This window comes from Manis pentadactyla, chromosome 16 (genome assembly GCF_030020395.1).
Source record: "Manis pentadactyla isolate mManPen7 chromosome 16, mManPen7.hap1, whole genome shotgun sequence".
Lineage (NCBI taxonomy): Eukaryota > Metazoa > Chordata > Mammalia > Pholidota > Manidae > Manis > Manis pentadactyla.
In genome coordinates this window covers 52,329,616-52,401,704 of record NC_080034.1, presented here as the reverse complement: position 1 = coordinate 52,401,704, position 72,089 = coordinate 52,329,616, and the positions used below count along the sequence as shown (strand labels likewise).

Below are 72,089 nucleotides of genomic sequence, written 5' to 3'. Positions count from 1 at the left end.
ACTGCACATAGTATATGGCAAATAAATATTAGTCACTTGAGTATTGTGTTGTTTCTGGAAGGGTACAGAGAACTAACTTCATTTTCCACTACAAATGGGAGAAAACTTGGTGTTATGGGTTAAATTGTGTTCCTCCAAAACCCGTATGTTGAACTCCTAACCCCCAGTCCTCCGAATGTGACTGTATTTAGAGATAGGATCTTTAAAGAGGCAGTAAGTTAAAATGAGGTCGTGAGGCTCCAGTCTAAGGTAACTAGTGTCTTTATAACAGCAGGAGATAAAACCTATGTGCACCCAGAGGAAAGCCCACGTGAGGACACGGAGAAGGCAGCGTTTGCGAGCCGAGGAGAGGCCTCAGGAGAAACGGTTCTGCTTGCATGTTGATCTTGGACTTCTAGCCTCCAGAACTCTGAGAAAATTAATTTCTGTAAGTGAACCAGTCTGTGGTACTCTGTTACGGCCCCCCTGCCAAGCCGGTACCCCTGGTATCATACTTCCTTGGCTGTCGAGGGAACATTCAGCCCAGCAGGCTGCTCCCTGGCAGTGGAGAGGCCTCCGCTGCCTGGACCTCGTACCTCCCCACTGTCTGCCCATCCCCAGGCATTATGCTCATCTGTGCAAAGATGATGGAGTCCCCCAGTGTCCCCCGTGCTGCAGCCCTGATCAGCCCCTCAGGGTAAAGGGATGAGGAAGCTGCTGCCAAGCTACGGCAAGTGCAAGAAAGTAATGAGTGACCTTCCTCTTTCCGGGCATCGCAAACACACCTGAGAGGGTTGAATCCCTGACATCTTAGGTTCTTTCTGGCCTTAAGTTCCCTGGTTATGCAGCTGTGGAAGCCCCTTTAGCTACCTGCCTGTATCACCTAAATCAGCACCCAAGACTTACCTGTGACGGAGGCTGTGGGGAGCCCTGCTGTGGCCATTCTGTAGGAAGGAGGGTCTGTCCCCTGGCTATCAGAGAGCAGCATCGATGCCCTTGCTCCCACTTCTCAATTATTATGTTTCTACTTCTCCCTTCAAGTCTGTTAATATTTGCTGTATAATTTAGGTGCACCTATGCTAGGTGCATAAATATTTTTAAATGTTATATCCTCTGGTTGGATGAACTCCTTTTTCACTATATAATGACCTCCCTTGTCTCATTACAGTCTTTGGCTTAAAGTCTACTCTGTATAATGTAAGAACGGCTACCCTTGTTTTCTTTTGGGTTCCATTTGCATGGAATATCCTTTCTCATCTCTTCACTTTCTGTCTGTGTATGTTATTAAAGCTGAAGTGAGTCTCTTGTAGGCAGCATATACTTGGGTCTTCTTTTTTTACCCATTCAGCCATTCTTCGTCTTTTGATTGGAGAATTTAGTCCACTAACATTTAAAGTAACTATTGATAACTATGGACTTACTGCCAATTTGCTAACTGTTTTGTGGCTGTTTTATAATTCCTTTGTTCCTTTCTTCTTCTCTTGCTCTCTTTCTTTGTGATTTGATGACTTTCTGTAGTGGTATGCTTAGACTCCTTTATCTTTTGTGTGTCTACTATAAGTTTTTGCTTTGTGTTTACTCTGAAGCTTACACAAAACATTTATAGCAGTCATTTAAAAATGATATCTTAACTTTGAATGCATACTAATATCTACATTTTAATTCTTCCTCTGTTTTATGTGTTTGATATCACAATTTGCAACATTTTACATTGTGTATCCACTAACAAATTACTGTAGTTATAATGGATTTTTAATATTTTTATATTTTAACCTTAATAGATTTGTGTTTTAACCCCCACAATTACATTAGAGTATTTTGAATTTAACTAAACATTTACCTTCAGTAATTAGCTTTATATATTCAGATGCTTTCCCATAAATAATTAGCATTGTTTTATTTCAGCTTGAAAGTCCCTTTAATATTTCTTGTAAGGCTGGTCTAGTGGTGATAAATTCCTTCAGCTTTTGATTGCCTGGAAAACTCTTTATCTCTCCTTCAGTTCTGAAGGACAACTTGGTTGGATAGAGTGTTCTTATTTGGCACTTTTTTTTCTTTCAGCACTTTGTATCATGCCACTCCTTTCTGGTCTGCAAAGTTTCTGCTGAAAAATCTGCTGATAGTCAGATGGGGTTTCCCTTATGTATAATAAGTTGTTTTTCTTTGGCTTCTTTTAAGATTCTCTCCTTGCCTTTAACTTTTGACAATTTAAATGTAACGTGTCTTGGTATGGGTCCTATTGGATCAGCTTATTTGGAACTTTGTGAGCTTCCTGGATCTGCATGTCTGTTTCTTTCCCCAGGTTAGGGAAATTTTCAGCCATTATTTCTTTGAACAAGCTTTCTGCCTTTTTCTCTCTCTCTCTCTTTTCCTTCTGTGACCCCTATAATGTGAATATTGGGTTTACTTGATGGTGTCCTGTAAGTTCCTTAAACTGTCTTCACTCTTTCATTCCTTTTAATTTTTGCTCCTCTAATTGAAGGAATCCCACTGGTTTGTCTTCAAACTTGCCGATCCTCTCCTTGATCTAGTCTGATATTGAAACCCTCAAATTTTTCAGTTCAGTTACTGTTCTTCAGCTCTGTGATTTCTCTTTGGTACTTTCTTCTATTTTCTATCTCTTTGTTGAAATTCTCAGTGTGTTTGTGCATTGTTTTCCTGACCTCAGTGAACATCTATCTGCCATTGTTTCGAATTCTTTATCTGGTAAATCATATATATCCATTTCATTAAAGTCTGTTTCTGGATTTTTATCTAGTTCTTTGTTTGAAATATGTTCCTCTGTTTCTCCATTTTTCTTGACTTTCTATGTTTGTTTCTATACATTAGCTAACACAGTCTCCTTTCCCAGTCTTGATGGAAGGCTCTTGCATAGGAGATGAAACTTACTATTCAGCCCGGCCCTAGCTCTTGGCTGTCTCTCAAACCTCTGTGATTGCTGAAGCTGCCTTCTTTGTTCTTCATGTCTTCCAGTAGCTGAGAGGGTGCCAAGACATGTTAGGGTCCCAAAAGGGAGGATCTCAGTCAACATCTAGATGCAGGCTTATTGGAAGCCAGACCCTATGGCAGCAAATGTTCAAGTGTACAAATAAACCTCTTTCAGGGAAAGACTCGGGGCTGAGTGTTTCTCTCTGTTCACTTTGCACTGAACTGTGGTGAGATAGCCAGTTAAGATGGTTTCTTTGTTTGCTACCATCCTATGGGAGCCACAACACAAGCCCCACTGGCCACCACAGCCAGGCAATCAAGAGGTGCATCCCCTGGGTGGCGGCTGAAAAAGCCAGGGCACCGGAGGGAGAACATAGAGATGGCCCCTGCCAGTGGCCAGGTCTCCAGGGAGGATTGTTGTCAGCCTCTGATATGTGCTAAATTAGGGGCCTCACCCTCAGGCAGCAGCTTTTGAAGTATGCAAATAGTGTCTTTCAGGGAAAAACTGGGAGATGGGTATTCTGTCTGCTCCCACTCTGCTAAACTCTGAGGCAGTAGCCACAAGTCCTCAGGCCATTAAGAAACCATTCCTTTGTTCCCTATAGTTCTGTTGGTCTCATGGATGCAAGCACCATTCATTTTCAGAACTAGGTGTTTGGGGATCCCATTCCTTTAGTGGAAGTCTTCAGCATTCCTAGATGTTGGCACTAGATGTTGGGTCCAAATCCTTTGTTCCTCTGGAAAAAGCTGGGAATTATTCCCTCCCAACTGTACGTTGCTGTACCGAGGGAGGGATTTATGGCAAGAGTGTCTCAGCCTTTCCTACATGTTTCAGTGTGGTTATTTTCCCTTTTGCCCAAAGTGTAGGAGCCACTTCACCCATTTCTGGATTTCTTTTAGAGGGAATTTTTCCGTGTGTAGCTGTAGATTCAGTGTGTCTGTGGGAAGAGATGAGATCCGGGGACTCTTATGTCCCCACCTTAGATTTAAAAACCCACTTTGCACTTTCCTAAGGTGCACATGGAGTCTGTGATAGAGCTTTGTAAGCTGTAAAAGGCCAAGCAAAGACAGTTTCTTTGGTCAGGAATGTGGTTTCATCCACCCTGGTTTGCATCTTCCCTGGGAATGTTCTTTGGAGTGGCTGATGTCTGCCTGCTCACAGTCATACAGGTGTAAACTCTTCTGACCTGCTCCCACTGTGGGCGCACTCGCTGCCACAAGCTCCCTCTGCTTCATTTTTAAATTGCTTGCTTGAGCCCATGTATCCGAACAGCAGTAGCTTGCGGAGCCACGCAGTTGCAGAAGATGGCACCTTGGGGGTGCGGGAGGAAGGGGCTGTGGCAGGGCTGGTGGCTTGGCCATTAACCTGGTCACCCTGGGAAAGGGTAGGGAACTGCTCAGGGGTTTGTCCCAGTAGGCTGGCCCTCTGAGCAGAGCCTGGCATGGCACCCTTTCCCCCGAGTCTCTCCTGTCCTGGGTCCCTAGTGGTGACATGTGGCTGTTAGTGCCTTGGGGAAAAGTCTTTCCTGGACTGACCCTGGACAGAGACATGACTGCCCTTCCAAGATGGCCTCAGTTCCCCTGAGTGGTGAGGAGTAAGGCTCAGAGAGCTGAGCAGACGGAGCAGTCAGCCCTGCCAATGAAACTGTAATGAACGTGAGAGGCGAAAGTGGAAGGAAGTCAAGTATGGCTAAACCAGAATTGAGGACACATGAGCCGCTTCATATCAAGCCTCTGGATAAATGCGCAGTGTTGGATGTGATGCAGTGATGTGTCCAGGGCACCAGAACATGCTTCTGTGAGACAGGGCCTCTCGTCTGCACACCATTCTTTGAAAGCCAGCAGAGGATATCTTGCCACTATGTCTGCTTCTCTTCTTGTCTCATAATGATTATTTATTGAGCTCCTACTCTATACCAGGTACAATGCCAAGCAATTAATACATATTACCATGTATTCCTCACAAAGCTTTGTGAAATAGACATCATTATCCCATTTTACAGTGGAGAGAAGTTAAGGTCAGAAAGGGCCCTTGTCGTGGGTCATCTGACAGGCGGGGGTGAGGCCAGGATTGGAAACTGTTCTTCCTGGTTGCTGAGTCCTTGATCTTTCCACTTGTGTATATTGTCGCCTCTTTTGGCTCTTTCCTTGCTAAAGCAGCAAATGTCATGTTCATCATTCTTGTGTTCTTAAACTAATAAGATCTGAAAGTGCACGCTCACAGTTGTTCATTCAGTACAGACTCACTGCATACCAACCACGTGCCATGCACCACGGTAGCGTGGAGACACGGTGAGCCGCACAGAAAACTACAAGGAAAGCCAGCCTCCTAGATGATGTCTCCCCCCATTATACCACAGGGCCTCTCCTGCTAGGGCTACAGGGTGTAATCTGAACACGTGCAGGCCAAGACGACTTAGACCTAAAGTTCATTTCCTATACCACTGGTATCACATAGGTCTCTTAGGAAAATACCTGTTATTGCTGTAGATGAAATAGAGATTTCTCCAGGGGTCAGGGTATCAGGAGGCCCAGGTATTACTAGTATTACCATGTAAGTAAGTCGTGTAGCTCCCTGAGCTTCTCTTTTCTGTCCAGCCAGAGGGTCAGGCCAGCTGATAGTAATCTTTCTCAGCTCTAACATTTCACCAATTTACCTGAGTTTCCCATTTCAATCTGCTGCCCAGACAAATGAATCCTGAGGCCCGTTTTGAAAATCTGAGGTGTTCCTTTTCTTATCCTCAGGCCTTGGTGCCCGAGGTGACACACTTGGAGAGGTACACTGCTTAACCAGTCACTTTTGTTTCTGTGCCCTGATTCATTTGTCATATGCAGACACTTTAGCTTTATCTTGGTCAGTAAAGCTCACTTCTGTGAGGGTCATGCACACATCCCAGATCTGGAGGTATGCTTAATGATGAGCTCCATGTTTCCCTGGAAAAGCAGCACACAAACCAAGAGACTACAAATTGAATTCTTCTTTCAAAGTAGTTGGACCAGGACTGGATTGCATTATTATAAAGGGAGAATAAAAAATAGATGTGACTTACTTTTGTTTGCTATATCTGTATTTTTATATATCACATTATTTTAACAGGAGATGCAACAACAATTTTTAAAAACTCAAGTTGGTATAGTTTGTTTAAGATAGGGGCCAGGCAGAAATTTTCTTTTTTCCTACAAACTTTAATAAAAGTGGTTTTCTCTTCCTGGTGATTTGCTGATTGCCAATGACCATATTCATTCTGTTCCAAGGATATAGATTATACTATTTCTTATCCTTAGAACATCCTTCAAGAACAACTATTACTGTGTCCATTTTGTGGATGGGAAAACTGAAATTCAGGGCAGGTATGTCACTTATACAAAGTCATTTGGTAGAAAGGGGCAGATGCAGGATTCAAGTCTAGTTCGGTCTAAATGCAAATGATTACCCTTTCCCTTCTACGTGTTGCCTGGGAGAAAACTGGATGAAAGTCAAAGTGATTTAAAACAAACCTGGGAGCAAGCCTGCTTCCCTAAGGTTTCCATAAGACTGCTTTCTCCACAACATAAGGAGGAAGAATGCTCTTATTCCAGCTCAAGATGCTTTGGTGTGAATTAGAAAAAGGAATTCCCTTCCTGGCAGGTGCTATGCAACATACAAATGGTTTACTGATTGTAGCAGGGCTGACCCTCCCATCCATTGCATAGGGATTCCTGGCCATAGAGACTAAATTGCATGTAGCTTCTCTATGGATGGAGGAGGGGGGCACAAGTCAATGGGTGGCTGTGGGTGACCAGGAGGTACTTGGGATGTTGAACTGGCTGCTGATCAGAAGAGGACTGCATTATTTATTGTATGATCTTCAAATATTTATACTGCTCCCTCTCTTTTCTTTTGTAAATAGCTTAGTGGGCAGAGGGAAACTCTTCACACACTTGGCGAGGTTTAGCTTGACTTCCAGATGCCAAGTTCAGTCGGAGAGACTGACCACACTTTCCAGAGCTGGTGTGGCTGAAAGCCAGGGCCAACGTAATGCATCATTCTTATTGTTACTGAACTGCCCCCAAGAAAGTTCAAGTGGTCTTATCTTAAAGGTGTTCACTCCTGATACCCTGGCTGCCAATCTGAATCTCTATGCCCATGACAGCTACACTCACTTTCACCCTCTCCTCCATCTTTGTCTCTTCCAGGTCTCTGTTTAAACTACAGCCCATCTGTGACATTTGGGTTTGATAATAGAGATAATAGTGAATTAATAATAATAATAATAATAATGTAAATATGGAGACAAAGCAGAAAAACAAGGAGGAATATGAAAAAGAAAACAAAATGCTATAGATTAAGATAATAGAGCTCTGTTCCAAATGGGCTTGATGAAGGAAGAGGAGACAGTGCTGAGGAGGAGAAAGAAGGACTCACAGATGGAAGGAGGCAACATTGAACTTCATGAAAACTCAAATCATAGAGTATTTTATTTGAAAATCTTCTTAATGGCTCAGTTAAGGTGCCTAATGTGTGTAAAGATTTTACATTTCTCATGTACCATTGCACTTGCTAGTAAGAAGAGCCTTGTCAGGTACATTAGTAGATGCCTATTTTATAGATGAGCAAACTGAGCTCAGAGAGGGTAGGTAGCCTGGTGTAGGCTGCTGACAACTCTGTCTTACCCCTGGCAGATATTTAGCATCTTGCGGGAAATTGGCTCATCTGTCTAGCTGAACAGAGTGCCTCCTATAAATAAGAGGTAGAAAATCATAGGCAACTTTGGCATCTAATTGGGGTATGTGGGAAAGCTTATCAAAGTCACCCAGTGAGCTTGTGGTTGAGTTGGGGGCGCAGTTCTTTTAGCTGTTAGAAAAATCCCAATGAGCCGTTTGGAGGGTGCTGGTCAACTGATTCCTTCTCATCCACGCTCCACTAGTGTGGTCAAGACTGCTGGGCAGATAAACTGGGTGGGAGGTAATGGTCACTGGAGTGGGGACGTGACCATCCTCTCTCCATTCTCCAGCTTTCCTTCCCAGTAGGTTGTGGATTGAGACTGGTTTAAAAAATTAGCATAATTAAAAATAAGTCCCAGCATATGGGGTATTGGCTCCCTCTCTCTACACCTCTCCCCAACCCCCACTCCACGTATTCCTTTCATTCCAAATTATTTGCAATCCCCGTGAGCCATTTCTGCCGAAGCTGGAGCCCTTCCTTGTGAGTACACCTCAGGTGCTGCAGGGCACTCGGAAAGTGTGTATTAATCAGCCTCACAGCACCATCTGTCATGACTTAGGCTTAATGAGAAAATGGGCATTAAAAAGGGAGACGTCAAATGGGAGGAGGCAGAAGGAGGAGCAGCTGAGGGGACGGCTCTGGGACGAGTGCACGAGCCGGGGTGTGCCCCCTCCCCTCCGTGCAAGCCCAGCTCCAGGTCAAAGGGACAAGGAGTCTGTGCCTCGTGTGGACTGGGAATAGTGCAAAGGCTCTGAGGAACACCAGGCCTGGGCAGATATTGGTGGCAGGGATGGAGTGAGCCATTCTCAAGCGGGCTCTGAGAGGCACAGAATCAGTGGGACAAATGTGAGTGTCCGTGTGTGAATTTCAACTGCCTTCCCCGTAACCCTTAGGCTGCTCCTCAGGTAGCTAGGAAAAAATAACGGAGACCCAGGTCCTGTGAACCCACCTCATCTACACCATAGCCCTGCCCATGGCCTTCAGAAAAGCAAGCAGTCTAGCTTTGCCAGCCGATTCAGTTAAACTAGTCAGACACATTTAACTTTTAGCAAGTTGAAAAAAAAAATTCACTTGGTACCAACAGACCGTACAAGCAAAGAGAAAGGTCAGTCTGGTTACCAAAGCCTGATTTTCCCATTCTTGGCTTTTCTCCTATAAATTGGGTACTGGAGAGACGTCCGTCATGAGACAGTTCTCGGCCACTGTTACCTTCTTTCAGTGGAAAGTTTATCTAGCTTCCAAAGTACTCAACTCACTCTCCAGGGAAATGGAGTCACAGGAGAAGGAGAATTGTGAGTGCATGTTGAGTTCATCAGTCACACAGTATTTGTGTGTGAGAGCCATGCCATAGCCTTCAGCACATGTATGTGCCTTAGTGACGGGGCCATGCTCATGTTTATAGAGACCTGGGGCCATGGCAGGCTCTCAGTGACCAGTATACAGAAAGCTGAATAGTTCCAGGGCAATTAGGGGACTTCTGACACAACACAACATGTATATACTAAATCTCTTCCACTGTTTTGAGTGGCTTTGGACCTTTTTGATACCACTACTCTGAGAATACTTTCTTATTATAAGTACAGCATTACAACAGCCCACCTCATGATTTGCTATGCAGTAAAACTTCCTTAATGGGGCTTAGCATTTTGGAATTTATATTAATTAGAGCACAGTGATCCTATTGGGTAAGAAGTTTGAAAGAAGGGTTGTAATTCAGAAAGCTATACTTTTACGAGATCTACACATATAACAAACACAGTGTTTGTATAAATTGTAATCTTAGATTGATGTAGCTCATTTTCCTTCCTGGTACCCCATTCATTTCTGAGTTTAGATGAAAATTTTAAAGAAGAAAGAATGAACAAATCCCTGAGTTAGAAAGGTTTTTAAAAAATTCATCTAAATGAGATTTATAATCTCCTGTCTTTTCAAATATTGGAGGTTTTACTGTGTTTAATTTGGATCCAATTTTTCAGCAGTTTTCTTTAGCCACGTAAGAAATAAGTTAGCTGAAGTCTTGGTAGGGAGACGTGGTTGTTCAAAGTGACAAAGCTGAAGATACGCGGGTAAGACTGTCGGGTGGGTGCCAGCACCGTGGGCGACTCTTCATCATTCAAGCCCACTGTCACCGAGAGACACTCTGCTGTTTCCAGCAACTCCAGCTGCCCCGAGCTGGCTGTGGCATCTCACTGCTTACTGCTTTTGCCCATCCCTGGCCAGTTATCACTTTTCCTAGGTTATTGACTTTCCTATAACACAAGAAGAAAGGTGGCATTGTCTGTTCCTTTTCCCCCACAGCTCAGGAGCTTGGGCACATTTTATGAGGTTTTGTCTAAGTTGCTCCATGTCGCAGAGGTGCAGGGCAGCTCTTCTCCCTCCTCCCGCATCTCCCCTGCTGCTCCCTGGCTCTGGGAGACTTCCCTGCGGCCCTCACTGGGTCTGGATTAGCTGTCTTTCCTCTCTTAGCACACTGAAAAGCAACATACAAAGAAAGAGTTTTCGAGCCTGCAAAGTGTAAGTTTGGGTGCTGGTCCCAATACTGATAGCGATGTAACTTTAGGCAAGTGTCTGACCATCTCTCAGTCTACTTCTTTCAACAAAAAAGATCAGAAACCTCATTGGAGAGCAGGGAGAGAAGCAGAGATAATAGGCTTAACATAATGTAGCACCAGAGTAGTAAATGCTCCAGAACAGTAGCTACTTTTATTATTAATTATAGCCCTTCCCACAGTGTTGTGTGATCATATTTACCGTCTGCCATCTCCTTGAGACTGAGCTTTTTGAAAGGATATTTCTCTAACCCTGGAACCTTGCAACTAAATCTGGTACAGAATGGGCACTACATTGAATGCTTTTGGGATGAATGAATCAATGAATCCATGGGAATGACTGGATTCATCTTTAAATAACCAGGTTTGTTTTGCACACCATCCAGCACACTTATTTCTTCAGACCTACTTGAGATGAAAGAACATTCTAAACAATGAGGAAATCAGAAAAAGGAAATGAACAAAGTAATTGGATTTGGTATTTTGGTCCTTAAAATGTAGCATGCCCATAGGTAATGATAAAACTCATTTACATAAAACCAGAAGTAACTGGATTATCATCCGTCAGACATGCACATTCTAAGCATTAACATGATGGGTGCCAAATGAAAAGCCAAAACACCCCAGGTTTTCTCTTCCTTAATCCCCAAGCATTTCCCATTTATAGGCAGAATAATCACTGTTTTCTTGTAGGTACCATTCATGGGAAGCATTCAGATCTTGCAGAAACTTGCAAAAAATGAACAGTTGTTGATATCTCCTTGGAAGAAGAGAAAAACCCAAAGCTTTGATAGATTTTAAACTGCAGCCCTCCTGGGACATTCTAAATGGCTCATAAATACAGCTGTGGAATATTGCCTACATGTATTTTCCACTTACACTCACCTTTGAGGGTCTGTTCTGGCCCCCTGGGAATCAATACACACAATAACAGAATTGCTGATGTATTAATGTTTTTTGCTGATTCAAGCCTTTTTTCCCTACCAAAGCATAGTATGGCTGGGAGAGGATGTGAAATCTAGACCACAGTGAAAGTAATGAGGGAAAATTTTCATTTCCAAACTTCAGGAGATATACAGTACTGAGTATTTCTCTTTTCCTAACCTCACTTGAGGCATCTTGATGGAGTGCCCAGTGATGGCTGGCATAGAGCCACGGACTTATAATGAGCATTCTCTATCCTGGTTTTGTGACCTTCTTAAAACAAAACCAACCCTCTAGGTAAAGCCTGGGCCGGAAGTTCTGTTAGAATCATAAGCCTCTCTGGAGCCATCACAACTTCCGAAGGGTTTTCATTATGCTACATATGCTACATCCTATCGTGGCAAAGGGACATTTTTTAGGTATTGAGATCTGTCACCTGTGAGTACATTTCATAAGCTACAACTGGTGGTGAACATCCACAGGAGGGGAAGGAAGGAAGGACGTCTCCGTTGGAGAGGAGTCTGAAAGGCTAATGTTACCTATAATCCCAGCGTGAAATCAGTACTGCAAAACTGTGCCAAGGTGGGTCCAGGGAAGGAGCCAAGGAAGAGGTGGTGGGCCAGTTAGGCTGCAGCTTTGACTCCTGTGCCAGCTTCTCTCAGAGAGCAAGACTGAGCAACAGGAAGGGAAAAAGAATCAATGCCTTAAGGTTTGCCTGTATTTGATTCTCCTGCTCCTCCTTAAAAAGCGGGTAAGATTATGGTCCAAAAGGTACATGGATGAATGAGAGGCGACTTCCTCCATCTTGGGGTAAGGAAGAAAGCCAGAGCGCAGGGAGCTGGGAAGCATGGCTCTGGTGCAGGAGAGCGCTAGGCTGGATGGCAGGCCCTTGGGCAAGTCACCTCACCGCTACTACCCTTCTTGAAAGAGTCAGACCTTTCCTCTTCTTGAAAATGGCGACAGTTATATCAGGCTCTCCAGTGTAGGGCAGGGTGGATATTTTTTCCTCTAGTCTTCTAAGCTTCTGGCAGGGACCCAGTAACAAAATACAGATTAAAAGGATAAAAGCATACACACTGATTTAATATGAGTTTTCGGCAACAGGGAGGCTTCACAAGGAATTGAAAACCCAAAGAAACGCTTAAACCTGGGTGTTTTTAGGCCTGTGAAGAAAGGGACAAACGGTATGAGGTAAGCGGAGTAAATGGGGGGAGACATAGCAAGGCCTGTGTGTTTGGACTCCTCCCTGCATCCCTTGTCTTTGGAGAAAAGGGTGCCCCTATCCTCTGGGTGTAGGAAGGGCACCTCTCCCATAGGGTTATGACTTGCTTCAGGGAACAGGCAGAAAGTCTGTCATGCACCTACCATTTCTCCAATTCCTTCAACTTCAGGTACTCAATATGCTTAGGTGCCATAATTTTGGGTAGTGTGTCTTGAACCCCATCACCAATTTGTTGTGATTATTAAACAAGATAATGAAAAACAGTGGATTCTGTCTTTGTTTTGTTTTGTGACTACCTTGGGGGAATCTACTCTGGGAGTCCTGGTGGGGAGGCATGATTCCAGCCTCACAGGGAAGTTCAATCTTTAAAAATTCCCTCCTCTAACTTTTTCCTACCTGGGGGACGGCAGTGAAATTACTCCTGGTGGCTGCCTCGGATGGTTGTGAGATGGGAAGTGGGTTGTAACCAGAGTGATCCTGTGACAAGATTCAGACTGTGTCCCCTTCTGCCCAGCCTTCCTTGGTATCTGCCCACTTTCAGAATTCAGTTCTCTAGTCTTCAATTTAGGGACATTTTCAAAACATTCCTTTACTGCTCAGAGTTAATAGGCTTGTGTCTTTTGCTTGAGTCCAAGAACTCTAACCATTACAATATATGAAGTGCTTAATACAGCTGAGCACACAGTAGGATATTCATCAAAGTAGGCACTCAGTACATGATACCTATTGCTATTATTTGCCTATTGGCATTATCTGACCCTTGGCATTCCAGGATTTCATACCTGATGCTTCAACTTTTCAAATGCCTATGATGTGTCATATTGTGCTGAAATGAAAATTTAAACTGCCTTTGAAAGAATACACATGAGATTATTTCTTAACTGTTTGATTTTTTTTTACAAGAAGCATCTACTATTTGTAATCACCAAAAATAAGTATATTTACATTACAAAAAAAACCCTGGCTTTGATTTGAATTACATATACTCAGAGGCCATAAAGCTTTGCTGATTTATTGATCTCCAGTGAGTCACTAGCATGCCCAAGTTATGAGGGAGAAAAACATACTCTGTAACTGTATTCTAGAATGGTACCCCACTGAAGGGCAGGATCTTCTATTAGAATCGACCAATTCTAAGGAGAGTTCAATGGTTAACGAAAGTCTGTGAAAGTAAAGTTTAATATTCTGAGGTAAGGCCTCAGTTATAATCTACACTTAACTGGCAGTTTACTAGTACAACTGATTGGTCCATTTGCAAGCTTGTGTATGCCTGTACCCACTTCAGAGCATCTTGTCAGTCAGCCCAGTCCCTGCTTCTCAAATACTGGTCCTGGACCAGCCACATCAGCATCACCAGGTAGCTTGTTAGAAATGCAGGACCTCAGGCCCCACCCAGACTGTCCAAATCAGAATCTGCATTTTACAAGATTCTCCAGTGTTTCAGAAGCATGTTTGAGTTTGAGAAGCGCTGATGAATGACTGGCAGGTTACTAGTGGCTGGAGGAGGAAAATGTCAATGCTAGTTTCCCCAGGCTAGATGGGGATAAAATTTATACACCCATTTCCAAGTATCAGTGATTTACTGTGGGGCTGTTAACCTAAATGAGTGGTATATTTTTTAAGGAATGAACTCAAGGAAATTTTTCACACCCCTGTGAAATTATTGGGTTTTGTATTTATTTTTTTCTCTTCGATTGAGGGGCTGAGGGAAGCAGAAACCTCTTTTCTGCTTTATCTGCCTCTGGTTTGAACAGAGAAAATAATCTTAAATTATCTACATCACCGAAAAGTAGTGATTTCACCTTTCAGCAGGGACTGGGTCAGCTTGAATCTTGCTCAAGCCATTTGTTCAGGACGAGAGGTTCCTGCACCAGAAAAAGATAAGTATACTCGGCAGAATGGATGAGATTCTAAGGAAGCCATTATCATGGAGTGTCAGTGAGTAAAATTAACATGTATTTTTAATAAGTCTGTAATTACTTATTCTACAATAGACCATATGGTCTATTCACTTTTCGTGGACTCAAACACTTAAGCCCTCAAATACCATTTAGTTCCAAACACATGCACACACGTGCACACACACACACACACACACCGAACTCTAAAAGAACAACAAAGGAATTGCATTTTGAGCTCCACAACATTTCTTTAAAGAGTAAAACTCTGAGTTACTCTCAAAGCCAGGAATCTTACACTTGCATCGAGAAGGTACAGCCTCATACTTTTACCGTACCTTGGGCCGTCTTTGTTTTTAACTTGTTGGCCCAATTGTCTGAGCTGAGGGCAGTGTGGCTGTGCTGTTTTCAGCTCTAAGTGTTGATTTCCTTGTTTTTGTGATTTTCTGTGTCAGACCTAGCATTGTTAAATACTGTGTGTTTTTTGTGTTAGAACTCCATTAAATTGAGAAACAAAGAAGTCTCTGCTGCTTTTATGGAGAAAATGCCTTCATTTTCCCACTTCCACAGCTTTAAGAATTTCAGAAACGCGTCATGATGATATTGTCATGAACATACTTTTTAGAGGCATGCACTCATTTATTTTACAACTTCATTTGGGTCTTTTAAAACTGCTAATTAAGCAATACCCCTAAAAAATATATATATATTTTTCTACCCTAAAATGCTGCGTGAAGTCTCATCTTGCTATAGTTGCCTTAGAGAGGTTTCATATAAAATTGCTATCTTGCAACATGTTCTGAGGAATGGAATAATAAATGCCAGCTTTAGGGGGACTGATGAGTCAATTTAAGATGACTGTGTATTTTTAAAATTCATTCACTGAATTTTTAAAAGTCAATCTAATCACTATGGAAAATTTCACCTTTTAAATAAGCAAAAGACGGAGCACTGATAAATGGAATGCAGATCTCGCAGGCTCACAGCCTGCTCATCTCAATCCCCCCTTTGGAAATTGAGAGGAATTATCTGCAATTTGGAAAGACCAGTTGGCAAGAAGACCTGGCAGCAAAACCTCCACTCACCTTTCTTAACTTTTTAACTCAATGTTTCCAGCAATCAAGAGAGGGAATTTTAGCTTAGGACTTAGGCTTTCCTATTATAATCTCTTCCTTTCATGGCCTCACACCATAGGAAGAAACGCTAAAGATACTGATGCCAGCCCTGTACAGTGAGCCCCTGGGGGATCCGACCCTTGGGTGTCAACTTTTTATCCCCAGCACCTGGGCAAGTCCAAATCTTGTTGAGTCTGTTCCCCGTGGACCACCTAGCGAGGCAAAGCTGTGCCTCACTTAGCGGCCTCCCCCTTGAGATCACCTCTCTAACTGAGCCGCTAACGAGGTGTCTGACCCTTCATGCTCAACAAGAGGGGCTTCACAAAACCACTCAGGGAGCTGGACTCACATCCTCTGCACATGGGAACTCGTGAAGGATTTATGCCAGATTCGTCCCTGGGAAAGCATAGTGACCCGTGGTGGCCAGAAAGAGGGCTGTGTCATTGTACTCCCCCAAGAGCGGGTTTGGCTTGCATCTTGCATTCCAGGGACCTGAGATGCAGCCCAGTTTGGCAACATTGGCCTGGGCATCCTATAAGCATTTCCAAGGCAAGGAAAGAAAATGCATGAAAGCGCACACAAGACAAGAGTCAACCAGAAGCACATACAGGGGTCAGGATGCTGCCACATGGCAGTACCAGTTGGTTACTGTCCTCACTATCTCCCTTTCCTTTCCTTTCTACTCCCCTCCACCTGCTGACCACTTTACCCCCCAGGGTTAGAAACTGTAGCCAGTGGGTGGGGGAGAAGATTGACCCCCAAAGAAAGGCAGTCTGGTTGGTGGAGAGGGAAATGTATCTCAGTGAGGTTCAAAACATGCTACCTCAAAATAAGGTCCCTTGGGATATTGAATATTTTAAGCTGAAGGGGTTGAGAAAACAGCAGTGGCAGGAAGGCCAGTCTGACGTCTCCCCACTCTTGTCCCCTGGAGCCGATCATAAAACCCTCATGTGAGAGATGCCCTTCCTCCATCCGGAAGGCAGGAGCTTCCTTACCTCCGAGAAAGAAGCGGCCTGGAGATGAATCTGAACACAGGCTGCACTGAGCTTCCCCAGTTGCCTACACTGACCTCCCGCTCCTGAGCCTTCCATGTCCCCACGTGGCTCCCTGCTCATCGGCGCTCACCTACCAGCACTCAGGTGGGACTGGTTTGTTTGGGTCTCCATTTCCTCATGAAGGCTCTCGTGCCACATGATAAAACTTACATTAAATCAATGTGCATAGTTTTCTCCTGTTAATGTCTTTGTCATTTAATATTCAGACCCAACCAGGGATCCTTAAGGGTTGAGGAAAATTCCTTCCACCCCTACCATCTTCCTGGGAACACTGAAGTTTGCTTGGTGTCCTGGGCTGCACATCATTAATTACTCAATTAGTTGAGGCTTAAAAGGACTGTGTGATTTTTCTGTGGCCTAAGAGTGAACAGACAGGTTGTGGGGGGCGTAGTGTCCACGTTGTTCTTCTAAGACAAGAGAGGATTTCCTGCTGGGAAGTTTAAAAGAAAAAGTGGGTGTCAAAAACTATTATACCCCAAGAGCCCTGTAATTGCTAGACTGGTTATATCTTCTGTTCTCCACTGAACAGAAACCACTGGGTGGACAGCAGATATTCGTGGACCTTTTTATCAAACAGCTGTTTACACACTTGACACTTTGATAGCTCTGGAAAGTAAACAGTCAACAAATGCCATACTTTGCCCTCAAGGAGCTAATGGTCTTCTGGGAAATGAAGAGTAGGAAGTAGAAAATGAAAATGACTGCAGTGTAGAAAGTGCTACTAACAGCATCCCAAAGTACCTGACCTGGTGTCAGATCGTGCGGGATGATGTCCCTCAGGAAGATGAGCTCAATTTGAGACCTCAGGGACCAGGAGGGACTAACTGGCACAAAAGGACAAAGGCAGAAGGAGGAGGCTGGTGTCCTGGGCAGAAATGACAGTAGGGTATAAAACCTGCAGATAGATGAGCAGGAGCAGGAAAATCACAAGTTGTTCATTTGCTTGGAGGGAATAGCAAGAAATTAGGATGAGAGATAGGTAGAGTCACATCATCAAGAGCCTCTTAAACCACATTCACTTTGGATTTCAATCTTAGGTCAATGTTGATTTTTAGCAAGGGAGGGATTAGACACACATTTTAAAATAATATCACCAAAAGAATTATAAGAAGAAAATGTTGGATCCTTTAATAGCATTGTTTAAATTCACCCTCTAAGTTTTTTTAGCTCTGTATACATTTTACACACATAGTTAATATGGTAGCAGCAGTATGTGCATGTAATTTGTAAATGCAGGCATATTTGAGAGCGTAAGGATTGATGTTTTAGAAAGCTTGCTCCAACTGCTGTGGCTAATTGCGTGGATCGCGAATTGGAGGGTAACAAGGGTGGAGGCAAAGAGGCTACTCAAGAAGCTGTTGTGCTGATTGACGTAGATGTGATGGCAGTATGAGCCAGAATAATGGCGTTAATCAGAAGTGAGGGTAGAAAGAGTGGCTGTGAAACTGCGGTTACTGTCGTGGTGCCTGCATATATATGACGATTCCATTGGAGACCCCCAGCATCCAAGAGCTGGGCGATGGGTCAAGAGTATAAAGACCACCGTGTGTCAGAAGATCCAGCCTTCAAGTCCTGGTGTCCTCACTTAATATGTGATTTGGGAAAGTCGTTTACTTTCTGAGACTTTGTTTCCACAACCATAAAAATGGGGCTCTGCCCTAGCTTCCTCCTGGAGTGGCTGTGCTGACCAACTGGAATAATGAATAAGGGATGATTTTGAAAACTATGAAGCCCTAGACAAATGTAGATGTTACTGCACATCTACTATTGTTCTGTGATAGACGGGTGCCATGGGTACTGTATTTATCTGGGTAACTTGCAGGCACCACCTCTAATTCTAACAGAGAAGCTAACTACTCTGGGGCTTAGCAAAAGATAGGTAGCATCACGTGTTGAAAATAGTAATAAATGGGCCAGGAGACCTGATTATGTCCCTTCCTCCCTGAGAAACCTCAAGACTCAGTTTCCCTATCTGTAAAGGGACATGATGGCATCTCTCCTGTCTATCTTTCCATGTCACCCCTCGGAAAGGAGACATGAATAGCCTCTCAGCTTAGGGTCAAGAACTGGGCTTGAGCTCCACCTTCCCACAACTTCTTTATGTGACCTTGAACAAGACAGGTGACCACCTCTAGCCTCACTTTCCTTGTCTGCAAAATGTGAATGGGGTGGGACAGATGATTTGTAAGGATCTTTTAGTTATAAAATATTCTATCAAAGGTGAACGATGAGATGAAATATGGAGCATGTTTTGTGATAGTTGTGAATTCAGTTTTCTGTTTGCCTGGTTGGGAAGGGAAAGAGAGGATGCACAGATCAAGGGAGAATAAAAAGGTTACTAGTTGAATTATTTGCACATTAACCAAGCCATGGAAAATGGAAGAAGCTGTGAAGATTTTCTCCATATGCACAACCACCAGGCAATTAGTAACAATGAAAATGTGAACTCAGCAATTCCATGCTGTGTTTTCATGTTCTGGCACGAGTGTGCCCATTATTTAAATGTGCATTTGGGCTGGTGCCAGCCTTGCCCTCTTCACCATGGCTAAGCAGGGGTGCCAAGAAACCTCCAGCAGGCCCAGGACTCCCACAAACCATGCTACTCTTGAAGGGGCAGGAAAGGGAGGTGGCACAGGAGATTTTATGAACGACAGAAGGAAGCTGGGAGAGCATTGGGGACAAAAGTGAGGAAGAGAAGGGAAGAGGAGAGAAGAACTGGAGGAAATGTTGGAAAAGAATGGAGGGAGAGAAGGCAAGTAGGCCGTGACTGCAAATGCTGTTTCATGAAAGGGAGCAGTAGGTGTCAGAATATGGTGTGAGAGAGGATGGACGATGGGAGTGCAGAGTGATTGTGTGTCCCAGGCTCCTTTCTCCTCTGGTCAAGGGTGCAGTCAGTTGGCAGCTTCCAGGAGCAGCACGCATGGGACCTGTCACCATGTTTGAGCTGAGGCCATGCTCTTCTGTGCAGCTCCCAGCCAAGGGCTGAGCATGGTGGGGTCTGGAGCCTGGCTCTTTCTGCATAATGTGGGCTCTGCCCCCAGGGCTCCCCAGTGGGATGGCTGAGACTTTCTCTGAGCTGCCCTTTACATGGAGACACTTCCTACCCAATCTTCTTTCCTTCTGCCCGTGATGGTTGTTTTACCTGTCCACCTGGATAGGCCATCATACCCAGTAATGGAGTCAAACACTAATCTAGGTGGTGCTATGAAGGTACTTGGTAGCTGTGGTTAACAATCTGTAATGAGCTGACTTTAAGCAAAGGACACTGCCTTCCATAAAGGGGGTGGGCATCATGCTATCAGTTGAGGGCCTTAAGAGCAAAAACCGAGATTTCCAGGAAAAAAGGGAATTCTGCCTCAGGACTGCAGCATTGAGTTCTGCCTGAGTTTCCAACCAGCTGGCCTGCCCTACAGGTCTCAGACTTGTCAGCCCCCAAAATTACATGAGCCAATTTCTTAAAAGAAATCTCTTTATGTCTATAAGGGAGTTGCACGTATTTCCTACTAGGTCCTGGAGAACTCTCTCTTCCTGCAAAGTGTCAGACCTGTAGTCTGAACTTTTTCTCCCCTCTCACGTGCCCCTCTCACCTTATCTTTCACAGTGTTACCCCAATAATCTCACATTCTAACTCCATCTGGCCCTCTGCTTTCCTGAAGGAGCCAATCAAATATTCCCATGGCTGCATTTTATACTTCTTCAATTATGCCCTCAGTTAGATTTTAGAAAATTTGAGTGTGATTGACAATGGCCACATGATCTTATAATACTTGAATGGCAGGAAAAGAAGTTGAAGAAATATAGTGTAAAAAGGAGAAACAAAATAGGAGGTCGAAAGCCAAAGGAAGCCCAGAGTCGCAGCTCAGAGATGCAGAAAGGAAACTAACTGCTTTTCTGTAAAAGCATGACAAAGTTAGATTTGGTTGTTTTGTTAAACAGAATATATCCCAAGGGGTTTTTGCAGACAGTGGATTGGGACAACTCCAGGCAGGAAGACAGAGGAACAAACAAGCACACATGGGTGTTTGTCTCGTGTTTGCTTTTGCTTATTGGAGAATCCATTAAAAACGTATTTTTCCCCTTGCCAATTGCCGTCTCCTAAATTACCTTATTTAAGAACACACACAAAAACAGTATTCATCGCATCTGCTTCAATTTTCTGCAACTTTTATAGTTTCCCCTGCCTGGCTTCTTAACAAAATGAGACTAAATCATAGATGTGTCTGCTCTTTCACAGCTAATTTTTTTTCCCCTCAGTTGCTTTACTGGTGGTTTATATAGTGAGTGACCCACCTGGGTCACCTCCAGGGACCATACAAAGCAAAGTATGTGATGCTGTGATGATATGGAAACAGCAGGGCCGGGCAGTATGCTATGGCAGGGCAGGAATGCAATGATCTGTGCCAATTAAAGAGGTTTGCCTGCATCCTTGCAAGGCTGTACCTGACAGCCTCTGAGGCTGGATTTTTGTTTCTGTCCCTGTGCTGACTTCCCTTAAATATGAAGAGCTCTCATTCATTCTTTCTTTCATCCATTTACTCAACAATGTTAACTCGGGTTCCTGCAGGCACTGGCAGCCTGCTAGAGGCTGGAGAAGCCACAGAAGTTCAACACCATCCATAGCTTCTAGATAAACGGTTGATGAAGACGCACGAGACTGATTGCATTTCTGGACCTCAGGCCTCCCTTCTTTAATGAAGGTGTAGGTAAAGCTAGCTTTGAAATCTTCTGTGTCCTTTTCCAAGGTTGTGTGGCAGCCATGAAGAGCAGGCACATCAAAGATGTCCCTTGATCTATGTGGCTAAGGAAAAAAACCGCAGGCTCTGCTGGCACCATGGTTTTTATTGTTGGAAGCCAGTCGGCATCAGCCAGTCGGATTCTGCTCTTATTTGGCCCCCTTAACTATGTGCAATAGCCAGACCACCATGAACACCTGGGCGGCTGCCCTCTCCTCAAATGGACTGGGCATTCACGCGTGGAGCAGGGGACACTGCTGCTCACGCCAGTGCTGCTCCTGTGGTAACTTGGTCACCAACGTGCTGTCCCTGGCGCATCAGAACTCTTTTTGCAAATGGTCTTTGCATTAACCTGATATGTTAGTGAGAGAAACGGAACCAGTAGGATGTGTGCATGTGAATGTATGTGTGTGTGTGTGTGTGTGTGTGTGTGTGTGTGTGTGTGTAGAGAAAGAGATTTACTGTAAGGATTGGCTCATGGGATTGTGGGACTGGCAAGCCTGAACTCTGGAGGGCAGGATGGCAGGCTGGAAATTCCATCAAGAGTTGGAGTTGCAGTCTTGAGTCTAAAGGCAGTCTGGAAGCAGAATTCCTTACTTCTCAGGAGACGGGAGTCTTTTCTCTTAAGGCTTTCTACTGACCTAAATGTTAGTGACATCTAAAAAAATATTTCTACAATGCCTAGACTGGTGTTTAACCAAACAACTGGCCTCTGCATTCTAGCCACTGGACATGGAAAATTAACCATCACCCCTGGTGAATTCCAGTTATATTATTTACCAACTCCCTTCCTTAATAAAGTGGGTGGTGGTAGAAAGCATCACTTCATATTGAAGTTAAGAAACAAAGGAAGATTCAGACATCATTTGTTTCAGTTTTCAGTATTTAAAAAAATTACATGAAGTATAAATGATTACTGTCAAAAAGGTAGGGTATGTCAGTAAAAGAAGAATACATTTTGTTTATAATCCCATAATCACAGGGTAATTGCTGTTACCTTTTTTCCCTCTATCTTCATTGGAAAATAATTGACATATAACACTGTGTGTGCTTAAGGTGTACAGTGTGATGATTTGATACATGTATATATTGCAAAAGGTTTATCACAATAAGATTAGTTAACACATCCATCACCTCATACGGTTACCACTTTGTTATTGTCATTCTGATGAGAATGTTTCAGATCTACTCTCTCAGTAGCTCTCAAGTATACAATACAGTATCATTAACTACAGTCACTATGATGTACATTATCCTCAGAGCCTATTTATCTTATAACTGGAAAATTGTATCCTTTGACCAACATTTCTTCATTTCCTCCACCCACCTGGCAACCACTAATCTATCCTCTGTTTCTATGAATTCAGCTCTTTTAGATTCCACATATATTCCATGTTGTTGCAAACGGCAAAAGGTACTCCACATCACTAACTAAAGCCACAGTGAGTATCACCTCATGCCTATCAGAATGGCTATTACCGAAAAGACAAAAGATAACAGGTGTTAATGAGGATGTAGAAAAAGGGAGCCCTCCTACACTGTTGGTGGGAATGTCAATCAGTACAGCCACTATGCAGTACTTCTCTTTTTAACAGCTGAATAATATTCTATTATAATGCATATATATTAATTTGCTTTATCTTTTCCTCCATCGATGGGCATTTAGGTTGTTTCCATGTTTTGTCTTCTGGGAACAATGCTGCTGTGAACATGGGAGCGCAGATATCATCACCAGATAGTGATTTCATTTCCTTTGGATAAATACCCCAAAGTGGAATTGCTGGAACATATGGAAGCTTCACTTTTAATGTGTTGAGGAACCACCATACGGTTCTGCATAGTGGCTGTACTGATTGACATTCCCACCAGCAGTGTAGGAGGGCTCCCTTTTTCTATATCCTCACTAACACCTGTTATCTTTTGTCTTTTTGGTAGTAACCATTCTGATAGGCATGCGGTGATCCTCACTGTGGCTTTAGTTAGTGATGTGGAGTACCTTTTCATGTACCTGTTGGCCATCTGTATGGCTTCTTCAGAAAAATGTCTATTCAGGTCCTTTGCACATTTTAAAATCATATTATTTGTTACTGTTTTCCTTTTTATTTTTTTGTTATTGAGTTGTGTGAGTTCCTTATATATTTTGGATATTAACCCCTTATCAGCTATATGGTTAGCAGACGCTTTCTCCCTGCTGTAGGTTGTATTGTCATTTTGTTGATGGCTTCCTATGCTGTGCAGAAGCGTTATAGTTTGATATGGTCCCTCTTGTTGATTTTTGCTTTTGTTGCCGTATTTTCATTGTCGTATCCAAAGAACATTGTCCAGATAAATGTCAAGGCATTTTCCCTTATGTTTTCTTCTAGGAGAATGCTATAATATGCTGTAATATGGATGATTGTGGAGAATATATCTCTATGATGACAGAGTTTGGCTTTGAAGAACATTCTTCTTATAGGCTTAAAGAAAGGTATACCTCCCTTCATTGATGCACCATTCTGCTGTAAAATGGATACTGTATTACCTAAGAGTAAAGAGATTTAAGAAGTAGAGATATATAAATATATATGGAGAGAGAGAGAGATGGGGTACAGAACACACTACACAAAATATGCCAACTTACCATATAGAACATTTTAAGCTGAAGGTCACAGACACAGCAAATGGTGGCAGAATTCTCTGACTATACCCCTACTCTCCTGAGTCAGGTCATAAGACCCTCGGTGGAAGGTGCCCTCTCTATACCTGGAGGAAAGAAGCATCCTTATATCCAAAGATATAAAAGAAGGAACCCTCAGAAGAATCCGAACAAGGAGGCCCTGCCTAGTCTCCCCCAGGTTACTACCCATACCACATAATCTCTTGTCCTATTACATTTTCTCATAACTATCCACTCATCACCAAACCTAGTGTAAAACACACAGGTTTAATCATTTCTTCAGTTCTTTACCTCCTTTTGAAGGCTCTGTGCCATGTAAAACTTACATAAACATATCTGTGTGTTCTCTTTCCTCTTAAGTCTCTCTTTTGTTAGTCTAATTTACAAGGCCCCCACTGGAGAACCTAGTTGGGTAGGAGAAAAATATTTTTTTTCCTCCTTTTCATGTATATAAAGAATGGATGATGCTTATCAGTTAAAGACTAGCAGGCTGGGTGAAGTGGAGAATGGAGATAGAATAACTAGATATGCTGGTTCTGGAATCCACACACCAAGACTTTATTATAGAGATATGTTCTCACAATCACCCACATTACAGCATTCCATCAATTTGGATCATAGAAACTCCAGAACCAGTCTAAATGCAAGTTAAGAGACAGTAAGCTGGCACAAGTTGTCAGGAACTACAGGAGTCTTATTTCTCACAGCCAAATATCATCAGCTCCAGATTTCCCAGACGGCACCAGCCGATGTAAACACACCCGCACGGCGAACTGGAAGGACCACCTTGACTGTGTCGTGAAAGTCACAGAACTGATTTTGTTAATGACTCAGCACTTTCAATTACAGAGGTTCAATAAATGCTTGTTGCATTGAATTGCTTATGCTAATTGTTCCATCCTCAGGTGTTCATTTTATAAGCATAAATGGGATTGACAAACTGACATTTTTATTCATGTGCGCCTAACTAGATGGAAACCAAAGGAAGCAGATTGAGAAGGGTGGTTAGGCGCCAACTTTGTTTAATGTCCATCAGGGAACAGAGGAGTGGAGGCAAAGAAGGGATCGATGCCTCAGAGCATATGATTAGTGTCGCATATTAGCTGCAGCCCTGTACTCGAAGAGCAGCTTGGCCTGCCCTCCACTGACAGCAACTGCACACATTTCCTGGAAGTCAGAACCAACACAGCACACACAAAAATTTCCTGGCAGGACTGACCTGGAGGTGAAGTCGCTTCTGCCCCTATGACGCCTTACTGCTAAGCTGCCTTTGCACACCTTTTTAAATACAGATGCCAACGTGCCAATTAAAAGCCTGGCTTGCAGGGGGATAATAGAACAAAATGTGTGTTTCATTCCTTTCCAACCGAACAAAAGCAGTGGCTGTGCTCCTGGGGCCCCAGAGACAGTGAGCCTTTTTTGAATGATCCCTGCCACCACACACTTCCCTACTATTGTTACCCGCTAAATAGGTAACAAAAGGGGAGCAAAGAGCAATGAATCAGAATTTGTGTAGTTTAGCAGCTACAGGAGAGGGAGGGCCCCAAAGAATGGCAGACGGACCCTTTCCATTTACATCACTTGTTAACCAAAATTGTCAGTGACTTTTAGAAAAATCACTGCCTCGTTGGCACCAAAACCTACACAGCACAATAACTCTTGAGCCTTCTCCCTCTGCATTATTAATCACATTCACGGTTCCTTACTTAGCTGGTTACAATGTTAGCTTACTCTCAGACCTTGTGCAGCGAACAAATTAAAAAGGCTTGCTCTGCTCCGTGAAAATACTGCTGCTCAGCCAATCCATTTTCCCTAAATGCTTCTCTACCTCAACTTGGCATTATGGCCATGTTGCATATATTTTTTAAAAGTCATCTTATAGGTCGATACCGTTAAACTCTTACCCATGAAATAATTTGCTCGTCGAATGTGTACATACACAGGGAAGATTACACACACAGAGTGCAAGTGTGAGCACGCTGACTGAGCCCTTTGGTCTCTCTAGGCATCGCGGACTCTCTCTTCCTATTGTGTCTCAGCCTTTTACGGGCAGTCTCTTTTTCCTGCAAAAAGAGATTACACATACAATCCTACAATTGCAAATAGAACGGTGGGTGCCTTTTGTTCAGCTTCCTGTCCAAGTTGTTACAACCTTTGTCATGGTAATGAGCCATCAGAATTTCATAGCCTAAATATTCTCTCCACTTCTCCTGTGTATTGTGTGCCTAAATTTGGATGAGTTTATGGTCTTGTGTGCAGTCCCTGGATAAAGACAGCTGGAAAAGTTGACTGCTGCAAGCCGACCAAGAGGTCTAAATGGAAGTAAACCGTTTACCAGTATTTTTGAAGGGTTCAAACTGCAACATATATCAACTCTTGAGAGCCCCTCTCTGGAAATCTGAAAGTAAAATACACACCTGCCAAATTTTCCTATTGGGACTTCAAATAATTTTTCTACCTTGGATGAATTTTCCCCCATTGTGACAAAGCAGTTTTTATCATTCATTCAAGGGATGTGTGTTGAGTGACTACTTGTGCCGGGCATATGAATGCTCTGGGAAAACAGACATGGCAGGCCAGGAGAACAAGGGCTCACAAGGATTCGTGTTTATGTTCATGCAAAGAAACAGAAAATTGAGTTAGTCTCTACACTGCCTGTTAAGTGACTCTCAGAAGGAATTGCCCCGGGGAGAGCCCATTTCTAACAGCAGTCTGCTCATTAACAAGCCAGGAACTTGTTCATGAAACTGACCTATGAAGACCCATGTCAGACTTTGGCCTTGCTCTTTTGCAAATTGTCTGGTATTGATCAAGATAACAGAAATGAATTTGTAGTAGCTGGACTTCCCAATGAGAACTCGGCCTGCCCACCCCTAACAGGCAAATTCCTATGAAAGCGACCCCTACACTTAGGCTGGGAATGAAGCTGACACACACATGGTATTACCTTATCCCTGCTGCAAGCTCCCAAAAGCAAACTACAGACATAGCAACAGTTTACAAGACGACCTGATCTATATCTGCTTTCTGACATACATGAATAATTTATTTCACCAGTTTTTCATCAAAATTGTGCCCTATTCATTAAATGGAGGGTGTCTGTGCAAAGCACAAACTGTTGGGGTGGGTGGTCTGTGAGGCTGTAGAACATAAAAGAGCTTTTTACTCCCCTCCCCTGTTCCCAGCAGACAGGGATCCCCAAGGATTAAAGAGACTCAAGAGCCACTTGAATGGGCCTCAGGGCCACTTGTGACTGAAGCCAAGTGCCTGCTGTGATTAAATTTGTGTAAAGTACCCAGCATAGCGCCTGGCACAGAGTAGCTGCTGGAACTCCGGGTATATGCTTCTCCCCTGGCACCGGGTGTGCCTGGTAAGAAGGTCACTACACTAAGACACCTGGTGCCTTCTCCACGCAGGTGTGACCTTTAGTTAAGTGACTGAGTTTGCATTGTGAAATCATTGATGAACCAAGAAAAGGACTCAAGAGTCCGTGTTCAATTTCCAAGCAATGCTTCTTCTCCCAGGATGCCTGCCCTCCGTGTTTGCAAGCACCTTTGCCAAAAGAGAATGAGATTCTGAAAGCAACTCAAGTACTCTAGTAGTTTTAAAGCAGCCTGTTCTTGTCTCCTCTCCAAATATACTGTGCTCTCATATTTGCAGTTTCAAAGTAGCAAAACATAAAGGCCTTCCTTCCATCCTCCCTCCCTTCCTCCCTCCCTCCCTCCCTTCCTATCCTGTCACTTCTAGTATCAGGCTGAGGGTGGGGGGAAGAAATAATATGTAGGGGAGAAAAAATTATTTTCTCTCTACTCATCTGAATTACTAGCTTAGACCTCTGTAATAAAAGACAGAATTATAAGACAAAAACAAACAGAAGCTTATTAACATGTATATATCATGTGTACATGGAAGATACCAGGGGAAAATTAGTAACTCAAAGAGTGGCTTTAGAATTCAGCCTTAAATACCATCTTAAAAGGAAAGGGTAGGGGGGATGCAGGCCTCTTAGGGGAGAGTGAGCGATTTTTAGGAAAGATGAATGGGCCCTTAGAAAAAGAGGTGGGAGGTATGATGATGGTTTGTGAAAGTTTGTCTGGATGTGGGACTGACTTCTAGTCTCTAATTCTGTGATAAGGTTGCTGAAACTCCAGGGGAAGGGAGATGACTTTTGGAAGGTCTGTCTTTAGGCAGATAAGGGGAATTCAGAGAAAGCCTCTGGCTGCATTTGCTGTTTTTCAAGTGCCGACAATTCAAAATCATCCATATGCCAAAGTGGTATATTTGGGGGTGGCATGTCCTGAACTCCTATAGTCTTATTTTGGACTGGCACATTCTGCTACCCTTCAAAAGAAAAGGAAAAATCCTGCCAATAATTTTATATCGTGTGTGTTGGGGCACAAAGATGTCAGGGTTGGGGGCAAAGCAGGAGAAGCCCAGACTCATCTGGTGCCAAAATGATCAGTTCTAATTTTAGAAAATTCTGATGCACGACTAGCACAGCATTGTTTTCATTTCCTTAAGAAGACCCTTTAGAGGAGGAAAAGGTTTTTCTTGACCCTGTTTAGGTCCCTGGCTGGGTCTAAAACTTAAACCAACAAAGATTAACAGAAGACAAGCATACACATTTATTTACTAGCAGCCGTATACATGACATAGCAGCCCTCATAAGGAAATGAAGACCCGGAGAAAGAGGGACTTGAGTGTTTCTGGGCCAGGATTCATGAAGAGCACAGTCTGGGAGGAATAGTGCAGGCCAAAGGGTGTCTGTCGGGCAAGGACAGTCACCTGGGGGCAGCTTCCCCAGACCCGTTTGAGTTCTTTGCGGCTGGGCACCCCTTGTCCTCAAAGATAAGGGTGCGCCTCTCCTCCGGGTACAGGCAGGCATCTCTCCCATGCGGGTTTTAAAGCCTGTTTCAGGTGAGAAAAGCAAGGGAGAGATCACAGTGACTTTCCTGCTTCTGCCGTTTTCTCAAATTCCTTGAGCTTAAAACTTTTGCTACGCCCGGCGGCCGTCTATGAGGTCCATGCCTGACTCTCACCAACACTCTTGCTTGATCAGAAGATTAAGAGTCGAAGACTGTGCTTTCTCTGACCACAGTCTCCTGAGTATCAACGCAAGGACTATAGCAGGAATAACCTACATCTGCAAACATTGTTATTCCACGAGGTCAAGGCCAACACTGCTTCCTAACAGCGGCTGGGCCCACAGCTCACATTTCCTCACGCTTGGTCTTCTTGGCCCAAAGCCTAAAAACATTAGGAGTGACTTTGCCCCTTTTCCCCTCCTGTTCCCTCCTCCTCTCCTCAGCTCCCCTCCCTTGCAGAGAGGAAACCCTTGGTTTGCCCCGAAGTTTCTCAAAAGCTACAGTGCAAATCACCCTAATTGTTTGCAAGATGAACAATGATCACTCTAACCTCCTAATTAACATTGTTAAAATCTGCTAACAAAGGACATTTAACAATATCTTAATTAGGAAGGATTTCCAATTTGTGATATGGAGCATGTTAGACAAACAGAGCACAATTCTCCCTTTGTTCCTGGGCTCCGCAGCCAGAGAGATTACATGATATGACACAACACGTTCTGTGTTTATCGTTCTCTATCCTTTACACATTTGCGTTCCGTAATTAGTGTCTTGGCTAATTGTACCTGTGTTATTGTTTGCTCTGTAATTTGGAGAGAATAGAAAGGGTGACGCTGGGTGATTGAGACTGGAGCAGGCAGCGGCGTGTCCCTCAAAGGACTGCAGCTGCCAACCGCCTGCTGGAAACGACCCTGCTGTCAAAGGCGGCAAACTTTGCAGGGCCAACTGTCTCAGGTAATAGGGTGCAAAGCGACAAGGCTTGCTCAGTCGTTCCAGAGAAATACATGGATGACTAGCCATCTTAGTCTCCACACCTTTTCCAAGCTCTCACAGCTTATTTTAAAAGCTCCTATTATCTATCACTTAATTATTAAAAAGTGTCTACTCTGTTTTCATAAATTATCAATGTGTTAGAGATATTGGCAGATGAGAGAAAGAGTCATGGGGATAAGGGAGGTTCCAAAGCCAATTATCCCAGCTGGGAAGATTTTAGAATATAATGGGATCCTTGAATTATTCTGTTCTAAATCTCTGAGGATGGGGTGTTTGTGTGTTTGGTTAGGGTGGGGAGGGCGCAGGGTGAGGGGAAGAAAGGTTAGGACTCCTAATAATCAGTATTTCATTATTCTCACCTATTTGTAAGAACATCCTTGTTGTTCGGTCCTTTTCCATGTGTCTAACTTCTTTATCCTGAAGACTGAAGAAATGCTTGGAAGAAATTAATACCAAATGTTACTTGAATTGCTATGTCTATAAAATATATCATCTAAACTAAATAAGAAAACATAAGAAATGTTTAATAGCATGCCTGGCACATAGTTAACATTCAATAAATTGTAGCTACAGTAAACTATGCCATATTATAGTGCTCTATATAATATATGATGACATCTTAGGTACAAGCACAGTCAATGGTGCTATATACAATACCTCATATTCACATATAATATGTAGTCTAATCAAATGTTCAGGGACCATTTCTAGACTCTGGCCTGAGTCACTGAATGGTCTATTCCATGAGGGTATCAGGGAATAGATCAAAGTGCAGCCGCTTAATTCACTAAGCACACAGACAAGAATCATCCAGGAAGATGGAAGCAAACTAAAATAAAGCAGAAAGACCTTCAGAATCATATAGCTGTGATCTGAGCTCATACTGAAAACCTGCTAACCTTGAATTGACATCTAACCCCTCTCTCAGCATACCCACCTCCCAAGAAATCCCCATGCAAGTCACGTTTACCCCTTTCCCTTGGGATGGGAGGGCTGTACTGACAAAGATGCTGTGGAGAGGCTCCTAGTGGAGACAACAAGCCCAGTGAGTGGGCCTTCTCTCACAAAGATCCCTCATAAAAATTTCTGTTAAAGAAATATACTACTCTTAGCATCAAAGTCCCCCACCCCATCTCTGTAACCTCTACACACACACACAAATATCAGGAAGAAAAAACCTTCATCTCTAACCTCTTAGGTTCAGTTATTAGGCACCTGCAAATTAACCCAACTTAGGACAGGTTAGCAAGAGAAAAGACAGATTTTTATTAACCTGCCCTCACAGGAGTTCACAGGAAAATGTGATTCAAGGAGGTGGTAGGAATTTGGGGCGTATATGCCATTTAAATAGAGGAAAAGAAGGGGAATAGGGCACTTAGGAGAAAATAAACGACTTTTAGGAAAAATAAACATGCCCGTAGGAGAACTGACAGGAGATCTGATAGTTTTGTGACCATGTCTGGGTGTAATGCTGACCAGATCTGTGAGAAGGAAGCTTAGAATTGCTCCTGGGGAGGAGATTCATGACGACTGAGCTTCTGGGAGGCCCTGCTTTCAGGCAGGTACGGGATTACAGGAATTAAATGCCTTCAGCTCAAACGAATTCTGATGCCAAAATGGCATATTTGGGGGTGGCATAGCCCCTTTAACAGGGTGCACCAAGGTGATCTAATGTGTTATTAGTGGACCATATACAGGTAATGTTAACAATTTAGAGTTGGAAGAGGCCTTAGAAGCTACCCCTGGCCTTCCTTTAAAATTGAGAGAAAGGGGGTTCCCAGAGGAAAAGGGACTGCCTAAGATCTCCTCATGTGAGCAGGGGGCTACGGTGAACCCCTTCAGCCCGTGATCCACAGGGTTTGTTCTCCTTGACACAGCAGCTAAGCACCCTTCTCATTTCAGACAGAGATGGGAAAAATTAGACATGGGAAGACGAAGCAGCACGAGTTCAAGCACATGCAGCTCCCTCGGCTGCTGCTCGTGGCTGAAAGGGTGGAAAAGCTGAGATGGTAGCAGTTCTCCTGTAGAGGGTGAGGGGAGAGAAGACAGAGTAGGAGGAGAAGAAAGACATTATTTAAATTGGCATGCTCCCTCGTGATTGCTTGCAAAAACAATCACTTTTTGATGATGCAGCAGCCTTATCAGGAGCAGTAATTTATAGATAGCATTTCAAAGAGGGGCGGGCGACTCCTACCAAAACTAAGGGCACAGAAACACAGAAGGAAATACGGCTTAGGGAAAATAAAATAAAATAAAGCAATAAACTTCTCCCGTGCTTTATATGTTGAAAAGGTTTGACTGTAAATCCTGATCTTGACATCCACCCCAGATCCATTTTCGAGGCAGCCACGGACTCAACAGGGCGAGAGAAAACACTAAATCATAATTACCTCATAAAAGCCCAGCCTGTTTCTCTGAATGCTTGAGAACCAGTATAGCTTCTCAAAATATCATAAATCTATTGTGTTCCCCCCTGTTTTACTTAACAGCCAATTAATGTTACTGTTTAAAAGAATTAAAGCCAGGGCCTTGAAGAGGGGGGAGATAAAGGTCTGTAAGCTTTGCCTGGCACCCAGATACCTCGTGCTGATCGAGGCCTCATTAGACGGCTCATTAAAAGACTCATCCCCAGAGAAGCTGAGCCATGGGGCTGGTCACTGAGAGGATCGTGTTCTTATTAGCGCACCGGAAAGGAAAACATGCTTCAACACAATCTTGAGTCTATTTTAATATCCTACAGGGCGACATCAGACATGATGGCAGACGTCATGCCTGTCTTTGAAGTCCTCCTGCAAACGAAGTATTGGGGCCACCCATGTGGCCAACATAATTAGGGGGAGCAGAGGGTGGATCAAAACAAGGCAGACACAGCCCCAAAAGGAGGCGTGATGGCAATGGTGACTCTGGACACCAACACGGCCTTGTGACCTTGCTAAACACTGCTGAATGAAGACCATAAAGTCCTCACTTTTTTCTCACAGGGCTCACTTGCAAGTTCTATTGCTGTCACCCTAAATTCTCCTCCATGGTGGAGGCAGCTGGCAGTGGGCATGCCTGGGCACTGCATAAAAACTAGCATGAAAAGAGGCAGAGACAGGAGCATTCAGGTTCCAACTTTACTTCCTTCTGGCCTTGGGCAAGGCATGCTCTTTGGACCTCAGTTCCCGACTCTGGAAAATGAAGGTGTCAGTGACGGCTCATGACCCAAGTGGAAAAACATTCTAAAATACCTTAGAGTATTACTTTCATCACATATATGAATCTCTCTACAGTATTGAGAGATGCAACCAGGGCGATATTCTAAATACTTCACAGCTGTAAGGAATGGGTACTAGGAAGAATGTCCGGCCAGTTGGAATTGCGGCATCCTCATTGCAGTAGATGACAGCCAGAAATGACCAGTATGACAGCGCCTGTGGGCTGGCTGATCTTCCCCTCTGGTCCCCAGTGATTGTCAAAACAGTCCTGAACTGAGGCCTAAGAAGGGAAGGGAAAATCGAGATCATGCAGCCAGGAAATGGCCAAGGGACAAAAGACCATTTGAAACTGGGACCCAAGGAGGGAGTGGAACTGGATTTGGGCAGAGTAGAAAGAGCATAGGCTTTGGAGTCAGACTGACTCAGCTGAGATCTCATCTCAGCCCCAGATATATGGCCTGAGGCAAGCAACTTACCTTCTCCGAGCCTCAATTTTCCCATCTGTAAAATGGAGATAAAGTGGGATGTCACAAATGAGACAAAACTAAACAATGAGGCAAAATACAGCCCATCTCAAAATTTATTCTTGATGATGCTTCCAAATGCCTGTAAAATTTCTCTCCCAAATCATGTCTCAGTGGTCTAACACAGCCAGGTTTTCCTCCAGCAGGAGAACGCATGGAATTCTCAGCAGCAGTATATGAGTCACTTTGGATGGAAAACAATTGTCACTTTAATCACCAGAATTGTTCTCAGTTCTGTGAGATGCTTACACCATGAGAGGCACCCCAGAAACAGGGATGGTTTAAGGGAACTCTCCTCTCCTGTGAGTTCTGGGGCCCGAGTTCACTGATTGAAATTGGGAGCAAAATCATTTTCACCAATTATGTTAAATTCATTCCCTCTTCCTCCTCCATGTTTCCTTCTCTGTGAAGTACACACAGTTGAATTTGTCTAGGTCAGGTAAGTCAGATGTGAGCATCATGTATCTCCACTGTCATTACACACCTCGCATGATTATTGGAAGGAATGAGAGGGCTAGTGCCAGTCAAGGGCACAGTGTAAGTCAGGGTTTGTATTCAGTCAATACAAAGTACTGTTGGTCCTTGAATAATTTGGGGGTTGGGGATGCTGACCCCCTCCCTGCAAGTTGAAAAATCCTCATATAACTTTTGACTCTGCCAAAACTTAACTACTAATAGCCTACTGTGAACCAGAAGCCTTACCAATAACATAAGCATTCAGTTAAAACATATTTTGTATGTTACATGTATTAGATACTATATTCTTACAGTAAAGTAAGCTAGAGAAAAGAAAATGTTGTTTTTCAAATTGTTACAAATCCCCAAACATTTTTCCAGAATAGTTATTGAGAACTGTCTGCTTATAAGTGGACTCACGCAGTTCAAACTTGTGTTATTCAAGGGCCAGCTATACTTTCTTGCTTCATGTTCGAAGAAGCCCAATCTATGACTGTGCTTGAAGAGAATCAGACAAATCACACTGTATGGAAATCCCACCCTCATGCAACATTATTTCCCTTGAATACCCTTGAAGGTGACTTCTGGAGACTGGATGTCTTTGTTCCCCCAGAATTCACATGTTGAAATCCTGTCCCTCCCTGTGTTGGTACTAGGAGGTGGGGCTTTGGGGAGGATTAGCTCATGAGGGCGGAGCCCTCATGGATGGGATCAGCACCCTTATAAAAGAGAGCCCAGAGAGCCCCCTCACTGTTCATGTGAGGACACAGTGAAAAGACAGCTGTCTATGAACCAGGAAGTGGACTCTCACCAGACACCAAATCTGCGGGCACCTTCTTCTTGGACTTCCCAGCTTCCAGAATGGCGATGAATAAATTTCGGGCATTTATATGCCACCCAGTCTATGATAGTTTGTATACCAGCCTGAATGGATGGCAAGAGTACCTGTCAGTGGAGGGTTTCCGTAATGAGGCCACTGACAGCTGATAAAGCCGAGGAGATGTCCCAGCTTGACCCTATGGTTGGCAGCTAATGTTAATGAATTACTCATTGATCATTTCCTTTACTGTGGGCCAGGTACTGTATTAGGCCTTCACATGTATGACAGGAAAAAAAAGTCAATAATTACTCAAAGCCTCAGCCCCTTTCCTCCCCGTCCAAAAGGATTCTGTGCTGCTTTCTGGTCCTTCAGTCTTTGCAGGACCTGGATGCTGGGCAGCACAGAGGGAAGCCAAGACTGGCCGGCAGGATGCACTGGTTCAGAAGGACAGTGTTTCTAGGGGAATAGAATTCAGCAAGGACTGAGACGGGGAGCAGAGCCAGACGCCTAGGCTGAGAAGTAATGGGGGTTCTGAGGGATTTGAGGAGTTCGGAAAAAGAGAAAAGTGCTAAGAGGGTGCGGGGGTTTGGGAAGGGGTGGGGGTCCAGTACCAGGAAGGTGGGAGAGAAAGGTTCTAAAGGAGCTTGTGGCATATTAGGAATGAAATCCCATTTGAAGAGAACGAAGTTTCAATTAACCTTTAAGTAAATTTCAGTAACTATCATTCTTCCTTATTTTACAAAAACATTTTGCACTACTGATAATTCTTTCCTTCAACAAGCATGCTTTCTGCCCCATTTTTAACCTAAGATCTTGTTGCTCTTTACTCTCTTTTCCATTGCACATTAATAACCTGAAAAAATTGCTTAGGTCAGTCTCTGAAATACCAATCTTTTAAAATCCATAGAAAATTACTGTAATTAACCAGACCCTGCAAATTTAGCAATTTTCAAAATGTCTCTTAGGTTCCATCCATAGGCCAAAGCAGGAGAACATAAAGATGCCTCACAAGTAAATCTGTAAAAGTGTAGTTTTCCCAGCCTAGGTTATTTTGGCCATGGCTGCTCTCAACAGTGAACATGTGACAGAAAGTCAGTCAGAGCAGGCTTATTCAACAGCTTACACTCAGAGGGGCCTGCACTGCCTCCTAGGCCTCTCATACTTCTGGAGCTGTGAAGACAGAGGCATGTCTACAACTCTAAGGCTCTTATGAGACTAGGAATCCTGAAAGCGACTGTGGGCCCCAGGCTGCAGCCAGAGCAAATTAAACAGCCAGTCTGAAAAGATCTGAGTCACAATCAAACTTTGCAAATTATTAATACTGACTCCAGCGAAGTCCTTGGAATTTGCAAGAGAGTACCTCACCAGCTGAAGCTCAGTTTTCCAGGTAACAATCTTGCCTGGACTGAGAAGGTGTAAACAACAAGAAAATTAGTCGGGGTCTATGCCAGGGAGACAGTCTCAGCTGCTCATCTCCTTCTTTCTGCAACTGACCGTGACACCTGACACCAAGTCATCCAAGGATCTCAGAGCTTCTGGACAGCTTATGAGTTGGAGTATTAGCGCTGAGTCAGCTTTTCGGTTGTTTTCATAATTAACAACTTGCAAATACACCTTTCTGAAATCCTGGATTTAACTTTCTAATTACTCCAGTGACTTGGGGTTAATTGAGTGAAAGTCTTTTGCCAGTCACAAATAACTCTTTCATTTTATAGGATTCCAATACATCTTCGGGATCTGCTAAAACTAAAGTGAACAATCCCTGTATCTCTGAGTATCTTTTGTTTTTTCCTTTACATACATCAACTACCTCTGGGAACCTGGGGCTGGAAGGCTAGACATAGATACGATGTATCAACATGACTCAAAGGAAAAGGGAACTTGGAAGATGGACAAGCAGACATGGTCGATAGCACCCTGTTCTTGTGTTACTGCTAAGGGGCTGACCATTAGGCGTGGAATCTATGAGTACCATCTGCATCCTGCCACCGGGCCACATGTCTTATCGCAACCCCTTCCAGGGAGATATGCCTGCATACGCTTCCCAGCTGCTTGTATGTCCCACTACCACCAGCTTCAAATTCCTCCACTGATGAGAAAGAAGAAAAAGGTGACACAGGTGGTAGGGCAGTGATAATCATTTGTGTCCAGAACTCTATTATGCTTCAGATGTTTATTGTAGCATATTAAGAAATTAGGCCATTATGCACCCAAATTTTTTAAGTGTTTTGCCTTGTTTCCAGTGCCCATCCCTAGGCCTCAGCATGGGACCATCAGGCAGCTGGGAATCTCTCATTGGACAGCAAGGGCAGAGAATAGAGGATCACTCAGACCTCATCAGGGAGACAGCCCTACAGAGTGGGCAGACATTCTAAGTAACCATCTCAACAAACATGTGGCAAGTGGTGTCCCCAGCCACCTCCTCTCTACCCCTTCTGGCCTAAGGTACCGTTAGCTTCCACCAGATGCTGCTGCTTGATATTTCTGAAATAATAACAGAGAACACAGGTCATCTACCTACCACTTCCTCCCTGCACTGGCCACTTAACATGCACCTCCTCTGATCCTTACAACTCTTCAAGGCCTGGAGACCCCCAAGGTGTGTATCACCATCTCAGTTTGACTGACGCTACCACCTCCAAGCTCTGTGGTCTTTCTAAACCTCCGCCCTTGTGCTGCCCTCCTTGTGGATGAGAAAAGTAGTTCATACCAATTAAGAGATTCTTTACACTCCTGGAAGTGGTTAGCCTCTTTTTCTTTCTATTCTCCCTAGTGAATAATTCTATGCCCTTAGCATTTACTCATGAACTTCTTGAACTTTCCTGCCATCTTTTCTGTCTCCTTCTGTGCTTAAAAAATCGGTCCAGGGTTTTCCAAGGCCCATCCTAAAATACAATGATCTCATTTTGATCTATGTTTCTGATTAGTATGACTTGTCTAGTAGATTCTAAATTCAACTTTAAATTTGAATCTAAAATTGTATTAACTGTGATCATTTGATATATGCCGGTATTAATTTAAGCTATGTCAATGCCCCCATAGCTAATATTTTTCTTGGGGAAAAATCATAGCTAGAGAAACTAAAAGATCCAATAAGCCAATTCTCAAAACTCCAACCATTAAAACTGAGAAACACAGGGAATTCAGTAAATACCCAGACTTCATTGTTTCAGTGTACAGTCTTTCACTCTCTGCGTGTAGTGCGGTAGTAGGGAAACAAAAACATTGGACTTAAACCTTTAATCCACTGCTTTTGTCTTCATGACCTCAGGGAGTCATTAACCTCTCTGTGTCTCTATTTCCTCATTTATAACATGATGGGATTGGATTATATAAAATGGGTTTTCAAAAGTTGTTTTTTTTAGCTATGGACACTTTTAGAAGAAATCTTAGGCGGAAGTGCAATGCACAGAACAGATGAGAGCAGAGCTATGGTGGAAGCAGGGATGGGGAGACCCTAAGACTCGCCCACTTAAACCCTTAACAAATTCTTAGCCCTCCACTTCAGTTTAACCATTTATGATTTCCTATACAGGCACAGCTTTGGCATGTGTGAGCATTTACATTCATAGCAGATGTCTTTGATAGGATATACATGTAAGTGTGTGAGTCGATACGTGTTCATATGAGTATAGAGATGAGTATAGAAATCTAAATCCCCCTCCAGAGCACCTTCAAATCCGTGAGTAGGAATGAGATCAAATGTCGCTAGTTCTTGGAGTGACCAGCCTAGCACAGAATGGCAGCCCTGTGCACACTATGCCCGAGGATTTCTGCCCAGCCCACCCCGGGAGGGACAGAAGGTGGTCTCAGCCAGACTCAGGGAGCTGCTGCCGCCCTTTGCCTGCTCCTTACCTTGGCCTTGTTGTCCTCCTGCAGACACCGACATCCCTGCCGGTGGCCATACGTCTGGTGCTCGGAGGCTTTCTCTTGCTGCCCGACAGTCCCACTCCCTCGCTGCTCTGCTGAGGCTGCCCCTCTGCTTGGCCTCGGTGCCCAGGCGGCAGCGTCTGCCACTCAGTGAGCACTTGCTGTACCATTGTCTACAGTTTAAAAGTGTCACTTGGACCTTAAGACCTTAAGATTTTAAGAATTTCAAGAAATAGCTCCTTTGTTTTTATGTACACACTCTCCCCCATTGGCAGGCACCTCCTCATAGGATTCAAACGGGTGGCCAGTGGGTCTGGGACCAGGAAACACATCTGTGTGACAGCAGTCACACCACTGAGAGAACTGCCCCTTTCCCAGAATGATTAAGACTTTGTACTGAGTCAAAGTGATCGTGCCTGGTTTATTTCTCCCTTAATGCTCTCCCAGGAGGCTTCCCACTGCCTGTGCAAATAAACGTCAGTTCTCAGGATGGTCTCAGCAGGCCTGAACCCCAGCTGACCCCTCCAGGGATCCTTCTGAGACCCTTAACACACAGGTGTTGACGAGTCAGTGCATGGTTATGGTGTAAGTCAAGGGAAGCTCCTTGTCAAGATACACGACAACTGGAGGGTTCGAATCTGCTCCCACAAATTTTTCATTTCAGGATACATATGGAAACTCTTCCAGTGTGATAGATAATAAATTATTTAAGTCTTTAGCTAAAATCAAACTGGGAAACCTTGAGAGCAATCATGCTATGCTTACGAGGAAGGGGCTTCAGATCTGGGTAGAAAAAGTCTCACTTCCCCATGCAATGACCTTCAGTTTGGTTTTTGGCAACTGGTTTCAGACATAACACAAATAAAGCCTATGACGAAGAAATCCACTTAGATCGGAATTTCCCAAAGAGTGCTGTGCACAGCCCTGTGCTGTGAGATTCTCTGGAAGTAATCAAATGTGTGAACAGATTTGGAGAAGTCTATATCCTCTATCTTGAGGGTCACAATTTGCTTCAGCATATTCATGACCAGAGAAATACTGAGTAAGGAAACTTTTAACTTTTTATAGCTCATTGTTTCTATACATATTAAACAGACTCTTTTTTATTTTACTCTGATACTTCCTAATATTCCTCAGAAGTAATGTTTTACAGAGTGCATTTTGGGAAAGAGTTAGCTTAGAACAGGGGACAACAAACTTCTGTAAAAAAGCAAATAGTAAAACTTTTCAGCTTTGTGGTTGTAGGGTCTGTGGTGGTTACTCTGCTGCAACACAAAAACAGCCTTAGACACCACATAGAAACCAGTGAGCATGGCTGTGTTCCAATACAGCTTTGGTTATGGGCACTGAAGTTTAAATTTCATATCATGTTCATGTGTCATGAAATATTATCCTTCCTTTGACTTTTTCTAACTATTTAAAAATGAAAAAAAGAAACGCTAAGTTTGAGGGCTGTACAAAAACAGGTGTTGAGTTAAATTTGGCCTGCAAGTCATACTTGCCGGTCCCTGGCTTGGAAGCAGTAGGAGCTAGTGAAGAACTGAATGCCTGTGCAGAGATCAGACCCAGGGCAGAAGCCTTGTCCTACCTAGCGCTCTGCCAGACTATATGGTTCATGCTCATGAATACGTGAGCAAAGGAGTTTAGGGAATGAAGGATGGCCACCGATTCAATTTACCTGTCAGTGGTATGGGCAGAATCTAGTTTGTATTGGCCCTGATCACTGGATACGTCTGTGTACGTGGCAGATAGGAACCCATGAATAGGATGTGTTCCATGCCAACGAGAATTTCACACCTTTCTGGATAGCATTTGATGCAGGTGCAAATCCGAGGAGGGGAAAATCCTGCGGCAAAATGCCTTTGAGACCAAAATCAATCAAAGGGGAAAAAAACTTTAAAACCCATTTATTGCTTATAAGGAGTCATTCCACATCTCTCTCCTGCTGTGGCAGAAGCTAGTGAATGTTCTCCCCCAACCTCTCCACTCCAGATAAGCCCGCGCCCATGAATTACCCACTGATACGGAGATGGACTACTTCTCTCCACCCCTTGGAAACACCTGTTGATATGGAGCTGCACTAAAGCCAGGCAAGAGATTCTGGAAATATTGCAATTTTATCCACACAGGTAAAGACTGTTGCAGATGTCTGGGCTGTGAATTCAGGTCAACAATGATCAGCCTGAGAGCTAGAGCAATAAATAATAAAAGCATTTCAAACATTGTTCTGCCTTTGCAAGATAAGGTTTTATATTCAGTGGCAACATCTGGATCAGAACATTTATCTGTTTTAAGATACTTTTTCTTACTCACAGCTGCCTTTTTATTTGCTTCATGGAAAGGCTCTGTTTTGGTGTCCTAATGGCACCAAAACCGTATCCATCAGTCTCACCAAAATTCTTTGCAACAAGCCTGCTTTCTAGGCTTACTCCCAAGTGAGTCTCTTTCTGGGACTGTCTCATCCTTTGGAAGTTTCCATGGTCACTGGATGACCACTTTCCCACTAGCTGCAGTCCCATGTCTTGACTGACACCTTCCTTAACAACTCCAGGTCAATGCAGTTCTCCTTCCTCTGAGCAGATTGACTGATTGATACATCAGTTCACTCTTTCATTCATTCAAAATATGCTGACTGAGCAGCTGGTATGTACCCCAGACACTGTTATGGAATGGAAATATAAAAATGAAAAAAAAAAAAAAAGGAAACCTCTTCCTTTAAAGAGTTCACAGTTTAATGGAAGAGCCGGAGACACAAACAGACAAAGGAAGTGACTTCAGTGGCCCTGAGAACCTTTCCACTTGCTCTTAATCCGACACCACCTGGACCCTCCAGAGCCCGGTTCAGGGGCGGATGCCGTGGCACTACACCAGGGGAGGGATTCTTGAGGGCAGACACTGTGCCCTTTGTCTTTCTCACCTGGAAAGCATCTAACACAGCGACGACTTACATGATAGATTCTTATTAAGTGTCTGATGATTGGTTTTTGAGCCCTGAGCAGAAGACATAAGCAAGCTACAGAACACACACTGCAGACTTCATTGTGCAGTTTGACACCAAGTTCTTTGCTGCTTTTCAACCTAGAGTCACCTAGACTTTGTGCTGCTGGTGACGTGGACCCAGTGGTTGGGGAGGAGGCAGGAAACAAGGTGGGTCTGTACCTGCTCTGGGAGGTGCAGGACAAGTAGCAGAGAGAGTGTAGGAAAGGATTAGCCATTTCTTTGATATCCCGTCCTCCCTCTTAAGACACAGGCCAATGTGTCTGATGGACTCTCAGCTACCAGGGACCTCGAAGGACTCACTTTCTAGGTGCACCCCCCATCCCAGCAGGAGGCCCCCCCAGACCAGATCCTGTTGAGGACGGGGTGGTTACACTTTTATTCCATAGGAATTTTCAAAACAACAGAGTAGCTTGAGCAGAGCACTGAGCCGAGCGGGGAAGCTGGACCCGAGATGGCAGTGGCCCTGCCCAGCCCCTGCCATCGCGACTACCAACCCGTGACAAGCCAGCCAGGAGCCAACACGGGTGCAGCTGCTACTGTGACTCGGTTTCCCATGCTGGGTGTGTGTGTGTGTGTGGAGTCTCATGGTATAGCTTTGGGATTAAAAATGCATTGGCTTAGTACCTTTCTTTCTGTTATGTGGGACAAACGACTTCATCCGTTTGAGCCTTGGGTTTTGCATCTGTAAAATGGAGAAAACAATATCTTTTTGTTGGTAGTGTGAGGAGTGCAGGAGAGAATGTCTGTGGAGGGTCAGGCCCCAAGAAGAGGTTCCCAAACGGCAGCTGTGTCAGCACCTCCTCCCCACGGTGGGGGTCCGCGGTGCCGCTCTCCCTCCCGTCTCGCGCGGTGTGCCAGCCTCCTGGCTCCTGGGAGGGCACTGTGCCCGCAGAGCTCCGTGGCTCTGTTCGCTGTGATGCCACCCTGGGGCTGTCAGGCCTGGTTTTACATAGATCAACTGAGCACCTCACCATTCCTCCATCCCGTTCTCATTTTTGTATATTGTGGTTCCAGATTATGATGTCTTTTGCCCTTAGCAAGTATGGGGATTGTGTTTTTGTTTTTATTTCTTGTTCTCTTTGTTGCTTTGGAGTGATTCTTGAAAAAGGAGGGTGGAAACATCTTTGCTCTGTCATCTAAAAACTTGGTTAATCTTTTCAGATACAGCGATAAGCCCAACACATAATAGAGTGTTTTAGAAATCACAAGTAAAAACAGATCTTTGCCCTCCCTCCTTCCCGATTCCCTTAAATATAAAAAAGTACACAATAGCTCTCTTTTTCAGTTTCCCTGCCATCAGCACACCCCTCCTGCCGTGCCCCACAGGCCCTGCTCACAGACGAAGCAGTCAAGGCCAGGATTTGACTGACTTACAGGAACGGGGGATGTAATCGGAGGGAGGAGAACATTACAACAAGCCAGCTGCTCTTTGGAGGTTGATTTTCATTTTGGAAAATAGCAGAAGCAATTACCGTGGCTCATTAGAAGGCCTAACACACTGGCTGCAAAACTATATTTAGAAAACCGTATTCACTTAGCTCTAAAGTGGTGAGAGGGTGTGAAAGGGTGGAAGGGAGAGGAAAAGACAGACCAGGGCCTGCTTAGGCTTAGACTTGAATGTACAAACAGGTGATTGGAAAGGAATTCTGAGAGGAACAAGACAGGAATGGAGCTCAGACCCCAGGCCAAGCGCAGACCTGCATCTCGGCGCCCTCAACACTGGGAAGCTCCAGCCCTTCAGCGAACTGCGCTCATTCATGGAGGGGCCCTTCTGCCCAGCGGGAGGGGAGGGAAGATATGGTCTGTTCAATGCAACTTTCTGAGAAAGCCGAGCTACGACCTCAGATTTCCAGGGAGCTGTGGGTTGTCTCTGTGGTCTCCCCTGAAGTTCGCCATTCAGTTACATCGGGGTCCCTGAGCCTTTGGAACGAATTTTCCATCCTTCTGTTTCTGCCTTTTTCAGACTAGGACCCCACAGGCTGCTGGCTCATGTTTTGCATTTGCTCAGAACCAAAGGAAGGGTTCTGAGGTGAGAAGGAAACACTTTGGGCAAGAAAGGTATGGTTCAGGAAGTTTGTGGGGTATGATCACCCCAGAAAAAACTTAAGGAAATCACCTCCACTTTCCTCAGGTGGATGAAAGCATTTGGAGCTTTTCATCCGAGAACACTTCTTACATAATTTGTGTAAGGCATATTTACTCTGCACTTAAACAGGTCCTGATGTTGGTATGGTTCTTTATAAGGGACTTTTACCAGGGCTGCCAAGAGCTGCTTCTTGCTTAAAAAAACAGAACTGGGGATCCCCCAGCAAGGATGGAAGGGGGGGAACTGTGTCTATATAGCTTTTGCATTGATATGCGACACAGACAGCATCCAGGCCCCTTGGGATTCCATAGTCTTGGGAGTTTTTACTAGCTTCCCTGTTGATGACCCTTGGCTTTCCCATATCTCATTTAAAACTCAGGTAGATATTAGTGTTTCTATTTTATGGAGGAATACAACAAGAAGTTTTCATGGCTGGCCTGGGGGCAGCCATCTACATAACAATATGACTGAGATAGGGACTCACTTACCCCAGACACTTTCTCTTTACCACAGGGCATTGGTTATCAATGTGTCATCCCTAACAGAAAACCTGAGTGACTAACTCAAACACCTAGGATTTGTTTATCTGGGGAACTTGCCCCAAGGAAGCAGATTTCTACCATCCTCCTGGTCTACCACCCTTTTTTGGAGTATAGCTTCAGCCCTTACAGGAATAGGAGTCATATTCCTCAAGACATCATATTCTTAGTCTAGGAAGAAAGAAGGAATTTCCTAGGGCTGCCAAAGCAAAGTCTCAGCAACTGGGTGGCTTAAAACTCTACCTATTCTCACAGTTTTGGAGGCTGGAAGTCCAAAGCCAAGGTGTGGATAACATCCCCCCCTCTGCAGTCTTTCTGGAGGAAGCCTTTCTTGCCTCTTCTAGCGTCTGGTGTTGCCAGCAACCCTTGGCATTCCTTAATTTGTAGATACATCACTCCAATGTCTGCCTCCATTTTCAAATGGCATTTTCCCCTGTATTTCTGCACTTCTGTGTCCAAATTTCCCTCTTCTTGCATGTATCATATAAAATTTAGGGCCCATCCTGCTATAGTAGCATCTCCTCTTAACTTAAGTACATCTGCAAAAACCCTATTTCCAAATGAGGTCACATTTACAGGTGGATATGAATTACTTTGTGATACTATTCAACCCAGTATGAAAGGTAGAGGCAGTACTAGTGGACTTCTGTGTCTTACGGCCACCCCAGCTGCAAGGGAGCCTGGAAAATCAACTGGAGGTAGGCAGGGGAGAAGGAAGTTGAATGGGAGGAAGGTGAGTCTGATAGACACAGCTATTGTTTACCTGGCTTGTTTCTGACGAAAGGGAACTGGCATCTATTAAGGTCACAAAGTAGTGTTGGCACCTATTAGGTTCTTTATATACATTACCTTATTGAATATTGTAGAACCTTTCAATGCATCTCTCTGTTGGATTGCCAGCTCAGTGAGGGCAAGGCTGTATCTTCTATTTCTTGTATACACCATATAAGCTGGAGCTCAGTACACATTACTAAGTTGGATAAATTAGTGCCCAGTCTTCCTTACTACCTGGAAGCCCATTCTTTGCCAGGGACCTCCTGATGTCAGCCACAGAAATCAGCCCCTATTAGATGGTATTTTCCTTCTTCATCTTTGCGTTGTAAGGGAAACAAGCAGCAGTTATAATCTGCAAGTAATTCAGTGGGCTGCCCTGGGTGATGTAGAAAAGAGTAAATTCCTTTCCAGGCACTCCTACCTTGGATTCACTATGATTGAGAAAGACTAGAATATAAAGGATTATTCTTTCAAGAAGCTAAATTCTAATGCCAAAATGAAATCTAGAATTGTGTGCTCTGTTCTCTATAACCACACCTTTCTGTTTGCAGTTTTTAGAACCAGTCTAACTCATCTTAATAAATCCTCATAGGTGTTTCTGAAAGGAAAGGAGAGGTATGTTAGAATCAAGATCCAATATCTACACATCATACCTAGGAAGAGAAATATATGGGTAGGTAGCAGGAAGGATGGACAGATAGATGAAAAGGTAGGTTGTTTGAAAAGAGAGAGGCTGCAGGGAGAGGAGCGGAGGGGGCAGAGCAGGATGGAAGGAAAGGCGATTCTCCCAAGTCAATTAAACTTGGTCTCAAATAAAACTGTCATCTACTAAAGGCAGGTTTCCAGTGACTCCCCTTCAGATGCACATGATCTTCAACCGGTTACTTCCCTTTCCACCTCTCCCTCTCTGTCTGCCTGGGTTTCTCTCCTCCTCCTTCCACACTTCCTCCCCCATTCCTTCTCCTTTCTTTCTTCTCTCCCTCACACCATGTCACCATTATTGTCAGTAGAACGAGCTGCATGCATGCCAAATCAGGTCATTCACAAATATAGAACAAACGTCTGTCACTACAGATTTACCACGATGACTAAAGCATGGCCCTTCTGTCTGTAAAAAGTGTGCCTATTAGTTATGTGGGATCACAGCCTAGAAGCCTTTTAACCTTCTACCTTAGCTTAACCGAGATAACCATTCTTCCAATAAACATCCGCTTGAGTGTCTCTGAATGATTTACTGTGGTGGTTCCATTTGTGTTTCTACAGCCAAGACAAAGTCAGCCCCCCACCCACTTCACCCCACACCCCACCTCCAGCACTGACACAAAGCCATTTTCTGGAGGTTAGGGCTTAACTGTAAATATTTGTTCTGACTGAAGCCTGCTAGGAGCTATTTGCCGAAAATGGGATAACTAACAACAGTCCATTAAAGAAAATGAGCAGGAACTGAGGACAACTTTTCAAGAAACGTTACACTCTTTTTACATTATTTTGGGGACATTCTAAATTCATCATATATTTCACATTGTTAAAGTCAGATCAATTCTCCTTTCAGTCAGATATTAAAATATACCAGATGACAACTAAGAAAAAGAAAAAACGAAAGGAGGAAAATAATAAATAGGGACTAAAGAAAAGGATAAAGTGAATTTTTAAAATCCTATTTATCTTTAAGATGGTCCTGTTTCTAAATAGTTTAGTCCATGTCAAAGTGCAAGTCTATCCTGCATTTTACAGATAAGTTTTTAAAGCAAAACCAAAAATGCATATGTATAAACACATTGTGAATGGAGGTTAAAATTCAATACTGAACACAAAATTCCAAAAAGCTGGATTCCTTTTCTCATTTTAACAATTTCTGCAGAACAGTCTAGACAAAGTTTAAAGGGCCTTTAAAACCAACTATGAAAAACATAAATAAAAACACAACTTATTATCCATACAACTTGTTTCTATTTTGATCGCCAAGTGGGGTCTATTTCACTAGTTGAGGATGTTTTTTTTTTAAGCGAAGGCAGAAACCACAAATGTTAAAATGAGAAAATCAGACCTGTTATCACTGCCCCCAAATAACTGCATTACCCAAATGACCCCAGTTGTAAATGCCTTTGCCAGTTAATTATTACACTATCATTATTGTTATCACCATTATTACTATTTTGTTCTTTTCTTTGATCATTAGTTTGCTGGTTCAACCGTCATACATGGTTATAACAGAAATTCACGACCACGTGATGGCTGTTGGGCTGCCTGTGGGAAATGACTTGATAGTCTTGCAAACACTGAATCATGCAGTAAATTAACACTCATTTCCATGCTCGTTTGCTTGCATGTTGATGACCTGGAAACACATGCTTACACTCCATATTTTTCCTTGTTGCTGCTGATTTGTTTCTTCTCTGATACGAACAGAACAATATGGGCTTCCTCCAGGGGACAAAACAACACCTAACTGCAGCATGGAAGGGCGAGAGGAGCAGATGGATGGAAATGATACTCAGCGAGGGCCAACAGAGCACACACAGAGAGGAAATGCAGCTACCTGGTGTCACACCTGGGCGCAGCCAACCCTCTTGGCAAGCAGGCTGCCTGGGGACTGGGAAGGCGGAGGCCAGGAGGAACTTGGGATCCAACAACAGCTCACAGAAGAGACCCTTGAGAGAGGCTATTCTAGGTAACTTGCTCCCAAAGGCCATCGGGCTTAGAAGCTCCTGCCTCACCCTCCTCACACCAACGCAGGGAAATGGATGCACATGGATGCCATTTCTTCACTTCAGCAAACATCTCCCTGCTTGCTAGAATCTTTTCTCCTTTACTTGGCAATAAAGACCAATTAAAATGGTCTTTTATTCACTAAGCAAGACTTGCCTGGTCTTTAGAATGAGACCAATAACAACTATTTCTTACTATGACTGGGCTTTTTGACAGGTAATCAACATTTTCTCAGTCATGCTGTCCAGTAGAACTTTCTGCAGGGATGGACATGTTTTATATCTGCACTGTCCTAAATAGCTACCACCAGCCACCTGTGGCTATTGAGCACTTGAAATGGGCTAGTTTTACTGAGGAGCTAAAATTTTTAATTTTATAAGATTTTAATTAATTTAAAATGGAGTATAAAATCAATTCCATTTTCATTTTCCAGAATACAAGTTTTTAAAAAATTACTCTGAACACTCAGACAAGTGTATCCTCAAAGTACATGAACTATTGCTTCTTTCATTCTAGTTGTATCACATGTGGCTGGGGGCCATGCATTGGACAGCACAGCTCTGAAGTACAACTCTCAGAGTTGGCTGCAGACCTTTCTGGCTATTCCTGTGCCAACTGTCTCAGCAATGGATGCACCGAGTTGTCCAACCCATGTATAAAAGAGCTTGGTGCCTTACTCTTTAATTATAAACCAGGATTTAGGCCCATGCTATCACAGCCAAGTATACAATTACTGTCTATAATCTAATGACACACAAATGGACTTTCCACCCCTGAGTTGATGTTTATGGCTCATGTAACACTTTATCTACCCCAGCAATGCACCAAAACCTCACCCAGGACATACTGAGTGAATGTCTGAAGGGCCAGGTTAGCTCAGAAACTTACAATTTTTATGAGCTTCTCAGATGGTTGTTAGGCAAACAGTCCAACATCGATTCTTACCACCTCTGCACTGCATTTCCAACTGGATGTATCACCACCAAGTCAGCCTGAATACGACAAAGATAAAAATCCCTTCTGGTGAATTCTGCCCTTCCCAACTTGCCCAAACCCAGGAAGTACGATTTCCATTAGCCCTTGTAAACCCTAGAGTCACCATCACTCTTCGATTAAATATACCAAACCTGGAGTGGCTGGTACGTAGGAAGCATTCAACAGTATTTAATCACCGCATCTTTCTTTGCGTTCTTTATTTCTCTTATCTGACTGGTTGTAAAGCAAGGCCCTTTCCCCACATCCTGGTTCATGTGTCCACTTCATTCTTTCTTTCTCCAACCTCACAAAGTTAGCTATGATTTAATCATCTTTAATACTTTAATCTTAATGTAATACTGCAGCCATTCTCACCATCATCACCATCAAGGTTTCCTTTGTATCAATCTGCTAACGAACTCTGTGAGATGGAAATTTTAATTCCCATTTTACAGGGGATTAAATTTAAGGAAATTTACCCAATGCCATTCAGCTGGTGATTGTCCAAGAAATGTGCATTTATACCAAAGCTTATGCTCTTTTCAACTAAATGGGATACCACAGAGGACTTATGACCAAGGGGACAGGTGGCATGCACCACCTCAGCCAAATGGAAAATGGGACAAACTGACATCATCTATGTCCTGATGTGATGTACTGTGTCAACCATATCACCTGTATAGCACTTCTGTTAGAACTGTTAAACTTGAATCTAATGATGAGGAAAATCAGACAAATCCGTGTTGAAGAATGTTATGCCAAAATCTGGCCCAGACTCCTCAAAAATGTCAATATCATAAAAGATAAAAAAGGTTGGTGAATGGTTCTACTAAAAAGATATGACAATTAAAATGTAACATTTGATCCTTGATTGGATTATTATTTTTTTTAAAGCTGTAAACATTACGACATTATTAGGACACCTTGGGAGAACTGAATATGACCTATATATTAGAAAATAGGATTGTATCAATATTGAATTCCATGAGTATGAAGATTTAGCCATGGTTATGTGGGAGGATGCCCTCATTCTCAGGGAATTATGTGTCAAAGTACATAAGGGTGAAGCTGCAACTAATATTCAAATTATCCAGCAACAAACAAACCAACCACTCTCAGAAAAAGCAAAAATGGCAATAGCAACCACTTGGAAATTTAGGTACAGAGTATTAGATGCTCACTGTATTCTTTTCACAACTTTTTATAGGTTTAAAGTTTATTCAAAATAAAAAATTGGTTTTAAAAAAGGAAATAATACCAGCTAATACTTAAGTAACACCTACTATGTGCTACAAATACTATTCTAAGCACTTTATGCACATCAATTCATTTGATCCTCACAACACTCTACATAGTATATTAATTTTAGCCACATTTTACATATGAAACAATGGAAGCCCAGCGTCGTTAAGTAATTTGACGAAGGTCCACAACTAGCAAGGAGCTTTGGGATTTCAACCAGAGCCCGTGCAATTAGCCTCTCAAACTTTTATTGGGAGATTCTAGTTCTCAATTCCTTCTCACGGAGCTGAACAAGCTGCTCACCACACTTCATCAATTCTAACACTTTAAGGTTCTTCCTTGCATTCATTTGGAAGTTATCTCCTGATGGTTTTTAGCCATTTGTTCTATTCTACATTGGACTTACCCAGAACAAATCACCCTTTCCCCCTTTGGATGTGAACTCCCCGAGAACTGGGAGGTGATACTCTGCCCCCACGCTGGAAGAATGTTTCCTAGCACATGGCAGGAACCCAAATGAAGGAATAATGAGCATCAGCCTTTCAAATATCTGAAATCAACTTCTGGAAATTTCCGTTCTCTGTTGAAACCATTCCCAAAACCTTCCATTGTTCCATTAATATTCTAGTCACTGTCCTCTTAAATAATTCCAGTTTTTCTAGTTTTAAGAGTTCTGTGCTCAGAACTGAAAACAGTATTCCGGAGTTCACTGACCACTATCATTTTCCTTGTTTCTGATGGTTTCCTTCTGTTAATGAAGCCTAAGAAATCACAACAATCTTTAAAATGGCTTTGTAACAACTACTGAAGAGAATTGCTGGCAAAGATAGTGAACTGAATGTAAACATTAACTCTTGCTTTATCCTAAGTCCCACTAAAATAACACTAGAGGATTTTTTTTTGTTTTGCTTGCATAAACCCATAGGGACAAAGATAATGAGAGAGGAGAGAATAATTGCATTTTGAAGCTGGAAAGCAGAAGCACAAATGGTAACTGACTTATCAGACCTAAAAAAGATAAATCTTAAACCAACAGGGGTATCAGCAGATAAACAGACCTGGTCACAATGAAGAATCTTAAAAGGTTCAGAAGTTGGATCCATCAGTTACCTCTAGGACAGCCCGAGGGGGGGAGTCAAAACAAGAGAACTGGTCAAATATCTGTTTAAGACTAGAAATCTCTGTGTAGTCCTCTTTCACCCCCAAAGAAGCCTGAGGGTCTATTTTCCAGAGACAGAATAAAAAAGAAGGTCTCTGAATAGGGGTTCTACCAGATACAGTTTGGGGCAGGGACACTTCCATGGGAAGAGGACTAAATAGGATTGGAGGAGGATTAAATAAATATTTACATAGTGGTGGCAGAGACTTCTGACCCCTTCCCTCACTCTGTTTCCAGAATGTTGGCCGCTCAACTCTATCCTTCAGGCAAGAGTTTGGACAGTCTTTCTCTGGAGAATCCAACTAGTGCAAGAGGAAAGACTTAAAGAAATTGACAAGGAGGTGTCCCCAAAGAGATGGCCGACTGGATAGTCCATAAACCCTCCCCCGTGATCTCAGAGCTTCCAGTCGGCTAAAGCTAAATTTAAAAAAAAATCTCTCGCTTTGGTAAAATATACATAAAATTGATTATTTTTAGTCATGTGTGAGTGTACTGTTCAGTGGCATTAGGCACATTCATATTGTGCTGCCATGACCACCATTAATCTCTAGGACTTTTTTATCATCTCAAAGGGAAACTCTGGGCCGATTAAACAATAACTCCCCACTACCTCCTCCCCTCACTCCCTGGTCATCCCTCATTCTGCTTTCTATCTCTGGGAATTTGACTATTCTGAGTACCTCCTATAAGTGGAATCATAATATCTCACTTAGCATAATGTCTTGAAGAATCATTCACATTGTAGCACATGTTAGAATTTCCTCCCTTTTTGAAGTACCGTTAAGGGAAGCCCTTTTTGTTAACTCTTAGCCTAAGGAGTCTTTTCTTCTTTCCCAAAGCCAGGATGATTTCTAAAACCTCCCTGCACAGCAGCACAGAGAAGCCACCCCAGGTTCTAGTCTTGGTAAGAGTAAATGGTTTTGCAGGCCCCACGGTAGAAGAAAGAACTTCTTAAATTGCATCATTAATGGTATATAGATTTGTGTGGAAGAATATTGAAACAGAAATAGTAGCTATCTAGGACTATAAAATATGGTTGATGCAGATCTTGGACCCTTAAGTCAAAAGTGTGAATAACTGTCAACAAAGAGAAAGAGAATATTATTTGCCAGTGGGAGCACAGCCCTGACCTGGGAACAATCTCACTGGTGTGAACCACCACCAGGCACGGACTGACAATCAGTAAAGGAAAAAGCACAATCAGGTTGACGATGGTCTGAGGTTGCAGACCAAAGTGAAGATACTTACACCAAGTCCCACCCCCCAAAATTCTCATTCAGTAGATCTGGGATAGACACAGGATTTGCATTACTAACAAGTTTCCACAAGATACTTATGCTATTGGTCTGAGGACCACACTTTGAATAGTAATGTTCTGTAGCATGAGAAAATATTGTCCAACAAGCTCTCTTAGACACGTCTTCCTACTTTGCATAATTTTCAATCCCTTTTCCTCTTTTACTTGTTTGAATTTCATATCTTCTTCCTTATTCTCTTCCTGCTATCTACATATGAATATTTTTGGAGATTGTAACTTCAATTTTTATCTCTTCATCTTTCCTTCCACTAAAATTCAACAACTATTTATTGAGAATCGATTACTGTTAAGCTTGGCTCTAAGAACCATGAAAATGAAAACCAGTAGGGTTGATGCCACTGCTCCAATATTATCTTCTCTGTGAAAGTTTTCTCAGAGCTTTCTCACAAATATGACTATCTCTTTGTCGCGGTCCAGCCGCAACAGTCGAACAGAGCTACCAAAGGATGTGAGGAGACCCGAACAAATGACACAAGACAGCTGGGGAGGGCTGACGCTCCTTCGCGTCACCAGCAAAACTTTATTGAAGGTCTAGGATTTATATAATGCAGTGGGGTTACATGATTCCAGGACATAGCATTATCCAATAGACAGTCAAGCACAGTATTGATGTCAGCGGTAGCCGGGCAAAGGTAGGCTCAGCAGGGTTCCGTCAGTTGGTCATGAAATGCATAAACAGGATGTTCTTTGTTCTCCATTCCCGCCACATCAGCAAGTGGGGGAAGGCAGGCCAGAAGCAGGGGCGGTGTTTCCACACATCTTCAAGGTCTCCCTATTTTCAGAGTGAGGAGTCTTGGCTCGTCTTCGAGGACAAGATATGTTTTTGTGGGCAGATAACTTCCAAGGACTGCACTGGTTGTTCTCAAGCTTGTGCTTTCCTATGCTGCGTTCAGACCTGGGGGAAGGTGCTTTCCCATTCTGCCTACAAATATGTGAGAAGACAAAGGCGGTCCCCAACATCTCTTACTTTGGTTTCCAAGAGCTTTTTATTTGTCTCTCTCATCTGGCTTTTATTTCATTCTATCTTAGTTGGGAATTCCCTGAAATAATAACCCAAATCTTAATTGAAAACAGTATCTGTACTGGGAAAAATAATCTCAATCTCCAATTTTGATTCTGTTACCCATTGGTATTTACTTTTTCAGGATCAGTAATTATATCAGCTTCAGAATTGATCAAAGAATTGTGACAATCTCTTTAACACACTATATGAGTTATATAAAATTTTGGTTAATATTTGGAGACATTGCAAGATATCAGGGGAAATGAGAGAAAATTCCGCTGCTAAGCATATTGGTAGAAGACAATATTTATGGTGTTTACTTTTATCTAATTCAGTTAAGTCAACATGTATTGACAATCATAATATGAAAAACACCATTCTATTGTTCTTGCATACATTTTTTTTTTCCTCCAGTCCATATCATGCCCCCACAAATTTTTGGGTAGAAATATAGATTGGCTCTGCTATCTCCATTCCAAGTGTGGCAACAATCAATGAAACAGTGCTCAGCTCTGTGGATGTCTGTGTGTTTAAAAAGCAGAGAAGCAGAAGCAGGGACGAATATTTTCATATAAAATCTGAATAAACAACAGCGGAAACCTTTCTTAGCTATCTGTCCTGTCTTCCAGACTTCCTTTTCTATGACATAAAATGATCACATAAGCCACAGGGCTGTAATGGAAATCCAAGCCTGACCTGACTTAGTAGATTCTTAAATGTTGACTTCCTGTGGACCAATAATTGGAGAGGGCATTTGGATAAAAGAAAGAAAGGCAGGCTCTGAGTAGATGAGTGGATCTCTCGAATCAAACAGATTGGACATAGAACGAACACCAGGCATTTTTCAGGGGAGGAGGAAAGTAGTTCTTCTGCCTGTCAACCAATGCTTGTGACCATTTCAAAGTTAGAACATCCCAGAGGTCTGCCGAAATTCCCCAGGACGAGGAGAGAGAGCTCCTCCTACCTTTTTGCATTTCAGTGTAGACATAACACACTCTCATTCAATTCACACATTCAACTCCATGTGTGGGGAAAAATAACAACCAACATAATCATATTTTTCATACAAAATGGTCCCTAAATGCATACCAACTACTTTATCTAGTTCTTAAGAAACAGAGATGTGTTTCAATAAAAAGTGGCTGCATTGAAAGACGGTGCAATATATGCAAAGCATGCTTACTATTCTTGGTGGAAGAAAGCTGATATTTTGGTGCTCCTGGGGCTCCCATAGGCAGCTGTGGGATGAAGCCAGCGCCTCTCAGAGAGGACTCTTCTACACTGTCAGCAAATGGGAGCCGGAGGAGCCTAGGTCTCCGGAAGTCACCTTCCCCTCCCTTTCCGTCCTTCTGCGGACTCCTCCTCCTTCCAGCTTTCCCACATCTCTCATCAGAGAACTTTCCTCATCTCACAAGGTGGGGCAATGGGGCAGATGTGGTGAGCGCGCCACCAAAGGGAGAAGCTGGGGAGCTAGGTGTATGGTGGGGCTCTCGCCTCAGATCGGCTGTGTGCATCTCTCAGGACACACGGGCCCCAGGGCAGCACGAGAGTGACGTAAGTGTCACCACAGCTTGGGGTTTCCTAAGCATGAAGCCTTTAGGCTGTTCTCACTGTAGGATCAAGTCTGGGCTGACTGCGAGGCTGCACACCGCACGGGGATGAACTCTGCCAAATAGTAGCTCTTCTGCTAGCCGAATGGTTAGCAAGTTTTAAGAGGAAGAAAGTTATATTTAGTTTTGTTATTGTCCGGAATCATGGAGGAAATGTGTAATAAGAAAAACCCAGATATCCTGAAAGAAAATGAGAGGCAAAGGGGAAAGTGGGAACCCACAGTACTAGGGCAAGTTGCTAACCCATTGGGGGGCAGTGTGATTGCTCCAGAGGATTGAGGTCACCGGGAAAACCTTTGCTTAGAAACTAAATTAAGAATAAGGTCCCCATTGTTTGTCTTACAGTGGCCAGAGTTCATGAGTGTCTTGCTTTGTCCCCAGGGTCTCTGATTCTCCACTCTAGGCCAGCTCTGATTAAGAGGAAGACATATATCTTCTAAGAATAGTTCCGTTTTGTGCTTAATTCAGTAACATTAACGGAGGGAAATGAGGTTATGTGAACTTCCCATGGATATTCTGATGGGAGTGACTCAGTTGATACAAAGGATTCCCTGTGAAACACATCCAAATAAGCAGTCAAATTGATTCTAGTGATTTGCCCAGGTTTCACCAGCTCAGGAAAGAGGAAGGAATATCCTAAGAGACAGTGACTCCACACTATATGCAGGTAGCCAAAACACCTGGTAGGAGATGCCCCGAAGTAAAATAAAACAATATAAAATCATCCAATGCAAATGGGTTAGATGCAAAGTATCTTAATGACTGAGTCAATTCTGATGCAAACAGTTTCTTCCTTGTATTATTTTCCAAATCAAAGACTAATGTTGCTTAGGTTCAAAACCAACCTTACATTCAAAATTTTCTAGAGTAGAAAACTGATAATAAGAAAAGTAAACTCTTAGGCAAAATAGTTTAGATTCATTCAGAATTTAGCAAATGTGAAAATCATTACATAAAAAAAGAGATTTTGTAATTTACTCCTAGAAAAAAACTTCCTGCACTTTCCTATACACACCCACACCCACACACTCTCTCTCTCTGTATCTCTCTTAGATTTCTGCTATTCAGGAGGTATTAATCATAGCACCCATACAAAATATTTTACCTGAATATGGGGAAAAGCAAGTAATTTCTCTAAGCAAGGGGATTAGAATAGGATACATGTTCCCATATTTGGTCCTAGGGAAGAATCAGTTTTGGTCTCCTCTCTGAAATATATGTGAAACTTAAGGCTCTAAGAGCCCAAGTGAGGCTGAATTAGAGGGAGGAAGAACACGTATCTTTGAAGTTGATCTGAGGATTCTATCTGCCTTTGGAACCACCTGAGACACTATCCCTGACTACCACCTTTGGTCCTTATCCAGTTGGCTACTATATTTTTTGTATTCATCCTCTCTCCTCTAATTTTTTATTCATCCTCCAGATTGGTGAGCCAAAGCCTTCAAAATAGTAGGGATTCAATAAATATTCCATGAGTGAGGGGATTGTTCTCATTCACTTCGAGGTTTTGAAGCTTGCTTGGCTCTCTCTTTTAACAGATATTGATGGGCATGCAGTTCAAAAATACCAGTCTGGAAATTACCACGGAAATTACTTCCCCTACTTCATCAACAGCCTGGGCATGATACGTTACTGTGGATGAGTGACACCTGACATTATTTACCTTGAAAATGTGAATTGGGGTCAAATATGGATAGGAAGAAGGGAAGACTTTAATTTTTGGATCCACCTCAATATCACCAAAACACTAAGCATAGTCTGTTTCTTTCCCTCTTCCTGTTGCAATTAGTGATCAAAAAGTAGGAAGATAATTCAGATACAAAAGGAGGGAAAACTCTCTCAAAAAGACAGAAGCTTTAGACAGAGAAGCATACAAACTCTTCTGACAGTGTCTGCCCCCTATTTTCAGAAAGCCACTAGCTTTTGTTTTCATCAGTAATTGCTATAATCAGGTTCCTTGTTACTACTATAAACTATTGATAAATAATTAGTAACAGAGGTACCATAGGTTCTCTGGTCTGGTAAAATGAAAGGGAACTGCCCTTCTTGCTAGAAATGTTCCCAGTAACAAAAGTAAAAGGAGGAGGAAAACATTTGCCTTGATGCTAGTCCCATGTACTTCCAATTTTTCTTGTCTTGAAAGCAATCTCTTAAAATTGTTCACAGAAAGAAGGTTCTGCTCAGCCTTTAGGAGAATGCAGTACCTAAGTCTATACTCTGCGATGAACTAAGTTGACAATATCAGTAAGTATATGGCACTCAAATGGAATTATTCAAGGATCTGCTAGAAGTAAAGCCAAGGATCTGCTGGAAGAAAAATCCCAGCTATTGAGAGATAAGGCAAATGCACCATACAGTATTCATCTGAATCTATCTCCGTAAGAGTTCCAGCAAGTGGAGGGTAGTGCAAGCCTGGGAGAAACCAAGACTCCTTTGACCTAAATGTGGTTTTCTAGTTGACCAAAATGAGACAGTAGCAAACATCCAGTGACACACTGAACAGACTCCAGAGCATTTCAGAGAAGAACAAGTAAAGCGATGTTCAGGCACCATTATATCAGCCCTGCAAAGTCAGAGCCCTGGGATAAGTCTTAGGCCTTGTGCCATATTTGCAGAACTTGTGTGTGTCCAAAAATCACCTCTGGGGACTTGTTCACAAACAATGCTCCAAGATGTCCCCCATTCGCTGTTTTGTTGCCTAGAACTATTTCATACTTGCAACATACGACAACCTCCAAGGAAGACTCTTATGGCCTTTTAAGTCTTTCTCTTTTTTTCTGACAAAAGATTCATCTTTGCTATTGAGTCTTCTCTTTTTTCACATAGAACAGTAATCACTGTTCTGGACAAATCATTTTGGAAAGCACTTCAAACGTATATTCAGATCATGGGTCATATAGGTGTTTCAAACCCATATTTGTTTGAGCTGATGAGAGATGAGTAGGGTGTGATTATCCAATGAACGCAGGTTTACGCCCTGGCCTTTTCTTTGTGAAACAGCTGTGCAGCCAGAACACAGCATTAATCTTTTGGGACTCTTAGGCCCAGCTGTGCTCATGAATGTACAAAAATGGGGGAAGGGTCTTAAAAGACAGAGGTAAGATCTTATGTTGATTGCAATGAGAGTTGCATTTACAGGAGGCAGGTGCCTTCCATTCTATTCTCTGTCTTTTGGGTCAAGCTTTAGTATAGTTCAAGAGTCAATGAGCCAGGGCCCATGAGCAAAAAAAATATGGCCTGTGAGTCAAGAGTGATTTCTACATTTTTTAATTGTGTGTGGGGGGGGGGGGAACAAAAGAAGAATAATATTTTGTGATACATGAAAATGACATCAAATTCACATTTTCATGTCCATAAGTAAAGTTTCATTGCAGCACACAGTCACACTATATTGACTCAGGCTGCTTTTGTGCTACATCAACAGAAGTGAGTAATTCCAACAGAGACCATATGGCTTACATAGCAAAAACAACGAAAAAGCGAAGAATGATAAAACCTTAGCGGCAGGCCCTTTTCAGAAAAAGTTTTCTGACTCCCTAATAAAGTTCATTTTAAAGTTCTCTTTGGTCCTTAAACTAGACAGCTGAAGTCTTGCTCAAATATTTTCAAGAGAATTGGTATGTCTTCTACTGGGAAATGAGCCATTAATTTTTACAAACTAGAGACTGGCCGTAGGACAAGTGGTTTAAAAGAGGTTTGACTAACCTGGCCCTAACAGAGAAATCCAAATTAGGAAATGCAAATTAAAACCACAACAAGATCCTGTTTCACACCTACCAGTGTGTCGAAAAATTTGAAGTCTGATAATACGAAGTGTTGTGAGGGTGCAGAGCGATACGTATGCGCACTGCTGGTGGCACTGAAAATTGGCGCAGCCACTTGGGAGAGCAGCTTGGCAATCCCTAGCAAAATGGAAGACATGTTTGTAAGATGACCTACAATTCCATTCTCAGATTTATCTTCTGAAGAAATTCTAACACATATGCAAGAGGAAACATGAAGAAGGGTGTCCTGTGCAGCCTGGCTTATGTGATAGGCGTTAATGCCTTTAGCCAGAGAGCATGGCTGCCCCCACCACTCTCTGGACCATAGGAAGCTGTCCTCTCGGCTCCCTTGTGGCTGAGTGGAGCCTATGGCTACTTCTGACCAGACATGTGAGCAGAAGTAACACATTTCATGGCTGGAGCCTATGTAAGGCCATTGTGAGGCCCGTCCAAGTTATAACAACCCACAGGTCAAAGGAGAGATAACAATGAAAAACAGAAAATATTTCAAATAAAACAATAATAATGTAAGTCAAAATGTATCATTATACAAACATGTATCATTATACTATCAAATGGTACATGTCAAAGCTACAGCCATGCTTAGAAGAAAATGTCTAGCTTCTAATGCATATTAAGAAAGACGAAAAGCTGAAAAATCAATAAGCTTTGCATCTTAATTTGGATTCCTCAGAAGAAGATACCAAGTGAGGGATTCAAGGGATTCATAGTTTATGAGCAGTGAATTCCTTTGCTTGGGCTGCTATAGAGCACCACAGACTGGATGGGTTAAACAAAAAGACTTTATTTCTTTGCAACTTTGGAGGCTGGAAGTTTGAGATCAAAGTGTCAGCAGGTTTGGTTCTCCTGAGGCCTCTCCTTGGCTAGTAGATACCATCTTCTCGCTGGGTCTTTACATAATCTTCCTTCGGTGTGTATCTGTGTCCTTATCTCTTGTTCTTATAAAGACACCAGTAGTATCGAATTAAGGCCTACCCTTATGACCTAACTTAATCACCTCTTCAAAGGCCCTGTCTCCACATGCAGTCACATTCTTAGGTATTGGGTTAGATCTTCGACATATGAATTTGGGGGAATACAAATCAATCTATAACTGGAAAGTTATGGGAAGACATATGGAAACACAGAAAATGAGACGGTATGGGAAGGCAGCCAATAAAGGCTATGTTGTTAAGGTACCGTAACAACAGGTGTCTAGAGTTTGATTGCTAAGAAAAATTCTAGAAAACTATGTAAAATATGTTTCAGAATTATACTGGCCAAAGGGCAAGAAGCTAGGGTATTTATATCCTACAGCCTTTGGTCTTTGGTTAAGGGTTTCCCCTGGGAGATGTTAGCTTCCAGGCACTTCTAGTCCACTATTTTTCAGATTAAGTGGGTTCAGGCAGTTTGAAGGCAGCCCTCTAACAAAGAATCTGATGCTGGCCCTGGAAGTCAGGCTGATATGCATGGGAATGGCACGGGGATCCCAGGGCATATGGGCAGAGTCCCAACAGTATCAGCTTAGCAGCCCTCTCCAGAAGTTACCAAAAAAGCAGCAAACAAACCCAAAGGGAACACAAAAATTAAACCAAATTCAAATGTATAAATAGACAAGATCCACAAAACCATGGATTGGCTCTATAATTATAATACTAACATAATTTTAAAATTACTGTCAGGACTTGTCAATTAAAACAGAGAAGAGGCACAAATGACCAATGTCAGGAATTTTAAAATGGCATCATCATAGATCCTGCAGACATGAGATCATTGAGAGAGAAATAGGGACAGCAGAGAGAATGAGTAGCAATCCCACTGCTAGGTATATCCTCAAAAGATTGGAAACAAGGTCTCAAACAAATACATGCACATATGTGTTCATAGCAGCATTATTCACAAAAGATGGAAGCCACCCAAATTTCCATCACTGGGTGAATGGACAAGTTGTGGTATATCCGTACAACAGAATATTCTTCAATCATAAAAAAAAAAAAGTACTAATACATAATACAACATGCATGAACCTTGAAAACATTATGTTAAGGGAAAGAAGCCAGACACAAAAGAATTGTATGATTCTATTTATAGGTAATATCTAGTATAGATAAATTCGTGGAAATAGAAAGTAGATCATTGTTTACAAGGGCCCAAGGGAAATGGGGGAAGGGCAGGTGACTACTTAATGAGTACAGGTTTTCCTTTTGGGGTGGTAAAAATATTTGAAACTAGATAGAAAAGTGATTGCACATTCTGAAAGTACTAAATGCCACTGAATTGTTCACTTTGAAATGGTTAATGTTATGTGAATTTCAGTTCACATAAATAAAAACTAGGATGAGAAAAAGAGTCGTAATACCTGTTGTTATTTAAGAATGGCGTGTAGACTATGCATCACATCTGCAATTGCCACCCTGACAATTTTTAATTTTTGATGATCTCATTAAGTAGTCACAGTTGTCCCATAAAGTAGGGGTTACTGATAATATTCCTTTTTACAGAGGAGAAAGAAGTTACGTGAACGAACCTGATTGTTCCTGTCTGTGTCATTTTTTGTACTGCAGTGTGAATCCAGAGTTGCTCTCTTGAGAAGTGGAATCAAGAAACCATAGTTGGAGTGACTTTAAAGCTTGGAGATATCTCAGCTAAAGGAAGTGGGCCAGGGAGGAGTGAGGGGCTCTGACATTCCAAATATAGCCTATGCTTGGCCACTTAGGGAGATAGATTTGTTGCTAGCAACAAGTACTTAGAACGTGTGTGATTTGGCATGTCTGAAGCTGTGAAATAGATGCAATGCAGGCAAAAAATGATGATGTTATAGGGATGGGCTGTGTAGGGTGCTAATTGCCATCTGCAGTGCCTGGGGTAGAGAAGAGTGAAAAATTGCTTCCTTTTTAATAGATTTTCAGGACGGGAAAATGATATTGCAAGCCCCAAGCCATTGGGAGAAATTGTGTGTCAGACAGAAAGCACACCTAACCTGAAGTGGAAAAACTGGACACTCCCTACAAACTCACTTTGCAGATTCCTGGATGTCAGAAGAAAAGTTCAGAGGATTTTGATCACCAGGGGCCCCCTTACTCCTTCTAGCCACTTACACGGAGCCCTTAAGAGACAGCAGAAGGCAGAAGAGCAAATAACCAAATAGGTGCAGGACTTCACATCGACACCTAGAGTGACTTCTGGCATCCCTGGAAAAGTAGACAAAAGGTGTTAGGTGAGATGGGAGAAGAGGGGAGATTTAAGCCTGAACCACAACAGAGGCATTGTGGAGAAGCTAATTCTTTGGTATAGTTTAGAATTTACCGTCTAAGTACGTTTGTGAAATCTCTGAGAACCTGGTATGTTTTCCCCTACAGTTACAATCAGAGAAGCAGGTTAATATTGAATTCTTATTTTAATTTTATCAAGGAGAAAATTATATTATACAAATGTTAAGGTAAAAATGCAAATTAGAATAGAATCATAGGTCCAAAAGCTGGCAAGACTTTGACTAAGTCCTAGGAGAAATCAAACTATTGCAAAGGAAGGGAGATATGGAAGAAAAATTAAAGTAAAATTAAAAATAGAAAACCTTAGACTCATACTTCGTTTCTTAAAACTCTACAACTCTGAGTTTTTACTGTCATCCAGCCATCAAATTGATCAGCATTTTCTATTGATTTAAACTCTGAATTCAAGGCCTTTCTGCCTCTTCCCTGCCTTAATTCAGGCCTGGGTCACTTATTTTCTTTTTTCTGTGTTTATAACTATATATTTTTTATTGTGGTAAAATACACATAACTTAAAATTTGCCACTTTGACTATAACTATTTTTAAGTGTTTAAGTGAATTCAGTGACATTAAGTATATTAATGTTTTACAACCATCACCACTACTGAGAATGGTTGTAGAGGAACAAAGTGTTAAGCATGAGCTTTCCAAATTGGTTCTGGGAATTGGCTTTCTAATCTGATTAGATTTAAAAATGCTTAAGAGTCTATTTTTAGTAGTAAAATAGGTACTGATATAGTCCATGACATGGTCTGGCAATATACACATATATAATATTTCCATTGGATATTCCTAATCAACCACTTATAAGAAGCAAGGAGCTGAGTGGCCAAATATATGATACTTTCGAACATTTTGGTAAACCAGTGAATACAGTGAGATTGACTAGGTAACTCCTAATGTCCTTGGACAAAGTAGGGAAAGGAAAGGAGGAGCTCAGTGATTCAAATTCCCATCTCACAGGCCACATAAATGACCTAAAAGCTCTCAGGAGACCCTGATCTCCTGTGGCCACAGGGCTGAGATGCTGAAAAGCAAAGTCTCATACTGTGATGGGCTGAATTGCAAATTGAACTCTACTGTTAAAGCGAACGGCATCTGCTGGGCAGGAGTGTGATCCCCAAAGTTCAAATGGAGCCATTTGGGAAAACCCTGATGAGGCCGAGGACACTGAGCCCCTAAGTGCAGATGAGGCTCCTCTGTCTGTGCGAGGGCTCTCCATCCCCGCGGAAGCAGCCTCTCCACCCGCAGCGGTGGCCTCCCCATCCCCCCCCCCCACCCCGCTCAAGAGGATTAACCTTGCCTCACCTGAGGAGACTGGAATGGCCTCTCAGAGGCGGTGGGAAGTTGATGCCGCTTCTCCCCAGGACCCAGCCCCACCACCCTTTTTGCTTCTAGACCTATAATTAGACTGAAGGCCCAACAAGCTCCTAAATGTGAAATACAGAGTGACTCATGAAGAATTGGGCTACTCTGAAGTTTTCTAATTTCTACAGACAGAAATCCAGGGAACATATGTGGACCGTTAAGGGTATGGGAAAATGGTGGAAGGAACGTAGAGTTTATCGGGCTAAATTTACAGACATGGACTCACTAAGCATAGATTCTGCATTTAAAGTTGCAGCTCAGAGAGCTAAGAAAGGGTTCTAATAGTGTGTTTGGTTGGTTGGTTGAAACATGGCCCCAAAGGTGCCCCATGGTGACTTAAAATGCCATGGATTAATATAGGGCAAGGGGTTCAGAAACTTGGAGATTGGAATTTTAGAGTGGATTTGTTCATTTAAGACCTACTGATGCACCTGGGAGGGTACAAGAGACATGCCTCTCACGCTGACTGTGAGAAATGAATTCATGAGGGGAGCCCTGGCATCCTTGAAGAGCTCTGAGGTCATTATTCTCTGTAGCCAGAACTTGTTGTGGAAACTGCATCACTGGATTGAGAAAATTAAATGTAAGGGAAGATTTTGGATATAGGGTAGCAGGGACCACGTGGTGGCACTCAACTCTCAAAGCCAAGGTGGGCATGCTTAGCATAACCGACAGCAGATTCAATGTAGCAATAGACAGGAAGTCTATTAAATTCATACTTGATCTATGTGGAATAATATGAAATATACTTAGTCTTTGTTTCTTGTTCCTAGTGCAGAGTTTCTGAAACCTTTCTAATGTCCTAAGAGGAGTATCTTTTGTTACTCAGAAGGATTACCTGAATTTATGCTAATGAGGTGATTTAGGGTGAGGCCCCTGATAGTCTCAGGATGACTCTGGTCACTAGAAAGACAAATTGATTAGAGGGTTGGAAATTTTCTCTTCACCCATTGACCTATGGGGAAGGTTGTGGGGTGGGCTGAAGATTAAATACTGTAAAATCTTTTGGACCACGAGATTTGATGAGCTTTCAAGTTGATGAATGCATCCATGTGCCTGAAAGGTGGCGTAGCCCATTTCCATGGGAACAGAAACTCCTGTGCTTAGGACCCTTCTAAACCCCATACTATTCCCTCTTCATCTGTATCTTTTATAATATCCTTTACAATAAACTGCTGAATGTAAGTAAATGTTTTCCTGAGCTTTGTGAGCCATTCTAACAAATGAATGAACCAGAGGAGGAGGTCATTGGAACCTCTGGTTTATAGCCAACTGGTCAGAATTACAGTGACAACTTAGACTTGCCTCTGAATTTAGACTTGGCATCTGAAGAAGGGATGGTCCTGTGGTACTGAGCCTTTAACCTGTATGATCTGATGCTGTCTCTATATAGAGGGTGTCAGAATTGAGTTAGATTGTAGGGTGCCCTACAATTAGTTGCTGGTGTTTTTTGAGAACTGGAGAATTGCTTGGTGGTGTTGGAAAACATTCTAGATTCTGTATAAGCAGAAAAGTTTTAGATTAGGTGAACAAAAATATAACTTGAATCATAAAACCAGAGTTGTGGCTCCTCCCGTCAATTCCCAGACTGGAGTCAGTTATAGACCCAGAATTCCTTGAATGAAGGGGAGACCATGTCCCCTCGAGGAAGGCCCTGTTTACTGCCCAAACCTTATATTGTTAATCTTTCTCTCAGCCTTCCCCAAAGAAATCTGTGGCCTTTTACCATGGTAAATGTACACTGTAGACAAGGAAATAATTAGGACTGTTGTACACTGGCTCTGAACTGACACTGATGCCAGGAGACTCAGAATGTCACTGTGGTCCACTAGTCAGAGGGGGGCTTAGGGAGGCCAGGGGATCAGTGGAGTTTTAGATCAGGTCTGTCTCACAATCCATCCTTTGATTATTTCCCCAGTTCCAAAATGCATAATTGGAATAGACATACTCGGCTGGCAGAATACCCACATTGGTCCCTTGACATGCGGAAGCAGGGCTATCATGGTGGGAAAGGCCAAATTGAAAGCACTACAAATTCCTCTCCCTTGGAAAATAGCAAACTGAAAGCAGTACTGGATTCCCGGAGGGACTGCAGCGGTTTGCACCACTGTCAAGGACTTAAATGTGTGGGAGTGGTGATTCCAGCATCTCCCCATTCATACTACCTATTTGACCTGTGCCCAAGACAGATGGATCTTAGAAAATGACAGAGGATTACTGTAAACTTGACCAGGTGATGGTTCCAATTGCAGCTGCTATATCAGATGTGGTGTCATTGTTTGAGCACATGAACATCTCACCTGGTACCTGGTATGCAGCTATTGATTTGGCAAATGGATTATTTTATCCATACCTGTCAGTAAGGATGACCAGAATTAATTTGCTTTCAACTGACAAGGCCAGCAATATACCTTCACTGTCATACCTCAGGGGTCTATCAGCTCTTCAGTACTTGTTATAATTTATTTCACAGAGATCCTGATCTCCTTTCCCTTCCACGGGTATCACACTGGTTCATTACATTGGTAACATTCTGACAGAACCTAGTGAGCACGAAGCAGCAACTACTCTAGACTTGGTGGGAAGACATTTGTGCATCAGAGGTGGGAAATAAATCCAACAGAAGTCCAGGGACCTTCTACCTCCACAAAATATCTAGGGGTCCAGTAGTATGGGGCATGTTGCAACATCACTTCTAAAAATAAGATTAAGTGTTGCATCTGGCTTCTCCTACAACCAAGAAAGAGGCATAATGTCTTGTGAACCACCTTGGATTTTGGAGGCAACATATTCTTCCTGTGGGTGTGTTACTCTGACCAATTTACAAGGTGCCCCAAAAGGCTGCTAGTGTTGAGTGAGGCTTAGAACAGGAGAAAGCTCTGCAGTAGGTCTGGACTGCGGTGCAAGCTGCCCTGCCACATGGGCCATGTGATTCGGCAGACTCAGGGATGCTTGAAGGGTCAGTGGCAGGTAAGCATGCAGGCTCCTAGCCATGCATCACAGTGCAGGCTCTTAGGATTTTAGAGCAAAGCCCTGCTATACTTTCAGATAGCTACTCTCCTTTTGAGACACAGCTCATGACCTATGATTGGGCCTTAGCAGAGACTGAACAAGTTAGCACATGACCTGAGCTCCCATCATTAACTGGGTGTTATCTGACCTACCAAGCCCCAAACTTGGATGTGCACGGCAGCATTCCATCATCAAACAGATATCTGACTGGGCCTGAGCAGGCTCTGAAGGCACGAGTTACATGAAGAAGTGGCAAAAATGCCTGTGGTCTCCACTCCTGTCATACTGATTTCTCTCTCCTAGAGGAAGAGAAGACCTAAGTCTGGTTCACAGATGGTTCTGCATGATATGCAGGCACTGCCTAGAAGTGGACAGCTGGGGCACTACAGCCTCTTTCTAGGACATCCCTAAAGGATAGTGATGAAGGGAATCCTTGAGTGGGCAGTACTTTGAACATGCACCTAGCTGTTCACTTTGCTTGGAAGGAGAAATATGGCCAAATGTGCAACTATATGATTATATATTGATTCATGGGTTGTGTCTAATAGCTTGACTGAATGTTCAAGGACTTGGAGGGCATGGGATTGCAAAATTGGTGATGAGAAAATCTGTGAAGAGGTATGTGGGTAGACCTCTCTTAATGGGCAAAAGACATGAAGATATTTGTGTCCCACATGAATGCTCACTTAAGGGTAACCTCACCAGAGGAGGATTTTAAAAGTCAAGTGAATATTCATTCTGTGGATACCGGTTGGCTCCTTTCCCTAGATACCACTGTCATCACCACAATGGTCTCATGGAGAAAGTGGTTGTGGTGGCAGGGATGGAGGATGGAGGTAGGTTTGGGCTCAGCAACATGGACTTCCACTCACTAAGGCCTACTTGGCTACAGCTATGCTGAGTACCCATCTGTAAACAGCAGAGATCAATGTTGAGTCCCCAGTGTGGCACTATTACCTGTGGTGATCAGCCAGCTATCTGGTGGCAGGTTGATTACATTGGATGACCGCCATTGTGGAAGAGGTAGCATATTGTTCTTATTAGAATAGACATTCAGGATATAGATTTGCTTTCCCCACATGCAAAGCTTCTATCAAAACTGTTATCCATGAATTTATAGAATGCCTTATCCACCGTATCCACACAGCATTGCTTCTGATGAAGGAAATCACAGCAAACGAAGTATGATCATGAGACCATATTCATGGATTTCATTGGTCTTACCATGCTGTTCATAATCCAGAACAGCTGGCTTGATAGAATGGTGTAATGGCCTTTTGAAGACTCACTTACAGCACCACCTGGGTGACAATACCTTGAAGGACTGGGGCATGTTTCACCAGAATGCCATTCTCTGAATTAGTGTTTAATATATGACCCTATTTCTCCCATAGCCAGGATTCGTGGGTACAGAAATCAAGGAGTGGAATTAGAAGTGGCACCACTCACCTAGTGACCAACTAGCAAGATCTTTCCTTCCTATTTCCTCAACCTTATGCTCTGTCGGCCTAGAGACCTTGGTTCCACAGGGAGGACTCCTTCTACCAGGAGATGCACAAGGATTCTGCTGAACTGGAACTTAACTTTGCTGCCTGGCCTCACTGGATTTTTCATGCCTTTGGTCAACAGCCAAAGAAGTAACCATGCTGGCTGGGGCGACTGATCCTCACTACCAAGGGTAAGTTGGACTAATTATCCACAATATCCCTTAGGGATTTCCTTAGTATAACCACACCCTATGATTAAGGTCAGTGGGAAACTATAATCCAATCCAAGCAGGACTCCCAATGGACCAGATTCGGGAGTGACAGTTTCACTCTACCAGATAAAGAAACACAACAGGCTGAGAGGCTTGCTGAAAGCCAAGGGGACAAAGAATGGGTAGCGGAACCAGCTATAACCACATGACCATTACATTAAAGCAAGGGTAACAGATCCAGGCAACAGAAACCTAAATCCTTAAGGACATTTTTGAGTGGTTGAATCAACCAGCCCTGAAGTCTGCCCTACCTCTGGATTTCTCATTAAGCAAAAGAAATAATCTTATTGCTTTGGAAGAAGTTCACTTATGCTTTAAGCCAAACTCATTCCAACTGATAGAGTGTGTGGGAGTATGCAATACTGTTTCTATTATGAGGACTCCAAGTTCCAGGCCCTGAGCTGATTTCAGAAATAACAGTGAAAACATGCTTACATTACCATAATCCTTGAATGCTTCTCTTACCTTCCAGACTCCTGAAATTCCTTTACTAGGAAACAAAAGTTATTTTTCCATCATTGAATATCAATCTGCTGAAAGGCAAGGGAAAATACTAAGAGAAAAAGACCTCTGGAAAATGATCAGTCTAAAAACTAATAAAACATACAGAGCTAAACAAGGTGCATTTTACACATCAAATAAATTTTAAGAGATCCTAACACTCAGATTGCTAGCCAGATTGTGCTAAAATTTTTGAAACCTAGAAAAATGTATCAACTTCTTTGATAAATATCTCAGTCTGCTTGGGCCACTCTAACAAAATACCATAGAATGGTTGGCTTAAACAATGGACATTTATCTTTCACAGTTCTTAAGGTTGTAAAGTCCAAACCTAGGTGCTGACAGATTTGGTTTCTGGAGAAAGCTCTCTTCCTGGCCACCTGCCTGCTGTGCCCTCATATGGCCTTTCCTGGGTACATGTTCATGGAAAGAGTGAGACCTCTCTGTCTTTCTCTTCTTATAAGGGCATGAATCCCATCATAAGGGTCCAACCCTCATGAACTCATCAAAAATTCATTGCTTCTCACATGTCCCACCTCTATATACCATCACATTGGGGATCAGGGTTTCAACATATGAATTTTGGGGAGACACATTCAGATCATAACAATAAGCAATATTCAACACTTATAAACCATAAAGATGCTCACACCTTTGTCAATGCCTTCCAGCCAATGACTACCAGGAGCACACAACACACCTGCAGTTGACCAGATTTGGTTTAATGCTCATAGGGAACTATGGAGGGACACAGTAAGAATCTTCGGTGGGACTTATGATGAGATTTTTCCATGTGTTAGGATTTAGGGAAAGTAGAGCCTTACTCTGGATTGGCTCCTGTCTGGAAGTGAAGGTAATTCTAGGAATAAATCTTATCTAGAAGGAGGCAAGGCTAAAGCTAAAATTGGTAATGAAGTAGCAGTCATTCATATTATCCAGGATAGTAAGGTGTTTGGTTATTTTTATACTTTGGACAATGCTCATTTTGGGGGGCGGGGTTCAGACATGATTATGGAGTTGTCTTGGTCTAATATTGATATGTCTGGTCTAATGTTCATTTTTTATAAGATTGTTTATGTTAAACAGGAGAACTTTAAGTGCCAGGCTGGCTCCTGGATATCAATGGCTACTTTTCTTTTTCTTACCTTTCAACCCCAAAACAGGGCATATTGGTCATTTTGTGCAGCCATAGCAAAATACCACAGACTAAGTGGCTTAAACAACAGAAATTTATTTCTCACAGTTCTGGAGGTTGGTAGTTCCTGATCAAGATGCCAGCAGGCTTGGTTTTCAGTGAGGCCTCTCTCCTTGGTTTGCAGATGGACAACTTCTTGCTGCATCCTCATATGACCCTTCTTCAGTGCACATAGAAAGACAGAGATCTCTGGTGTCTCTTCCTTTTCTTATAAAGACACCAGTCTTATCAGATTAAGGCCACACCCATATGATTTCATTTAATCTTAATGCCTCCTTAAAGTCCTACCTCCAAATACAGTCACATTGTGGGGTAAGACTTCAACATATGAATTTGAGGAAGGACGTAATTCAGTCCATAACACTGTGCATCGGAGTCCAAGATTTCTAAAAAGATCTTTCACTCAACATAAAAGCAATAGACATGTTGATGGTGATACAGTACTGTCTTTAATAGAACTTCGAAATTGGCCAGTATCTCACAAAGCCAGGTAGAAAGGCAGGTGATAGCTTAGAGGGCAAACGGGCCCAAGGCTCACTCAGACGGCATGAGGGGGTGGGTTAATTGGTAACTATTTTTAATTATTAATTTTTTTCATGTTTCTATAATATTGCTTTTGCAGCAATTAAGACACAAATACCTATGGGAAAGCGGATAAGATTTCAACGTTGTCAGCCCTGGAGTAGGTGAAAGTCAGGCAGGGGTCTGTCAGCATGTTTTGGTGTGCCTACATGGATGACAATCAGAAGGGGACACTGGCGGAACCCTGGAGTGGGAAGGGGACCCACTGCAGCACAGGGCTTGGCACAAGTCCAGAAAGGGCAGCCAGGGAAGGCCTGGGGAATCTGTACCTTCCTGATTGTCCTATCACCAGTCCTGCTGCCCCACCAGCCCATAATGACTCAAATCATTTCCAGGCCTTGCCTCCAGGCTGTAGTCAAACCCTTGTGTATGGCTGCTGCAAAGCCCCTCGAGCAGATGGGAAGGAAGAACGTGGAAAGAGGTGGGGTGGAAACAGCATTGAGGCTCTAGATCTTGAAAAAGTGCTCAGGAGCCCTGAGCATGTGGACCGTACTTAGTCTGGGGACAGATCGTTACCGTAACCTTCATTCTCACGGTAGAGTCCAATGCTACTATCTGAGCCAAATCTATTTTTAGGATAAAGGCTCTGATCTCTCCTAACAACTGATTTCCACAATCTTTATGGTGTACCCCGCTCCGGGGGCCGCCTCCAACCACTGAACCACTCCGTTTTCCCAGCGTTGGTCCCAACCCAGCAGCACAGCTCTCCCCCTCCCCCTCTGCCACACAGGGTCCCTCAGAGCTTCAAAGAGTTTATTTTGAAGCGAAATGGCAACTCAAAAAAGCCTTTATTTTCACAGGAGAAAAACCTCCCAGAGTATTTATTTCTCTTGATTAGTGTTCACAACAGCAGCCTGGAATGCTTTTCCAGCCAATTTGTCGTTGATCTTATAAAACAGATCTCTCTTCTTGATCTAATTTCGCTGCCCCCCTGCCCCACGCATTTGGTCTGCTTAAACCTTTCAGCACATTTGTTAACTTGAGTGACACTGAAAAAAGTCACCACCCCATTAACGTGAAGACGTGCAATCCACGAATGTGCATCGTTCATTTAATTGGGATGGCTGGGTTCCCTCCCAGATGTTCCCTTTCAGCAGATACCATTGTGTTTTAAAACTTTGGATAATTATAGCTCTGTAAGCCTAGAGTACAAGATTTGTTGGCTGCAGCCAGCTCCTCGCTCCTTATGTAATAGCTTCATTGTTTAGTAATCGGCCTATTCACAAAGCGAAGGGATCCGTGTCAGCCAAGACATCTATTCAAAGCACTTCCCCTGTGCTGGATAAACAGTAGCGGAAGGAGTCTACCGGGTGAACCAAAACACCCGCAAGAGACTTGGCCACAAGTTGACCAGGGCCGCCTTTCCCTTTGCAAACTGAACCTTTGCTCCAGAAATTTCTTCACCTTTTCGTCAGTAACAAATCAGCCTCCACGCAGGGTCTTTTCCTTGGCTGGTGACAACCCTGCTCAATGTGGGGAGCCCTGAATAGGTGGGGCAGGCCGGGGTGGGTGGTGTGGGAAATACTCCGCAGCCCAGAACAGAGATGGGAGGCCTGGGCTGAAGCGCAGAGCCTGGGGCGTCCGCAAGGATGAGAGAAAGGAGAGGTGAGGGAAGTGTCCCTCGGCTATTTCCTGGAAAATCATGGCATGACTTCTGGCTTTTCATTACACCTATTGACTCCTGGGAAGCCCCCATCTGTGCTGGTGGTTCTGAGGTTCCCTGGGAAATCT

At 43.0% G+C, this 72,089-nt stretch overlaps 1 long non-coding RNA gene and 1 pseudogene across 1 annotated transcript; one reads left to right on the top strand and one right to left on the bottom strand.

The window, feature by feature from the left end:
• Positions 1-32,961: 32,961 nt before the first annotated feature.
• LOC130681211 (uncharacterized) lies at positions 32,962-54,549 on the bottom strand. The gene is made up of 5 exons (XR_008994283.1): positions 54,478-54,549; positions 48,486-48,589; positions 42,114-42,171; positions 38,475-38,662; positions 32,962-33,099 (listed from the first exon to the last, which is right to left on the bottom strand). It is a non-coding gene; the product is annotated as an uncharacterized LOC130681211 (long non-coding RNA).
• A 9,069-nt stretch (positions 54,550-63,618) lies between these two features.
• LOC130681256 (uncharacterized) lies at positions 63,619-67,774 on the top strand (annotated as a pseudogene).
• Positions 67,775-72,089: the final 4,315 nt, after the last annotated feature.